This window comes from Amblyomma maculatum, chromosome 4, assembly GCF_055883805.1.
Source record: "Amblyomma maculatum isolate TAMU_Amacu chromosome 4, ASM5588380v1, whole genome shotgun sequence".
Taxonomy (NCBI): Eukaryota; Metazoa; Arthropoda; class Arachnida; order Ixodida; family Ixodidae; genus Amblyomma; species Amblyomma maculatum.
The window spans coordinates 12,935,282-12,993,512 of record NC_139347.1 but is presented as its reverse complement, the minus strand read 5'-3'; the positions used below and the strand labels follow the sequence as shown (position 1 = coordinate 12,993,512).

Here is a 58,231-nt window from a genome sequence, read left to right as displayed (position 1 = left end):
TTACCGTTCGCGCCCTAATCGCGTCCTTTATCCTCAGTCATTGCGTCTTCTGCCCACTCACCGACGCGCCTGCACCATGCGACTTTACTACGCCGTCACAAAGGGCAGCTTTAGGGCCCGTACAAACATTTCACTGCGTATTGCACGAGGAGGTGACATCAGTGAAGAGCATTTAATTCACAAGCAACAAGCCATATTATGTAAAGAACAGTGCAAGTGCTGTTGAATATGCGCAAATAGAAACGCAAAACCAAGAAATCCCCAGCCGGTCGAATATAGTGCCGTCAAAAGAACGAAAGTGCAAAAACCGAGTGTACTACCGCGCTGAGGAAATAAACGAACACCTTTCTGTGAGCGAGCTTTGCGCTGTACAGTAGAGACTGGTTCACTTCATGACCGCACGGAAACCAATCAAGGTAAGGGGCAGCATTAAGGGAGAGGGGGACACACCTAAGCTACACATTTAATAACGTGAATGCATCCTGGCAGGCTGATTCCGATATCCCCCCTCCCCTTCCCCCGTGAAAGGAAAGGCTCGAGTTGGCAGCTCCTGCCGAGCAACCTGTCAAGTACGTGCGAGGCCCTGTCAGCTGCCAGCTACCGTCGGCCAGCACCGCGCTCGTGATGTTAAAAGCGAAAGCGTTTGAAGCAAAACCACAAAAGGAAACTGAAACTACAGATAGCAGAAGTTACGGCAAAAGCTGAAGAATACGCAGTGCAACTCGCGAGACAAAACTGGGAACAATTTAGCGACCCGCTTAAGGGAACCTTGGGCACGGCCAGAATCTGGAATCTCCTAAGAGCACTAATCGATGCGACCAAAATCAAATCAGAAAACATTAAAAGCAGCCACAGATTCATCCACTCCTTCGAGGGTTCCGACACCGACCTTTAGAGAAAGCACGAAAAAAAATGGTTCGGTGACCACAACCCCTCACGATACCAAGGAACCTGTCGCGGAGCCGAAAACGAGAGACGTGACCGCCCAATAACTGGGGAAGAAGTTTACGCGGCCATAAGGAATACGACCGGAAACACGGCAGCAGGATCGGACAGAATCGACAACGCACTGATCGGCAACCTGAGTGACGACCTCATACAAGAGCTTGTAAGCTTTCTAAACAAACACTGGAAGGCGGAGGCGGTTCCCGAAGGCTGGAAACATGCCGAAGCAATTATGATCCCTAAACCTGGCAAAAAGCCCCAAATTGAAAATCTCAGGCCCATCTCGCTCACGTTGTGCCTTGGCACGCTTTACGAGCGGGTGGTGATGCTCAGACTGCAAAATTACATGGAAGATAATGACCGTGTACCCCATACCATGTTCAGCTTCAGAGCAAAACTCTCGACGTAGGACGTACTCCTCCAAATAGAAGAAGGTGTGCTCCGCAATGTACCCCGTACGGGTGAAAATGTCATAATGGCCCTCGACATCAAGGGAGCGTTCGATAACGTCAGTCACGAAGCTATCCTTACAGGCCTAGACAACCTGGACTGCGTACGCAGAATCCACGGGTACCCTGTCAGATAGAACTACCACCATAGTCATGGGAGACCTTCGATCGAACCAAATTCACGCTTCAAACAAAGGAACACCTCAAGGGTTAGTCATCTCATCTATCCTCTTCAATATAGCTATGATAGGTCTATCACGAAATTTAGAGAAGATCGAAGGCATCAGGCACGCCATGTATGCAGATGGCATAACAGTCTGGACGAACACCGGTTCCCTTGGGGAGAAGGAAGAAAAACTACAGGAAGCGGTCTCCTGTGTACAGAAATATCTCGGAGAAAGAGGACTCGCATGCTCGACCGAGAAATCGGAACTGCTTCGAGTGTGGAGGGGCAAACAAAACCGGACCGTCCTAACCATGAAGGACCTGAAACTCCAAATATACCTGGAAGGAATGCCCATCCCAGAAAGACAAAATAAGAATATTGGGTATGTGGGTTCAATCCAACCAACGCAGTACTCATACATTTACCCTGCTCAAAGCAACAACGCTACAAGTAACACGCATGATCACCAGCATCACCAACAAGCGGCATGGCATGCGCAAAGAGGAACACTAAAACTAGTCAGAAACCTGGTAGTGAGCCGAATTATGTACAGCCTACCCTACCAGTGCCTCAACAAGAGCGAAATACAAGCGGATGCCCTGCTACGCAAAACGTATAAGACAGCGCTCCGACTACCGCGCAACACGTCGACAGAAAAACTCATGACTCTTGGATTGCAAAACACCTTCGAAGAACTACGCGAGGCGCAGCTTGAGTCGCAAAAACTCAGGCTGCTGCAGACAACGACTGGAAGAGCGCTCGGATACCGCGCGCACATGCGAGAAATTGCGAGGACGGAAACGATCCCCGATGAAATTCGCAAATCCCTCAAAGTGGCTCCAATCCCGAAAAACATGACCCCAACCTCCACCGAGGCAGAAGCAAGGGCCGAATTTATTTAGATAACATACGCTCCTCAAGACACAACCGCGCATGCAGACGCGTCCTTGAGAGGAGGAAACAACAAAATTGCAGTGGCCATTGTGGTCGATTCGTCTCTACGCGAAGTGGCCAGCGCCTCTACGCGACACTGCACGGTAGCAGAGGCCGAGAAAGTAGCCGTTGCTCTAGCGGTGACGGAGGGTTATAGAACCGGGCGGTCGCTAACGTTACTCACGGACTCTCAAACTGCCTGTCGAAATTGCATGAATGGCAGGATAGGTCGTCACGCACTCCGCATACTCCTCGCAGCGAGCGACAAAATTAAAACCCGCGAAGAAAACAAGACTACACACCAAATTATGTGGGTACCGGGGCACAGGGGGTGGCAGGGAACCAAGAGGCCGACAGGATAGCTCGAGCAGACAACTCTGCTCAGGTCTTCTAAACATGTCACGTGAAGTACATTTTTTTTTTTCTGTTTTGCATTAGAATTTTACCATCGGACACCCAAGTATATTTCCAGTTTTTCTCCCGTTTTGCCACCAAGGCCTTACCTAGAAGCAGTTTATTCGCCAGACAAAGGTGCTCATTAATGAAAATAGGATCCTCTTCCTCAAGGCCCAGTAGAGATGTGTTTAGCCGGCTTTTCTTAGCTGTTTTCAATACCCAATCCCGAACCTTCAGGGAGGCAAACTTCACAACGATGTTTGATTTGCTCTTGTCTCTTGTTGGGACATGGTGTATAGCTTCTATGCCTGCTCCTTTAACATCTAATTTCAAGAAAGAACAAATGGTCTCCATTGTGTGAAGTAGGTTCTCATCTTGTGCCAAGGGAATGCCCTTTATTTCCAGATTTGTCTTCCGACTGTACTGCTGGAGAACAGCCCCCAACCTCTCTATCTCCTTCAATTCCTTTGAAAGGCAATTGTCCTCCTGTTTAAGGTGGTTATTTTCAGCTTTTACAGATGCAAGGTCTCTCTTAAGCATCTCGCTGTCGAATTCTTCAAACTTTTCATTTATGAGTTGCAAAGTCTGTTTCACACTGTCCAGTTCTCTTTCAATTACACCTGCCAGAGTCTCCTTCAATCTCTCTTCCTTATCAGTGAATCGAGCCTCAAAATCTGCAAATGATTTTGCCAACCCTTTTATAGTGGTAGGTTGCTTTTAACCCATTGTGTTAGCAAAGTATGCACTAAACACTAAAAACACACAAAAAACCGAGCACACTTGGAGCAGGCCAGGAGCTAGATATTCAGTGGCTGCACAAAAGGTGAACAGCAGGTAAATCGCTGTGAAACCCTAAGGCTGCCTGGTCTGCTCCAGGGCACTCCCAAAGTGACGTGGGCTACAAGGTTTGCTGTAGTGGAAAGCTCTGAATAATTTAGACCATCTGAAGCTAAGTGCACTGGCATTGAACAGTACAGGACAGCTGTGTTTGGACTCCATGAAACATGGCTGGGGTAGCGCCCACAACAGTTTCACAATGAGTTTTGTGGGAACACATCGAAGAATAGAAGGGCAAAAATGGATATGAGTATGCAAATTGGGAAACAGGCCGACACGTCACGCTGCTTTTACAGAATGATGCCGAGAAGATAAAAGTGAAAGACTACAAGACCCTCGCACACAGGATTAAAAAGTAAAAATGCCACAAGCACAATGTACAGCATCCAAGAGTAGACACAGGAGACAAGAAGGATGGTGGTACAAGAAAGCACCTGGGGCAATAAACCAAAGCTAGACGTTTCTAGCAACTGTGCCATGCACTTCAGCATAACTTCAAGCTACACAAGTACAAACACTTGAACCAGATTAAGAAACATTACTGATAGTTTAGCTTGAGTAAACCTAGGGTGTATTTATTTATTTATGCATATACCTATGTTGCCTGTAGGGCATTGTTCTAGGGGACTACAAACACTGTATGTCATAAGAAAGAAAAGTCAAGGACAAAAAAATGCCAGACACAACTAGAACAATAATAATTGAAATTGATAATGAGCATAGTGAATAATGTAATGAAACTCACAGAAAACACTTCTTCCAGGACTGAGGAAAAGATGGTGAAAGTGAAACCTTCATTACTAGAGGTTACATTTACAATTACCTCTATGGTTACAATTACCTCCATAGTCATACAGCTAACCATAGGCACAGCTTCAGTCCTACTAAGCCTTATAGCTGCAAGAAAGGCATTTGTATGCATGCTGGTTAACCACAATCTCCTAAAGCAGTGATCTGCTGGGAGAAACTGAAGGCTTTTACTGCCCAGCAGACCGTTGATACAGACAAGGTTCACGAGTACTTGGACACCGCGCTGAGTCAAAGATCACTGCAGTCCCAAGTTCAAAAGTGCTGCAAAAGGTTAGTACATTCTTCGCTTGCAAATCAACGCAGTGACAAATAAATGGGTTGAAATATTATTTGAATACACAATATTTCTAGAAACTAATGGAAACAAGCTTTCAGACACTTATTTACATTCAGCGAACTTTCACTGTAAGAAATGTTTTTATAGTGTCCCCTTAAGCTCGTTCACGTGAAGTTTTACTGTATGTTTTTTTTCCCGAATATGCTTTCCGCGTCTGAATCATCCCCTATTTTTTGTTGGTTTTCTTTTTGTTTTTAGGTGCTTCCTTTACTAAGCGCAACGTGATCACCACTTTGTGACCTTGTAAATCAGATGTCTTTCTCCCTTTGCTTTCGGCCGGTTGCTTATTCATTTTTTTTTTTTACTTTACAATTTTCAGTCGACAATTCTTGTTTTAGGTTTTTGTACTATGTTCATTTCTAGGCACAAGCTGATTGCAGCCATGGTCTCGAATTGCACTCTTCTGTTGCTGCCCTCATGTACCACAATGGATTTCACGAACTGTGAAGCATTGTTTGTGAAAAGATAACATCCTGTGATTAAAACTGAGTATATCTCTTGTCAAGCCATGGTAGATTTAAAAAAAAAACGCATTTTTCAGCTGTTCATGCTTCGCTTTGCTTTGCGAGAAGATAACATCCTGTGATTAAACATGAGTGTATCTCTTGTCAAGCCATAGATGTAAATAAAAAAGGCACACTTTCCCTTTTTTGCTTTGCTTTGCTTTTGCTTTGCTTTGTCCTTTGTCCCACCTCACTTTTTCTATGAATTTCAGCCAATGCAAAGGTGGGCATTAAAGAAAGGCGTTAGGCAAGGAGACACGATCTCCCCAGTACTATTCACAGCTTGCTTAGATGAAGTATTCAGAGACTTGGAATGGGACCAGTTAGGGATAAGAAAAAATGGAGAATACCTCAGTAATCTGCGATTTGCTGATGACATTGCCTTGCTAAGTAACTCGGGGGATGAACTGCAAATAATGATTGATGACCTAGACAGGAAAAGTAGAAAGGTAGGCTTGAAAATCAATATGCAGAAGACTAAGGTAATGTTCAACAGCCTCGGGAAGGAACAGCAGTTTACGTTAGGTAGCAAAGCACTGGAAGTAGTAAACGAATATGTCTACTTAGGACAGGTAGTAACCGCAGATCCGGACCATGAAAAGAAAATAACAAGAATAAGATTGGGATGGAGTGCATTTGGCAAGCACTCGCAGATTATGACTGGCAGCTTACCGTTATCGCTCAAGAGGATAGTATAGAACAGTTGCATCTTACCTGTACTCACCTATGGAGCTGAAACGTGGAGGCTAACCAAGAGGGTTCTACTTAAGTTGAGGACAACTCAGACAGCTATGGAACGAAAAATGGTAGGGGTAACATTAAGAGATAGGAAGCGTGCAGAGTGGATCAGACAAATAACTCAAGTTACTGACATTCTAGTGGAAATTAAGAAGAAATGGGCATGGGCAGGACATGTAGTGCGAAGTGAGGATAACCGATGGTCGCTTAGGGTAACAAACTGGATTCCAAGGGAAGGAAAGAGTAGCAGAGGGCGGCAGAAAGTTAGGTGGGCGGATGAGGTTAAGAAGTTCGCAGGGTCAAGTGGATGCAGCTAGCACAGAACCGGATTAATTGGAGAAATATGGGAGAGGCCTTCGCCCTGCAATGGGTATAGTCAGGCTGATGATGATGATAATGATGAAGGTGGGCAATGACTTCGAGTATTATGGTAGGTTATCCTTTAAATGCTGCCACAAGAATATTTAAGAGGAATTTATTAGGCAGCAGAAAATCAATAATTGAATTCATAATTTTTAAACAGTTTTTCAATGTTTTGGAGCAGGTTTAGCCTCTAAATTTTGCTTCCAGTCCTGAAAAAAGCAAGCTTGATTGGGGGAACAGCTGCCTAATAAGAGAGCTCCACATTCCCCTCTCATATTTGTATCGAAGGTAAAACTGCATAAAGGTAAGGTCATCCAAACAGGCGTAGGACAGGAATTCAACTCTGGAATCTTCAGTGCTCAACGCTCAAAGATGACGACGACGAAGACGATAACCGCAGAACATTTTCTCTGACGCTCGTGCGTGTGCTGGAAAGCTACGACTGATCGCAAGACGTTCTGCTCATTGTTCACGACAATGACGAAGATGATAACCGCGGAACGCTTTCTCCGAAGCTCGTGCGTGTGCTGGAAAAAGCTACGACTGATCGCCAGATGTTCTGCTCACTGTTCGCGGCGTAGCACCCTGTGCAAGATCTTCTAATACAAGTGGTGGAGGTGACAACGATCCCCAACACCCTGGAGCTCCGCAGCCGAGCATTGCCTATCACTTCCGCGATGCCGGAGACCGTCGCCCAATCTGCCCCACCCCTCCATCGGCTGTCATCTGTTCCAGCACAGCGCAGCAGCATTACCCAGCCGTCTTCAAAGGCACAGATGTCATGGATGTGGAATACTGGTTGGCGCCATATGAACGCGTAAGTGCGTACGACAAGTGGGATGACACCGTGAAGCTCTCCAACGCTATATTTTATTTGAGCGACGTTGTCAATCTGTGGTTTTGCAACCACGAGGCTGACAGCTCTAGCTGGACGGCCCTCAAGACCAGTCTGACCTAAGTTTTTGGCCATCCCACGGTCTGTAAACTTCGCGCCGAGCAACGCTTGCGAAGTCTAGCACAAAAAAAAGGCGAAAACTTCAACATCGTTGGCCTCTGCAAGCGCATAAACCGTGCCATGAGCGAGGCCGATAAGATCAAGAACATTATGAAAGGCATTGACAAGGATGCTTTCCACATGCTCGTCGCCAATCATCCACAGACTGCGTCCAACGTCATCAGCTCCTGTCAAAACTTTAATGAGCTGCGCAAACAGCGGCTTCCCACACAATGTGCTGGCCCAGCTTAGCTCTCGCCGTGGACGGTACTCTGGACCACCAGTCACTCCCTCAGCACATTCAGCAGTTTGTTAGTGAGGAAGTCGCACGCTAGCTTTCGTTGTCTATCTGCCCGCCAGTGCCTGCGCCGCCGCTCACTCCCACCCTCCAGAGTGCAGAGACAGGAGCAGGTCTCCGAGGTTCTGCCACCTCCTCCTCAGCAGCCCCTGGTCACAGCTCCCCTCACATACGCTTAAGTTTTGGTGCTGCCACGGCCCTGACCTGTCGCCTCTGTCTACTGCCCACTAACCTCCCTCCTATGCGAACTCCAGCAACTTGCAACCCCTCCTTATTGCCAGGTTGGCCGCCCCCAATCACGGTCGCAGCCTCTCAGCCCCTGACGCACGCAAGAAAACCGACCTAATTGCTTCACCTGTGGAGTTGCCGACCATGCGGCTCGTTTGTGCCGCAATCATGGCCATCATCCCAACGACTATGCATCGTCTCACAAGGTATCTGCAGCACTGCAAAAGACAGAAGAGAAGTTGCAATTGTGCTCCTAAGTGCTTCTCGCCCCTGCACACTATAATAGATAATTGTGCTCCTACTGTCACCCCCGCCAATTTGGGGGGCGAGAGGCGCGTAGGAGCACAACTGCATATTGTAATGCGCGTGATCTTGATTGGGCCGGGGTGCCTCTGTGCTACAAACATCTTGTGAGACGAAGTATATGCGTGTGAGCCGGCCTACAATCCTCCGCCGTCCCCCTGAGTCTTCTCGTGCGTGCTGGAAAAAGTTACGACTGATCGCCGGACGTTCTGCTCATTGCGGCGTAGCGTCCTGCACAAGGTCTGCACAAGGTCTTTTATTAAATGGAAAATAAACAAGAATGCTGCAGTTACAGCTATATCACCACTTGCTAGCAACGAACCAAGAGCACTGACAAATACTAGTGGTAACAGATGACCGTTACCTAGTCTTCCAGTCTCCCATGCTCAAGTTTATCCGCTGAGTTGGCATTCCGACACTGTCAGTCCTTAACGGAAATATACAGCACCTGCCAAGAAAGAGAAGAGGACACCAAACTCAGCAGTTGTCCCTTTCCTAATCACCAAGGCAACTGCTTCAAGTAGAAGCTGCATGATGTTTAGACGTAATATAAACAGTGAGGTACACCAACAGATATGAAAGTATTTATGCAGGAAACACTGGGAGAGAAAATACTTAGAAAATGCATGACACTAGACCATGCAGTCAACACCAAGCTGAATGAAACACTGCGTTTTGCTTTTAAGGCTGAGAGAAGGTATGCCTATACATACCATAAGTCAGCACAGCTCTTTTTATATAGAAAATATTAATGTAGAAATATTTTCTGCTGATCAAGATTTCTGCAAATGTTCAGCTTTTGGTTTTAAAGCATTCCTTTTTTCCTCTCATTATTTCCTTATCCTGGCCAGTGCTGCCAAGTTAGCGGTCTTCCCACGAAATTTAGAAGGGGTTTACGCTGTTTAGCAATAAAAATGTGTTGCAGGAAGCAGGATTTTTACCTGATTTTAAGTCCTGTTGGCTTTTTTTCTTTGGCAGTTTTATATTTTCATAGAATTTTTGCTGAACATGAACCGCATTCTTTAAAATTATAGTCATCTACAAGAAACATTGCTGTAAGCATATAACATCACCGAGATGCCAAGGTGGTGAATATTGGAACACATCCGTACACCTTTAATTTGTGCAGCCCATTTAATGCGATCGTCAAGTGTGCTGCTGTTCTGCATACTGTCCAATGAACTGGGATTTGTCAAGTAAATGCAGAAGCTTAGGAAAGAGCAGTCGGAGGAACCTAAGTTTCAAGACTGTGTACTAAGTTAAAAATGCAAATGTATGTTCTTTGTGTAATTGTTGGTGCCTCTTGTGTAAGTCATCAGTCAACATTGCTGCCATTGAAATGTAATGTAAAAATCCCACACTCCACTTGTGAACTGGAAAAGCCGTGTGCGCATAGCTATATTCTGGGACAAAGTGAACAAGTACAGGGATGCTTCCAAGAAATAATCCTGCCTTCCAGGTAGGAGAGTATGCTCTCTCTGTGCTGATGCTATTCTCGTCAAACGCAAGGCTAAACCTCACGTTCAGTCAACTGAACATCACCAGATATAAACGTGCAACCTAATGTGAACAAAGAACCACACTATATTCAGAACCAAACTCCTAAGACAGAGCAAACGCAAACCAAAAGATGGAATCCTGCTTAGCACCGGCAGCAGCATCATACAATTGCCCGCAGGGTGCTCGGCAAACAAAGATGAAGCAGCCGATGTATTTACGAGAGTAAAAGTACCTGCAGCCACAAGTTTATAGACATTTACTTCTGTACATTCATCATCATCATCAGTTGTCTACAGTAGGGGAGAAGATGAAGCTCACCCGGACGCTGCTGAGAACGACGAAGTGACGCCGCGCTGCTCTAGCTCACTTATGTGCCCAGACTGGCTGTGTTTTGTGTTGCCCGCCATTCAGCTTACGGATGATTATACTCCCCGTTTAAGAACTGAGTAAACCCCCACTCAGTTTGTTTTGCGCACTTTTCGTGCTATCACGATATGTAGGTAAGCATCCAGCCAAAGAATCGGTTCTTACCGCAGCACAAAAGGACCCAACCAGCATAAGTATAGCGAAATTTGCAAACCTGTGCTCGAACAGGAGTAGTCCAACATCGAGCATTCCAATTTCCTTGCCATGCTCGCGATGCCAATGGAGTCTGCAAGCCTGTTCGCATCATCAGCAATGCACTGCACAAAATTTTACAGACCTTAGAACTGTGGCCTGAAAGCCACACGACACAGAAACCAAGAGTGGATGTTTTGCGCACCTGACAGGTATACGGGGTATAATGTCGACATGACACCAGGGCCCGTATTCCGAGTTTGAGTCGTTATCGAAAGTGTCGTTATCTCCCCAACCTCGAGTCATCTGATTGGTGGTAACGCCGGAGCATGATGTTGCCACCTCTTCCGGTTCCATAGAGGTACCGGCTTTTCGATCAATCAGATCACTCGAGGTCACGTGAGATAGCAACACTTAGATAACTAGATAACGACGCAAACTCGATATACGGGCCCCAGAAAGCGCTTCGTTGCAATGCCAAAGCGAGCGAGATATGCAGGATTCAGCTGGTAGCTGCTCAATTCGAAGCGCAGCGAGCATATGCCACCCCGGTGTCCAATAGGGGACGCCCGCGGTGGCACGCACTAAGTTCACCCACGCTTGCCTCTGCGCAGCATCAAGAAGAAATCCTGCGCAACGACGCCTTGGTACCTGTGTTGCTGGGCAGACGTCCACGGCGCTAGTAAACGAATTAGGCATGGCGATTAGCGTGCCTCGAAGCCTAGGCGCAAACCTAGCTGTACAGACAATCACGCTGAATTGAGATGACTGCAAACTCTGCACCTTCTCAGCCTACGAAAAGCGTGCAATAACAGCAGCGCTACACTAGATGCAGTTTTGCCATCACACCGTGCCACAAGCAACGTTATTAGAGCAAACTGTTTCACAGCTCCGCCCGGAGATGTGTCCCCGGTGGCGATCGCGTGAACTAACAGCGCTGCAGTTGACTCTTGCTCCTTGACAGGCGCGTCGTCTGCTACACGCGGCGCTGTTATGTGATGCCGTTGCACTCTAACGGCTGCAGTGCAGTTATGACTACATTCTGACAGTTTTGGCTTAGAAGGCATGCAGTACCTCAGTGAACGCGTATGTGTGGCGCGAAATTAAATGCCGTGAAACAAGTGCGACAGCATTGTCGACTTGCTCGCCAGAACCAGCGTTCTAGTAACATTCTGCTCTTCGGCTTCATTTCTTTTTATTACGCGATATCGTGACCGTTCATTTCGCAGCGTTCAGCGTGCTGTCATGCAATGTTTCGCTTCTTATTTAGCATCCACCTTCTTTTAAAGTTTCAGTCCAATTTGTGACAGGGATACAAGCCACCGACATGTCTGCATCCAATTCTATGCCGTTCACTGTAAAAGTTGGGTGTGCGCCGAGAAGATGCTGCGTCTTTACCCTAAAATCAAAAACAAATAGATACGCTTTGCCAACTGCGTACCAAACTAGATGCCTAAAATTGGCGGAATGAAGAGACGGCATTATGAAGGCGCTATCACGTCCTTAATACGAAGTTATATATATATATATATATATATATATATATATATATATATATATATATATATATATATATATATATATATATATATATATATATATATATATATATATATAAAGCAGGGACGTGATAGCGCGTGATAGGACGTGATATAAATTAAGGCCGTGATAGCGCCTTCATAATGCCGTCTCCAGGTGTCAGGCTACGGTCAGAGGCCGGTGATTCGTTTCGGTTCAGCACCATTCCGCGTTCTTGTCGGCTAGCTGTTGATCTGTACTCATTTCGGCCAGGTGTTCTTCTATATGAATCATCATTGTCAGCAGGAAGCCTTGTACGGGAGTTCACCCACTGTCGGCGATACTGCTGGTACGGACGACGGTTGTGGCAAAAGCGGGAAATGTGGCCGATCATTCCACAGGCATAACACACTGGCGGCTCACGTTCATTTGATGAATAAGGCTCATCATCGCTTGCATTAAACGTTTCATGCTCTGGATGTGGTCGACGAGGAGGACGAGAGTGTTCGCTGTTGTAGGCGTTGATGTTGAGAGGCTGGATGTTCGGGCGATGAGCAGCAGAGCATCGGGTGTCCGAAGGAGACGTAACAGAGGGAGCATAACAGGTAGAAGATGGGCTGTCTGACGAAGAGGTGCTCCTGTAGACTGGTCTAACGTGGCCCCCAATATCTTGATGCCTCCGAAGCTCTTCGCGGACGATCTGGCGAATTGTATCTGCCAGGCTTGTCATTTCAGACACATCCACACTAGCGACAGTTGTCACATTAGGCAGCCGACCAAACTTCGGAATGATACGGCGTCGCTTCAAAGATTCAAACGTACGGCAGTGTCGTGTTACATCAGCGGTGGTATTCAAATCCTCCTTGCAGATGAGAAAGGTGTACACATCTTGCGCTATTCCTTTGAGGAGGTGGCCCACTTTGTCTTCTTCTGTCATTCGATCATCAACTATTCTGCATAGCTTGAGGACTTCTTCTATATAAGTTGTGCAGGTCTCCCCCGGTACTTGCGCTCGCTGAGCCAGAGTCTGTTCTGCGCTCTTTTTTCGAGCATCGGCATCGCCGAATCCCGCCCTCATTTCTTCCATGAAGCGATCCCAGGTGAGGATGCTTCATGATTGTCAAACCATGTTAGTGCAGTTTCTTCAAGAAAGAATACCGCATTCGCCAGCTTGGTATTCGCATCCCAGCGGTTGTATTTGCTCACCCGATTGTAGTGGGTGAGCCAGTCATCCACGTCTTCCCCAGGCTTGCCATAAAAGTGTCGGGGTTCCCGATAAGGCTGTAGGATGGTCGGTTGTGCTGCTGGCATGGGCAGCGTTGAAACACCTGCTTGCGCCATCTCCGTCCGTAGGGGGGGTAGCCCAGCAATTCTTCTGCTCCGCATGCAGGCCAGCACGAGAATATATATATATATATATATATATATATATATATATATATATATATATATATATATATATATATATATATATATATATATATATATATATATATATATATATATATATATATATATATATATATATTCTCGTGCTGGCCTGCATGCTTTGCACCGAGAGTAATGCCTATTTCAAACGAATTTTAAGTCCATTATTTGTTCGTGTGACTGATAGACTTCCTTGACATTAAAATGTGGGCACAAGCTCTGCACATAAGAGATAACTTACGTCGAAGTGAACAATTTCTGATCTGCATTTAGGAAAAGAACTATATATTCAAGTACTCTCGTGATAGTTCGTGTAGGGCTCTTTATTTTCTAGATGGCAGATATTTCGAACGCAAAAGGCATTATATATACCGAAGAGAAAGCACCCTAATAATCGCGCTGCTCCGTGTGTTTCGGCAGCAATGCCAGTAGAGAACATGCAAGATTCCAAGAGCCTATCAGTGTACATAGCGCAAATCGGACAGCTCAGCACACACGGATTTTGATTTGGATCATTTCCTGTTCGTCGCAGTACCAGCAATTCGAAGGAAATTTGAGAATTTTCGCGACGAGTAAATAGACGAGCCATGAGGGCGAGGAATTTTGCTTGTTGAGAAGACTTTTGTCATTGAGCGGTTAATTGTCACGGCAATATGGTATGTTGCGCGTAAAGTTCTCATATCATGTGAATTGGGCGTTGATTACAGCTCTTCTGAAGCATGTCAATGAAGCGAAATTGTGCACGGGGCTTCCAACTCAGAGCTAATGTGAAGAGAGGAGACATCATAAGAACTGCAGAGAAATTCGACAAGCAACTAGATGATCACAAAAATTAAAACATCTTCAAAATTACTGAGCACGAGGCGTAGAAAACGCAGTGAGCTGCGGCAGCTGACAAGAAAAAAAAAAGATAATGATCGAATAGGCCCTTTGTTTGATTGAAGGAATGACTATTGGACGCTGTTTGGGTAATTATAGGGAGTTAGGAGGGAAGGGAGTGTAGCTTATCGCTTCTTCGCAGTTCTTCAAGCTGTTTCTCGTTGTTAAAATATAAGCATCTAAAAAGCTCAGAAGAGGACCTAGATCGGCATCTACAAGCTATAGGCCTTGCACACTTGCAACGGCTGGTATGATGCCTGGACTGAGGTATGAGATGCCTAACGGCTTCGTAACTTCATTCTTGTGAGGCGGGCAAGCACAAAAGCTTATAAACTACTGAATGAGCTCAAGATACGCTACCAACCAAGCATATGAGCTCCTTAATGCATGCATTGAAGTGAATTCGCTGCAAATACGGTTTTTGCTGTTGAAGCAATACAAAATCACATGCTAAAAAAAAGAAAAGATGGTCAGGGGAGGTTACGAACGCTAACGCTCATTTCCCACTAGACACACACACACACACACACACACACACACACACACACACAAAGGTTATGCTGCCGCTCACTCAAATATGTCCCAAAAGAAGTATAATGTTCTCCTCTTAATTGCTTAACCTTGCAATGTTTGTCTATGTAGAGGAAGTCAAGTTCTGGTTGTTTGCTGCATTTCATTAGCATTACACATTAGTGTTGCTGACAACTTTTTCTCATTTTTTCTTGTTGCGCTAATAAATAACTTAGGTTCATTCACTTCATATGCCCTTTCCGGCGCTGTAGATACCTTTAATACCGTACGTGTTTTAAAACTGCAGTCCAGGGGCCGTATTACGGACCGCTCTATAATTGAGAGCGCTCTAAAACGCCCGCTCCTATTGGTCGCCGTCGCCATCTTGAAAAGTTGCGTCACGGCATGCTGCGATTGCGTCGCGGAGGCGAAAAAAGAGATGACGTCGCGCACCTAATTATGCCCGTAGTTTTAGACTATTTTTGTAGAGCGCGATGAGACGGTCTAAAACGTTTTAGAGCGAGTTATAGAGCGAAAATGGCGGCGGCGTCCGCGGTGGAGTGGTGTGAGTGGTGGCTCCGGCGCTGAAGCGGTGGCTCCGGCGCTGAAGCGGCAACGCCGGCGCGAGCAACGACGAAGGGCGGTGTGTGAGAATGCGTTCTACTTGTTCGGCGAGTTGTTCCGACGCCTATTTCGACTTGAAAATGCGAAAGCGAAATGGTGGTGCGATGAATGCGCCGATGAACTGTGATGAAGCTCGCAGTCGACCGCTCTTGACGGTGCGGCTGTCATGCGTGCTTCGATCTTTTTTTTTTTTTTTTTTGCCTCCGGAGGATTTCGTCTCCACAGGTAGTCGGCCTCTCATAACTGATGGTGAGCAAGTGCGTGCGTCAAATGGCTGAACTCAACTACTGCAAAGTTGGCGCTGAAGGGTGGTTGGGCTCCGCAGTGCGCCCAAAGCAAAAGGCGGAGGCGAAGGCGACATACAGTGCAAAACGAATGAAAACGAGCGAGGTTGGTAGTGTACGCTCAACCGCGTTGCTTTTCCCCGTGCTCGTTCTAACTGAAGCATTTGTGTGTGAGACGTTCGTGTGGACATAAAAGTTTATTTTGCCTGTGCTCCGCGATCGATCTTTCTTTTGTTTCTGTTTCCTAAAGAAAAATAAACAAAGCCCCGATTACACTGCTTTCGATATGATTTCTCCGCGCATTTAGGACCATCACACAGTACCTTGACATCAGACGATGCGCAAAAGCCGGCACTATAGCCGTGGAATCAGCTGTTTTACTGAAAATCGCCATTTTTACGGTTTGTTTACCTCTGCCAGCGCGCCCTCGCGGCAAAAGAAGCTACCCACAAGAGCGTTTAATTGCAAAACTGTAGCTGCTTCTTGATTTTTTTTATGACATTGAACTTTAAATGTGGCTTCTTGAAAATATAAAACTTTAGTTAATTTATTCACACGCTATATCTATAAAAAAGTTAGCAAACGGCTCCTTGACGTGCGAATAAACCTGTTGCCGTGGAAATAAGCGGCCCGGGGCGGCACCCTGGCGATCATTGGTTGATTCCGATTTTCGTCACGCGTTGACGTCTCGCCGAGACGTCACGGCGTCGTCATTTTGACGTCACGCTCTATAACTTTAGAGCGAGAACCGTAATTCGGCCCCAGTGCTAGTTTGAAATTACATTAACTTCCCCTACAAGCAATAAAATTATGTCGTTTTTCTTTCCTCTCTCTGTCTCTGCGTGCGTGCGTGCGTGCGTGTGTGCGTGTGTGTGTGTGTGTGTGTGTGTGTGTGCGTGCGTGCGTGCGTGCGTGCGTGTGTGTGTGTGTGTGTGTGTGTGTGTGTGTGTGTGTGTGTGTGTGTGTGTGTGTGTGTGTGTGTGTGTGTGTGTGTGTGTGTGTGTGTGTGTGTGTGTGTGTGTGTGTGTGTGTGTGTGTGTGTGTGTGTGTGTGTGTGTGTGTGTGTGTGTGTGTGTGTGTGTGTGTGTGTGTGTGTGTGTGTGTGTGTGTGTGTGTGTAAAGGAGGAGGGGGAATCTATCAAGGGCGCGACTTGATTACTCGCAATATAAGTTATATAAGTTTTTTGAATAGACTCATGCGCAATTGTTCAGGCATTTCCTTTCGCAGTGCATACGCCCATTCTCAATTATTCCTCTTTTAGTAAATTCATTAAAATAACTCTTCACATCTGACGTTGTCTAAAACTTTTTTTTTTCATCGTACATGCGGTAGTGCGAGAGTGCCGATCCAGAACTATGTTCCACGCCATACCTCGAAAGTGAGACATAGCACTTTTAATTAGGTGACGTAGTCTGTGTTCACTATATTCGTAATCTGTGTTCACTATATCGTTTGACTCGAGTAGCCAGACCTCATGCACTTCATGACCAGGCTGCCTGCCAAGCTTGCAGATTTCTGCGTGTAATTGAGGCAATCTGCGCATCGCAGTAGTAAACGTGACACCCACTGCGTTACCTTCTAAGGTTAGAGTGCTCATATGCACTGAAAATTTGACTAATTTGTTTGCATGGCAGGATCTATTCACTGAAAGAACATACTACAAAGCACAGGTCAGGGAGTAACGCAAGAAGCAGTGCTTGCCGACGGCGCTCACACTTGTTTTACAGCATAGTGAATTTCGCATAACACAAACGCGTTCTCCAAGGTAATGCGTCGATTCGTAGCCAAAGCTGTCGTAGTGTAGTTATAATTATACTGCAGCCATGTACAGTGCAACGGCAGCACGCCAAAGCTACGTGTGTTCTGGCCGCTCCATGCTTTCGCGCCGCGTGTAGCAGACGACGCGCCCGGCAAGCGCCGATAGTTCTCACGACGACCACCTGGGAAACACTCCTCCGTTGGACGGTATACGGGGCAAGGATCTATAAACGTTGGTATGGGGAGCTGTTTGCCACTAGCACCCAACTAATAAATTGAAATATTAAAATGAGGTTATCCTGGAGGAACTCGCCAAACGCTTTCCTAGTACTCGTGCCCAAATCTGGATCCACAATTTTTTGATATCGACCCATTCAGATATAGCGTGTTCCACAATTAGAGGCGCGATGTAGAATGCTTCTCCCAGCTAAACCGCGGAATCCTCGCAGTTCAAATTTTGCACAGAAATGGTATTTTGTTGCTAGTATTTTTTAATACCAAATTTGTTTGGAGTACTTGCCTGATTTGATCAAAAGAAATCAGTTGTTCACACCTTATGCGGCGGCGACGACGCCAGACGAGCAGCTGTCCCAGCAATGGTACCGGTGGCGCCACCTCATGCTGCTTACAACAACTCAAACGTTCTGCAAAAACGTTCTTCCCCTCGTTTGCTGCTACAGAGTTGTTGTAAGCAGCATGAGGTAGCGCCAGTAGCGCCACCAGTACCATCGCTGGGGCAGCGGCTCGTCTGTCGCTGTCGCCGCCGCATAAGATGGAAACATTTGAGTACTGTTGATCGAATCAGGCAAGTACCCCAAACAAATTTGGTATTAAAAATACTAGCGACGAAATGCCCCTTCTGTGCAAAAATTTGAACTGCGACGATTCCACAGTTTAGCTGGGAGAAGCATTTTACATCGCGCCTCTAATTGTGCAACGCGCTGTATACCGGGTGTCCCAACTAACTTGAACCAAGGGATACAAAATAATACATTTGAGGTAGGTCAGTGAAACCAATTGCATTCAACTGCCAGCCTCCTTGCGCACTACCGGCGATTTTTTGTTTTGCAATTACTTAATTAGCTAATTATGTTAATTTTTCTAATTTATTAAATATCGGCTTTAGACCAAACATGTGAATTGGAAACTTGTAGAGCACCTTCAGAAACACCCATTCCATTAATTGCGATAAAGAAAGTCTCACGTGTATCTTTTTTTCTGGGCTCAAAAGAAAGCCCGCGAAATACAAATAACACCACGTGACTAGTGCATTTGTGCGCCGCGATTGTGGTGCTCTCAGTCGTGGTTTGAGCGAACGAAATTAGCTGCGGCCGTGTCTCCTTTGCCCCGCTAAAGCGGCAGGCCGATATGCCTGTGATGGCTTCTTCGCCGCGTCCGACAGCCGGCCCACGTGATGGTTCAAGTAGCACCGAGAGCGGCGAGCCGACACCAGCGGGATTCTAACAAACCCTCCTTCTCTCCCATCAGCGAACTTTACGGCAAACGGATCAGCGATAAGGTATCAGCCACTGAATCTGCGCATACAGGCTTGGGTAAAGGGGCGAGATGACATGTGACTTGACTAAAATTAGCGCTGCACCTTCATTTGCCGGTTCTTTATCGTCATCCGCCTGTCGTGATGTAGGCTGCTGCGGTGCACAGGCCTGGCCAAGATCGCGGTGCCGACGGGCGAGCTCGAGCTCGCTCCAACCATCGCCAACATTTCTGCCTGCCGCTGCAACGGGACCATCGGGTCACGGCCGCAGCTTATTTCGTTCGCTCAAACCACGACTGAGAGCACCACGATCGCTGCGCTCAAATGCGCTAGTCACGTGGTAATATTTGTATTTCGCGGGCTTTCTTTTGAGCCCGGAAAAAAAGATACACGTGAGACTTTCTTTATCGCAATTAATGGAATGGGGGTTTCTGAAGATGCTCTACAACTTTCCAATTCACATTTTTTGTCTAAGGTGAATATTTATTAAGTTAGAAAAGTTAACATAATTAGCCAATTAACTAATTGCAGAACAAAAAATTGCCTGTAGTGCGCAAGCAGACTGGTAGTTGTATGCAACTGGTTTCACTGACCTACCTCAAATATATTATTTTGTAACCCTTGGTTCAAGTTAGCTGGGACACCCGGTATATGGCAAAGCTCCGGGATGGGTGCCCAAAACTTAATACTTGGATAGGGGTGTACCCCACGGCTCAATCCTTTCTCGGATCCATATTGTTCAACTTGGCCATGACACGCGTCGCCGAAAATCTGGAACTGGGCACAAGCGCAAGATTCGCTATATATGCCGATGATATACTGTCTGGACTGAGGCAGCGGATTACGCTTACCTGGCCTTTTGGAAGCAGTCAGGCATGCTCCCATGCAGACATGTTCCTATGGTTTGGTAGAGGCAGGCCTTATGCTTTATCGGGTGGTCGCCGGATAACGAGAAGAGCGGCCGTATGTGCTTTGTTTCAGTTAGGATGGAATGTGAGCCAGGGCAGTCTGCGCTCCAAGCACGGAATGCTGAAACTGCGTATTAGCTATCACCATCAAGCGAAGTATATGCATCCTAAATATGTCGCCAATTAAGCGACAAGAACTGAAGAGAAAACGTTAGGCACAAGATGATACGAGCAGCTGGAATGCGCCACGGCTGCGAAGTTCGGGGGTGACCGTAAATAGAAAACACAATGTTCAATTAACCGCAGCATCTTACTGCTTTCACGCAGCCATTGCTCATTTTGTTTTGGAGTGGCGTCGCGAGGGGTTGCGGTCCGCACCGGGTGTAGCGCTCAGAGGGCTGCAATCTGGGCAGTGAGAGGGAAGGTGGCGGCGGGCGAAAGTATTGTGTAAAGACTCGAAAAGGCGCGCATTTGTGCTGCTGAGACACTGACTGGCAAGTGCGTTCTTCTCGTAGAATGACGAATTATTCTGTTGTGAGGAGTGTTTATGCCAGAGAATCCACACCATTTTAACGTTGGTCCGGGCCTGTGTACGTCCATGTACCCTGGAAACACCACCATTAACCCGATGCCCATCGGACACCTGTGTGTGGCAGCGTGTTAGATGACACCCGTCGGCGGCCGCGCCGCCGCATCGACTTTTTGTATGTGAAGTTACTCCTTTCCCAAGCGAGGACTGCTGGCAGTCTTTTCCCTTTTGTCTTGTTTATTTATCTCCAATGCATTTCCCTCCTCGGCCCGGTCAGACATCCGCCTCGCACTTACAAAACGCCGAAAGGCACGGAATGCCTGTTGCTCAGCGGAATTTGTGGCTAGCCACTGTAGCGGAATGGCAGGTATATGCGCAGACTAGAAAAAAAAAAAAAAAAAAGGAGGGGGGGGGGGGGGGGGGGCACCTTCAGCAAGGTCAAGTGCTTTAAAATGGGAATTGAGAGTGAATGCGCCCGAGGGTGCTCACGCAGTGCATTATGGGGTTCTTACCTTTTCTCTCTGAAAAAGGCAAAGTCAGTGTTAAAATGAGAAACGCAACTAGAAGCGTTCAAAAACAAAAAACAAAAATGAGCCTGGAGACGCCGTTTCCCAGCTCCAAAAGCCCGTTTCGTGCTTAATATTTTCTGTTGATACGGCATCAGTGCGCGTTGGTAACTTTGCAGTCTGGATGCAGAAGTCAACTTGCACCTTTCGGAAGAAAGGACAGGAGAAAATTTAACATTAAATGTAGAGGGGGGCGCCGCACCCCCACACCGGGTGACCCTAGCGACGCCACTGTTATTTTTGAAACCGATGTTTCATTCGCGTTTTACTTTTTTTTTTTTTGCCTCTAAATCTGCGCGGCAATAGTAGGCTTTGACTTGTTTGTACAGATAATATCCCTCGTGGATATGTTCCCTTCTCCAAGGACACATCCAGTGCTCAGGCGACGGTGAAATTCGCACCATCAATCAGTGTTTAACCCATGCGAATGACACCTAACGATGCAACTCTTATACAGAACTTAGTCTCCACCCTTAACACTAAGAAGGCTCAAACAAGGTGCTGTTGCAATACAATCGGTTTAAACATATGAATGCAGCACTGCAAAATACCAGTAAGCTCTAGTCCATCCAGCTCCTTATAATACCCCTTCTTTACACACTTCATCTAGTTATCACAGGGCAACACCATCAGAGCACACCTTTCTACATTAGCAAAGCTATTATCAGCACTAAATTTATGAAGTTGACATAGCTAACAATGCATTTGTAATTAGAAGAAAAAATATATGCACCAAACACCAAACAGGCACAGGAAAGTTGCCACGTCTATTCAAAATCCATTTCTAGAATTGTTGTCCTTGGGCCCCATTTCAGTGATGGGACCCTTGTCTCTCAAGATGGGCAGCCTCTGGGAAAAGATTGAAGCTTTCAAAAAATGTTTCGCAGCGACTAGCCATGCCAAATTGAGAACTACATAGTAAAAATTTGGGGGATACTCAATCTGCCTTCAAGGATTTGATGTGACAGCATTAATAACTCCAGCCTGCAGGCCCATGCTCACATACAGGTGCAAACAAAAGTAAAGAGAGCAAGCCATTTCCTTCAGACACTTTTCACGTTGCCAAATTGAAACTGGCAGCCATCGATGTTATGTGCAGACTGGCAGTAGACGTCAGTGTGCTTTCACTTGGACAATGTTTTACTTTGTTCAATATAGTAGGCGTGATGCAAATATGGAACGGAAAAGCATGCCCTGTTTGCTTATGTCCGCAACTGTGCACGCACTCATACTCTTTCCCTTATTTGTGCCTCTATTATATGTGCATACAGCTGTAAGTCACTGCATTACGTGCAATATAACAGACAGATATGAAGCCCCAATTTAAACAAGCCACACAAATGTGCCTGTTTGGCTCTGAGGTTGTGCGCCTTACTTGGGGTTTTAGGGTTTAAAAACCCATCTCACAGGAGCTACCATATTTGGCAGCTCCTACCAATGAGACCTGTGGTCCTGAGACATGACACAACCTGCCCACCAGACAGCCCCTGGCCATGCCACCTGCTAGAGGCACGCTCACAATGCTGAAAATAAATTTTCTGCTGAACGAGCCCTTAAAGAAAAGCTGAAATACTTTTACAAAAAGTTAATGAGATGCACGCATTAGAATATTTAAAACTTGCTGATTAAGCTCACCAAGAAGTTTTGTGCTACTGTTTACAATAAATTATTAGTGTCTCGAGGATCTTCAGGCTAGTAAACATAGCTTGACAGCAAATGCGGAAAAACTAATAAAGTCATTATTGGCAACGTTTCAAATTTAGAGTGCTTCGGCCCAATTTCTTCTCCGAGCCCCAAACAATGCATTGCGATACTTTTATTCATTGCAGTCTGTTTTACTCCTCAGTGCTTGCACTGGAAATTCACCACCTGTAGATGGCATCAGTGGTGTCCCTACTCATCACTGTGTGCTGCAGAGAAGCCTGAATGCCACAACAGTTTTATTCAGCAATTTTGTCATTTAAATGCTAGCGCAAACTGGACATGATTTGCCATAAGCTTTCACAGACTCAACAATTTGGCTTAATTCTAAAATTGCTTCCACTATCCTTTAATACTATGTTAAAATTGAAACCGAATAACTGCACAAAAGGACACTAAGACTGTCTGCCACATACAGTGGAGTGTTGTTTGTTTTTTATGGCACATAGACAACTAAGGCAATCATACACCAAGGGCAAGGTTTAAAATTTCTGCTTGATGAAAGGGTTTTAAAAAGCTATTGAAGATTGGGAAAAAAGATGTAAAAAGCAACCACACTGTGAAGTTCAGTTACGCATATTTTTTGTGTATCATTCGTGCTCAGTGTTTATTGGCGAAGTTAACAACAACAAAAAGGATGCCATAGACCTCACACAATTAACGAGCGCAGCAGCTCCCTGCATATACCACACCTTCCATCTCAAAATTGGCTCGACATGCAATTCCCCTTTTTTTTTCCCGTCCTTGCATTAGAAACGAGCCCTTCAACGGTGTTTTTAAACAGTCACAGTATGCACTAGAACGTGTTTTTAGGACGCTTAAAAGGAATTAATCCACACGCTCTGCACGCCACCGCCCTTTTTTTTGTAATGCATAACAGCCAGAAGTGGGCCACAATGCACATGCAACGGCTTGCAATGCTAATCCATCATTCTCCTAGAAAGAGAGAACTAAAACAAAAACATGCCGGTATGCATCTTCTACATGGCATCCAAATTGCTTTCAGAAAGTCAAGACTCAGTCCAACAATTGGATTCAGCTTTAGGCGACCAAGGAAAGATGAACAAATTAGAAGTTCAGTCCAGAAATAGATACAACTAGTCACACTTGACAACCGTTTTTCAGCCCCCCGACCCACGAAGCAACAGCACAGTTCTTGCAAGTCCACACTGTCCAACGAGCACGCACAGGCCACATACATCCTGAAACACTGCGCGTCTGCTCTTCACGGCGGTGCGTCCAGTCTGTCATTGGTCATCAAGTCCAGTGTTTTGAGTCCATTGTTTTCTTCTTTTTTTTACAAGTCCTAGGAGTCCCAAATTCCATGTCAAACAAACACAAGGAGTCCATCCAATGATGCCAGTTCAGGTTTTTTTTTTCTAGTCCCTTCTTTTCGGTAAACCCACCGACTGATAACAATTTGTGGTCAGTTCCATTTTCCCACAAAACAACAAGAGGAGGTCCGGGAGGCTGTGCAAAGTTCACTCACCTGCCCTCAATCCTACTAACAAGAAAACAAATGACATAAGAAAAGCAAGAAGTATCCCAGAAAGTCCACGTGTGTACCGCCACCTTAACCTTTTTTTTGAACATTTTGCCCACTATAACCATCTTTTTTTCTTGCTTTGCGCTGCGTCAACAACCGCATGACAGGAGCTGAGAACCAGTGAGGTAGAGAAAAAGAGAAACAGAGCGGGGGAGAATTGAAAACCACGCGCACAAGCCACATGAGAGAGCAAGAGTACAACGGCAAGAGGGATTAAAAGCTCATGGGATGAGAGGGAGAAATCATTGTTGCCAAGCTTTAGACAAGTGGCGGCGGCAAATAAACCTAGGGAAAAAAATAAAAAAAGAGGCAAGAAGCTCCAGTCTACACACATTGCCCCCGCCAGCCCAGCCTGTCCCCCTCGAGACATGCCAAGGACCTTCCCCTCCTCCAACTTTTTGGCAGGAAACTCCGCGACAGTACCTCCCACCAGAACCAACGGCTGTTGGTTGGCGACTGTGCAGCGCAAGAACAAGGCTGTAAGAGGGCACGGAGAGAGAGAGAAGGGTAAGCACTCTGCAGGGTTTACAGAAATAGAGAAGAGAGGCCCATGGTCCCTGCCTCCTCAGCAGAGGGCAGCACAACACACGAGGTGCACGCGCACACAACTGCACACGCACGCACGCACACAGCAGAACCACACAGAACAGGGCGTTGCCACCTCTGAAGATGAAGAGCCCCTGGAGCACAGAGCAGGTGTCACGGTGGCGCTTTCCAGTCATCGTCGAAGGGATTTTCGTGGCAAAAAAAAATAAGAGGGGGTCTTGCGAAGGGGAAAGGGAAAGAGAATGCCGCCGAAGAAGGCTCCACTTCAAGAGCTGCCTCACCTGCAGTAAGAGATTGCACAAGGGCCCACTGTAAGGACAACAGTACTGTAGCTACTACAGTGAAAGCTCGTTAATTCACAACTCGTTAATTCATTCAAAAATTAGCGCCACCACCAATAATTCGAACTGCGCGCCGCCAAGCGCCATTGTTGAAAACCACCATTCGAAGCTTTCACGGCTGAACGACGGGTGGCAGAACCGTCGACACGCTGGCGTAGTTGGGAGACTGGGCAGGCTAGGCCTTTTTCCTTTGCGTAGCGAGCGACTCCGAAAGACAGTTGGTGTTGCGAACGCTAGTTTTGCACGCCGCTTGCCTTGAGCTTGCGTCCGTGAAATGTGTTCGCGCGGAAAATACTGTGCCAAAACGGTGCAGGAGAAAGTGGATATTTTGCGTGAAGTGGACCAAGGAAAGATCAGCAAAGTGGAAATCGCGATAAAGCATCATATTCTGCCAAGCATGTTGTCGACGTACGTACGCAATAGAAAGGCCATTGAGGATGCATACAAATCAGATTTATCCAACCGCAGAAAAAGGCTACGATCAGCAAAGTATCCCAGGTTGAGACTGTAGCCATCACATGGGTGAAGGAAATTAGAAGCAATAATATACCCCTGAGTGGCCCAATCATCATGGCGAAGGCGACCGATTTCACCCTGCGCATGAATGTGCAAGACTGTTGCCTCCAAAGGATGGTTCCACCGCTTTAGAGACAGGCATAAACTTATCTTCCTGGTGCTGTCCGGTGAAGTAAAAGAAGGGGATGCGGAGACTTGTGCGACGTGGCGAAGCGGTGCCCTGCGGCAATATTTAGACAGTTTCTCGGCAGAGGTCATATTGAATGCCAATGAAACAGCTTTGTTCTACAAGCTTCAACCGGACAGAACTATAACATTCAAACGGGACAGCTGTGCTGGCGGTAAGCGCAGCAAAGAGGATTACCGTTTTGGTCTCCGCGAATATGACCGGGATGGACATGGTTCCCCTTTTTGTGATTGGGAAGTCCCATAAGCCCCGGTGTTTCCAAAACATCAGAACACAGCCAACTGAATATGCCGCCAACAACAAGGCATGAATGACGGGTGAGTTGTTCAAAAAGTGGCTACTGAAGTTTGACCGGAAGATGGAGCTAAACAACCGACAAGTTTTGCTCATCGTCGATAATTGCTCGGCGCACAAGGTCGACGCCGAGCTGAAAGCTACCAGATTGGTGTTTCTGCCCGCCAACACGACTGCAACCCTGCAGCTGATGGATCAGGGTGTCATTAGAAACATGAAGTGTTTCTACAGGCGCCATATGCTGGAGCGCATGATTTTGTGCCCTCCGCGTTTCAAGCGCATTCATTTTTGCTCACTAGCATTCATTAGAATTTTGGCTAATTTGAAATGGCTTAGTGGTCCCGTGAAATTCGATTAACGAGCTTTTACTGTAATTCATGACACACAAGCTATATATATATATATATATATATATATATATATATATATATATATATATATATGTGTGTGTGTGTGTGTGTGTGTGTGTGTGCGCAATGTTTTTAGTTTAGGGTTTAATGTCCCAAAGCAACCTGCGCAACCTATGAGGGACGGAATGCCGCAGTTTAGGGCTCTAAAAATTTAGACTACCTGGGATTCTTTAAACGTGCACTGGCATCGCACAGTACATATGAGCCTTGATTTTTGCCTCCATTGAAAAGCAGCTGCCATTGTCATGTTCTCAGCATGCACGCAGAATATGACGCCTGGGTGTATAGCTTAACTTGCTCACACAAAGCCAACAAAAGAACAGGGTATGCAAGGAAGCTGCAGGTTCACTGTCCACTCTGCACTTGTGACACAAGCTGAGGGCACCAATGCACAAAGATTGACACCTCTTTCAGGCTGTTTGTAAAAAAAAGAAAAAGAGGGGAAGGTTGAAAAAATAAATTCCAGCAAAGCAATTACAACATCACTTCTCAGAGAAGTCTTGGCAGAACTCACATAAATGACAGCATTGCATGACTATTCTGTGGAATACTGCGCTACTTGATATACAGAGACAAATGGAAGACGACACATGAAAGCTACTTGATATACAGAGACAAATGGAAGACGACACACGAATGAAGCACTTCATTCGTGTGAAGTCTACCATTTGTCTCTGTATATCAAGTAGCGCAGTATTCCACAGAATGATCAACCAACTGGCCCCCGTGTTTGCATTATTTGCATGACTAAACCATGAGAAAAATTGTGGTAATGGAGTGGGTAAGACTACACGCCCATATAAATTGCCCAATTTCTGCATTTTCGAGCTACCTAAATAATCTTCACCAGTGAGGAAGCATGCAATTTCACGTGTGCTATTAATAGTGAAGTTTTGTTAACATATCACAAGACACTGAAGTGAAACAGGCTTCATTTAAATACAGTACAACCTCGATAATTCGAACTCTGTTAATTCGAAATCCCGGATAATTCGAAGGTTTTCTACGGTCCCGTATTTTCCAATGTAAATTCGGCCAGATAATTCGAACAGGCAGCCTGCGCCAGCCCGGTTAATTCGAAAATTTGGACTGCTATGCGGCAATGCCTGATCCATGTTTCGCCGCAAACCCGGCGAAACGACGGCCCTACGGAGCCGCGAGGCAAAGCCACATAGTAATGGTGATGATTTATAGGCGAAGCGCCCCAGCCGGAGCACTCTCTGCACAAAAATCGGTCCACAGTGCGCCTCGCGCACCACCGAAACACGCGCCTGCAGAGGAGAAGACGTGCTTCACTGCAACACGGCGGGCATACCGGTTTTTATCACGTGACCTCGCCCCCACTCCATCCCTTGGTGTGCTTCGCCCACTCTTCCCCCGTGCCTCCGACGCTGCAAGTACGCCACCACCACCGCCGCGCCGGTCTCGCCTGCGCCATTTCTTTGTGTTGTGCGCTGTGGTTAGGGGTCGGATACTGTGCCGTTTTTTTGGGCGGGACTGTGCAGAAGTGCTAGCTTTGTGACCGTAGCAGTGCAGAAATGCCAAAGTACAAGACTTTAACGCTGCAGCAGAAGTTCTGCTTGATCCAGAAAGCAGGCAAGAGCGCTTGTTCGAAGACCGAGTTGGCCAAAAGGCATGGCGTGCCCCTCTCGACGTTGTCCACAATATTGAGCAACAAGTCAAAAATACTAGAGGCTTACGGCAAGACCTATTCTTCGATGCGGTCATGAGTGCGGGCTCCCACGTATCAAGATGTGGAAGCAAACTACCGGACGCGGCAAACCAGCATCTCTGATTACTTTCAGTAGTAATTCAAAATATGCCAAATAAAGGTAACACGTTCCTGTAACGAATTTTTTTGCCTAAGTCTTATTTCTTGGTGTGTTCGGTTAATTCGAAAACCCGTTTAATTCGAAGATTTCTCGCGGTCCCGATGACTTCGAATTAACGAGGTTGTACTGTACACTACATTAGATGAACATGCTTCTATGTTGGTTAAGTAATGGTTAAGTAATTCACAATAGAACAAACCAACAGCTCAAGCAACAAGGATAAGCAAATAAGCTAAACGCCTGATGGAAAACATTTTTCAACCCCAAACAAAACAAAATAGCTTCAAAATAATGAAACCAAACAGCCACGAGGAATATGTGGTGATCTTTTTTCAGCATGATGACAAGTAGTATCATATGCAAGCAGTGTCACAATGCAAAGCCAACAATGCAGCCAAAGCCTTTTCAGCATGCTTACTAAACAGCATCTCTTTCCCACGCAGTATAACTCCACAGTGCCCTCTACTCACTAAACACTCAAGGGAACAGACCTAAGCAGAAACACACGAGTGTGTAACTCAGAATCAGCAGCTAGGTATACACTCTTCCTTAATGGAAGAGCGTGTGGCACTACTCGACAGTGGCCTCTGGGTGCATCATTCTCCCTTAGACCGTACAAATGCAAAGAGAACATGGCTCTACTCACCACGCCTGTTGATGGTGGTACCTCGACTGCATGTGGTGGTTGCTTGTTGGCATGGGCATCTGCTACAAGGGCAACAAGGAGAAGTTAGCCACAGAGGTATGTTCACACAGCCATATGCACGTTACCTTGTTGTCCTTCATTGTGTCCGCAGCTTTCAAGTGGTCGAGATTGGGCAGCAGTCCTGGCTCTGCTGCATGAACAAACAGTGCATTCAGCACCTCTCACCGCCCACTGGCGACAATTCTCAACAGAAATACGAATCGGCACAGCAAGCCACTGCCAAAACCCATGTTACAAAGAAATGCATTCAGCTAAAAAGGGACAGGACAAATTGATAAACAACTGCACGGGTCACTTTCACCAGAAGTGGAGCATTTGCAAGTCTGCAAAGTCAAGCACAGAAAATCAAATTCAGGCATCTACCACCAATGCTAGCTATTCTCACAAGATAACAGTGATGATGACATCCTTTCAACCATGAACATTTGAGGCCAGACTCGATTCCCTTTACTTCAACCTAACGACCATGGGGTTTCTGACCTAGTGGCACGAAAACAATTCTTTATATCCGATTTTCCTGACAACAGATGTGCTCTTGCTCCCGAACATACATGAACAAAGCCAGAAAAGCTATATAAGCACTTTCCGTTTTTAAGAGAACGAAAGTGGAAGAAATTTGACCTCACCATCTCTTGAACTAGCTTTTGCACACAGCGTAGCAAAAAGCCAACTGAAATAGTATGCCCTCATCACGCTACATATGCGGTACCCTATCGGCCAATGTTAAGACTGTTCACTGAAGGTGTTTGTTTAAAAAATCGCTACCGCAGAGCTAGCCAGGCTCATGACCTTACTTCACCTGCCCGCTAACTCTCGATTGTTGTGTCCTCCAATTGAAACATCCAATCTCTTCCCACTCAGAATCCTTACAACAAACCATAAACATGCACATATTCATGGTTAATTGGCCTCAGCCAACAGCTGCTATTATAGGCAATAATGAGAACCAAAACTCTGCAAGTACACTAGTATTTCAACCTATACAAGCTTTTCCTTGCTATTTAACAGCTTTCCTTATCAACAAAGGCCAATTTTTTTCCAGCATTCACTCTAAAGGTAAATATATGAACCTAACAAATTCTTAAAGGGAGAGAACACTGGAATTTAGGTCTCGATTTTTTTTTTGCCGCAGTGGAAATATTGATGTCTAAAATGTTCGATTCCATAACGATTTTGTTAGAAACGCTGTAGAAAATTTTTACCGGGAATTTTTCAATCTATGCGTGCGCCCGTTTTTATGTAGTCCGATGCTGGAAACCATGAGCAGCGACCGCGATGACGACTGGTGGCCGACAAAAAGACGTACCGAAAACAAATATAACTTTCAGTCGCCAGACAGTAATCAGACATTTGTTGCGCAGAGTAACGTCCTTTTCAGTTTCACACTCAATTCTTTTACGGCACAATAATGCACGCCCTCGTCAACGAAAGGTTTAATGGGCACTGTCATTGCTTCATTCACGAAACTGCAAACACTGCGGCGCCATCTGGTGGCAAAACCTGAAATCATACCTCTCGCGGTGCGAAAGCAGAGGTGGCTTTTATTTAAGGACACACTGGAGAGAACGCAAAATATAATAAATTATGGCAAGCACTCCTCGAAGAAAAAAGAACAATGTGCAGTTACGAAAATCAGCGATATTTTGCTGACATGTAGTCACGTTGGGGTCTACATTGAAAGTACTAGGGTTTCTCCGCAAGATAGCGCCTCGGTTGTTTTTATGCAACTAACAATGGCAAATTAAAATTGTAAAGCCTCTTTTCTTTGATATTGTAGTGCTCGATCTGGTACTATATGAGGCAAGATCTTTTCATCTCCACCATAATCTCATGACATATTTTGGCCAGTGTTCTGGAGTCTCATGAAAGGTGTCAAATTTAGATGTCAACCCAATTCTCATTTTTTTAATGCCACTACAGTGCAGCTAGCACATCAGGGTGGAACAAGTTTTTTTTTGGGGGGGGGCGGGTAAATACACTACTACATAAAAAAGGCATCGGCTACAAATAGATTTTCACACTGCAAGCTGCAGCAATATCACACAGTAACAAGCTACCAAGAAAGACCTTGTGCCAATTAAAATGCTCTTTAAGATAAATACGAAACAACATTTCGTGCTCTCTGCTACCAAAAATCATGCTTGATGTAACGTAGCCACCCTTTCTACACGTCACTGTAATAGGACCACCATAATGCCAGCTAGTTATGCCTTGCATAGTATGTTCCACTTTAAGCTAGATAAATAACCTAGTACAATATTACATTTTGAAGCCTTAAGGCAAAATAAATAACCAAATAAAGTAAATGACATTTAGCCACCATTCAAAATGGCAGAATTAGAAGGCACCATAGCAAAAGCTCAGGATAACAATGAAACCAAGGGTGTGACACAGTGCAATGGCTGAACTGCATGGGTGTTTGTAGGTCAGCTTTAAAGGGCCACTGTCCAGGGAAGGACCTTTTAACCGAAGGAGCCCAGTGTTTCGATCAGGTACCGGAGATAGTCTGTGCAAAATGCTACAGTGACACACGTGCCGCAAAGCAACGAAAATACAAATCAAAGCTCTCTCATGATCTCCTTCAGGAAGCCAGCTTTCCCGTTCCCTGCGCTGGCCTGTCGAGCCGCAGCAATGACGCATTTGCCGAGAACGACATCCATTGGTCCGTCTCGCTGTCTGAGGGTGAAGAATGGGTGTCTACCGCTCGCTGCGCGCTTTTCCCTCGCCACGGTCAGACTGAATACAGCGACGCGCGCTCCCTCGCCTTTTTTTTTTTTTTTTCACGCACGCGGAATGCCACGCCCCACCTCCTGCCAAACGCGGAGGAGGAAGGGGAAGTTGTCTTGCGGAGGCTAAACGACCTCGGGCAGGAGAGTGAAAAACCTTTGCGAGGGAACGGAAGGAGGGAAGCATGCCAGAATCGGGTGATTGCGGTGGCTGTAACTGCATTATTAGTTACTCTTTTCAAAAACATTTTGCAGCCTTGCGTTCTGGGGGCGAAACCTCGCAGTCACCGGGAAAGAAATATTTTCGACTGGAGGGTGGACAGTGGGCTTTTAAGGGCAAGCTGTAGTATTGCTGCATCGAATATATCAGATTCTTGCAAGGGACAAATCCTAGCACTGCTCATTGCTCGTAATAAGCCAATGTTTTGCACATCAAAAGTGAACTTGCATGGCTGTTGCCAGGACAGATGTTGTCAACTTTCATGGCTGCTATAAGAACTATTACTATTAACTCACATATGTTGATATCATACTACAAGCACCTTCCTGTCAGTAATCCATTGAAGATAATGCTTGGCGATATCTGTTGCTACACTATGCTGGCTGGCGCATTTGCAAGAGTATTTGCTGGCGTGAAATGGAAGCTTCCAGCTTGGGGCCTTGATATGGACTAGGACAAGGGATAGCTGTAGTGCTCCGATACCCTTGAGAAATGACTCTTCTGTAGAGAGTATGTGTGTGAAATGAAATACGCCACAACCAATGTCTAGGTAACCAAAAAAAAAAAAAAAAAACGAAAAGAAAAGAAAAGAACATTTCTACAAAGGCCTCTCCTATGAGCTACTGCCGGAATGCTACCGCAGGAAACAGCTGATTAAAAGGATTTAATCTATTCCAGCCGAAACTCTGCTAAGCACTGTGGCAAAAGTTGGTGCAAAACACGAACACCAGGAGAATCAAGGCTTCAATCCTTGCGACGGTAATTTGCCGGCTACATCCACTGGTCGGCTGGAGATGTGGTCAGTCCCACCGCACCTGCGTTCGCTTCCCACAGTGGTGGAGGGTCATGCACGCTGCAGTTGCTGTACTTGCGAAACACTTGCCACACTTTACTTGCCAGATGCTTTCATAAAGCCTGATATCACCTGAACATTTAAGACACTTTGTACATAACTGCACACTGCAAACTTGCAGCTTTGTCTCAGTGTGCTTCAGCTAGTACTAATCTCCAATCCAAGTGAATCTACCCTCCTCCATCTTGCTTTATGAAGACAGAAATTGGTAGCACATCTTTTCCTGCCTTCTTGCCAAGAAGTTTTCATCTTTATTCTTATAGATTTCTTGCATCATGAAAACAAAGTGGTTCCATGATCTCTAGCATTTCCAACTATTTAGACAGTTTACTGCAATAAATTTTGTAAGGGGCAAGTAAAAAACTTCACCACTGGTGCAACTTTTTAAGGCTTGGATTTGCTATTTAAGCAGAAAAATATTACTTCTGAATCGTAACGGTAACTCCAACATGTGTGAAAGGGTAAAAAAAAAAAAAAAGAAGAAATTTGGATGTCATCATTCACAAAGTAAAAGAAGCACTGTCATGTACACAACTTGTGGCAGGAGGGATCTATGTCACTCTCAAAGCCTCAACCATTATTTGTGCTCATTCAATAAACCAAAAATTCTATCTAAACAATGCACTTCCCATACCGCAAATTAGCACTGTTCTCATTGGAATTGCAAATGCCATGAAATGGGGAAATCCTAGTTAAAAAAATATGCAGCCCTTCCGCAAGGCTAGTCCAACACCAGCTAGTATCAAAACTGACTACTGCTGCTGCTTTAACCAGTCACTCTGTGCTGCCGAGTTGCCTACACAGTAGCACGCAACTACAGGAATAATGCTCGACACATTCATTTCATGCTCGCACCAATGATTGCATGAGTGCTCATACAACAAGTTAGCTTTATCCTTATTTGACGTGACAAGCAACCCTAGTGCCAGAAAATTATAATTTTATCGAATGTGATAGCTGGCAAGAGACCTTGCTAACTTTGAAAGTTTTTGTCCTATCACAGTTAAAATATATGAGCATCTCGAAAACATTCGGATGAGCACCCATACAAGCCCCCCCACCATACATTACATTGCAAGTCAATAGGAGCACACACAGTCTGCAAACTTTATTCTGAGTTTCAACTGTCGAGATAAAAATTCCCAAGCAATAAAGACAGTAGCCGGAGCAAGAGAGGTGCCCATATTTTTGGTAAATATTACATGTGAAACAACAGTGATATTCAGCTGAAGAGTTTCAGTGGTTAAAAGCAAAACTGGCTAACTGACCTAGCCTCCCTTGAAGCAATCAAGAAAATGACTTCAACTGCTTCCGGCCACTGTTTTTCTTTGAGGGCAGCCAGCAAAAACATGCCCACATGACAAACAACACCAGCATCTTTCTCACCATTTTGTAATTTTGGATAATTTAAAACAGGCCTATGCCCCTCCTCCCATTTTGTCTCAATGGCATAGTTAGCTAGAAAGCCAGGCTGCACCTCACAGCAGAACACAAACGCTTCTAAACAGATGGTTCGAATGTGATAAAATGGGCACCATGATTGTGGACCCCGCACAGCTTCCAAACAGCATGCATCAAAAAACGAGCAGGCTAAAAAAGTACACAAACTTTCACCAATCCACCAACATAAGCTATCCACAGAAAGTTTGCAGATGCTCAGTCAACCTGCTATAACCTTGGCTGTAAAGCAACCAAGAGTACATGAAAGTCACACAAAACCCAAGCCACTCCCCAAAAGTGCACATAATACAATGTCTGCAACATTACTGACTGCCTGGAAGAGAGACACAAGGGATGGGAGCCAGACCTGGTCCTCCTGCAGGAACCGACGGAAACTCCCGCTGTTCGTCCTCCTCCTGGCGCTTTTCATAGTGGAGGAAATCGTCAAAGATGGACGTGGTGTGCCTGAAGCCGTGCAAGATTTTGAGCACTTGCCGGCCCTTTTCCGGAGGCACCTCCTGGGTGTCACGAGAGTTGGTCACAGGCTTATTCTCGTTGTTCTCAAGCCGGATGTGCCGCAGTTGCGAGTTGGGCACGTCCTTGACGTACACCCAACGCACACGAAACTGCCCCTTCCACTTGTCCTGGGCCCAAACCGACGAAGAGGCCGTGTAGTCCACCGGAGACACCATCTCCGCCATGCCACAGAAGTGGCCCGAGCCGTTTACGCTGAAGAATAGCAGCACAGGGCCCTGCGCATCACGGTACGCAGCATCCAGCCGCTTATTACCATGCTCCGTCGAGCACCAGATGGAGTACTTGATGGAACGGTGGATGTCGTCCTCAGAGTAACTCTTGATGATGAAGTACCGTGCCCCCTTTGGCTCCAGGTCAAAGTCCTTGGGGTTGTAGTTGTTCTCCAGCCGCAACTTTTCCAGCACAGGATGCGTGTAGCTGCTCTCAGGGGGTGGTGGTGCCTGGCTCGCCCACGGTGCCGCATTACCTCGGGGCTTGGCCCCATTCTTACCCTCCCAAGTGCCAATGTCCATCGGGTGCTTGCTAGGTGCAGCTGCAGGCAGCAGTGGACTCTTGCTCTTCACTGCCTTCGGCTTGGCCGGCTGGCTGGCCACTGATGCCCATGAGAGCTTCTTGTCACCACCAGCCAGCTTCTTGGGGTCCTTGGCATATGGCTCCTTGGTTGCAGCAAAGTCCTTGTCTCCTGTGCCCAGGGCCAGAGACCGTAGCCCCTGCTCGAGGTGCTTCAGCCCCCGGTCCATTCCTGTCTGGTCATAGTCGCCCCGGTAGTACTCTTCGGGGTAGCCCTTGCTTGCCGCTGCTGCCGGCTGGCCGGAGCTGGCCGCTGTCCCCCATGTCGAGTAGTCGCCACCACTGCCCGGAAAGAAGCCAAAGCCCTGGCCATAGCCCGCAAAGCTGTTCTGGCTGAACATGCCAGCGCCACCATCAACGTAGTGCTGCGGTGGCTGCTCGCCACCTGCCCCCATTTGACCCCCATAAGAGCCGAAGAAGCCAACAGGGTCACCACCATTGCTCCAGGCACCATCACCAAGGCCCTGGTTCAGGTAAGGAAAGGACATCGACGCATAGTAGCTAGGGATGTACGGTTCGCCAAGGTTGGATGTCGACAGGTGGGGCTGGTAGGTAGTCTGCTGCTGTGCCGCTGGCTGGGGCTGCTGGTTCTGGTTGCGCCACGAGTCAAACTCTTCATCCTTGACCATGTCCTTCGGGCCGTTGCTCACTGTCAGGACAACCAGAGTGGTGGCAATCAGAAACCAAAACACACTGGCAACCACCGTACAAGTCTAATATAACACACGACAGAGACCTCAAATAATAGGCGATTTTAACCAGGCACTATACCTGCCCAAAGCAAAAAGCGTTCTTTCAATCCACACAGTGCTCAATACTTTCTCACACACCGGTTAAATAGTGAAGGTGGCATGAATAGAACTCTAGCAGAACTTTTCCAGCTTGCAATGGTGTAATACACACCTTGAGGCTTGCAATACCGGGACAAGCCACTGACCGCCACTGATACATACGCCAGCACTTTCAGCAGCTCAGTACATCCGGGGCCGCATCATACACCATAAACATGTCACAAACATACCAATCTATCCTGTTGCTACCAGTGAATTCTGGCCAGAGCACATATCGACCAAAAGGAGCAGGGCTAATGACATGCCAATGACAGTTTTAAGGCGTTCACTCGGTCACATTATAGCTGTCAATCGAATGATGTCATGATGACATCATCAGAAAAATAAAAATCCTGTCTCCACCGGGAACTGAACCTCCATCCATCGAATCCCCAGCCCAGCGCTTAGCAAACTGTGCCATGCCCAGGATCGTGAAACAAACACATTATAACTCTCCTTGTCTACAGTAAGGATGATGGCAGCGATGACAATGGCGCTGAAATTAGTGATAATGACAATGATGACCTTAAAAATGATAGTGATCCTGAATTTAGCTTTCGCAATTCTGCAGTGTAGATTCCACAGTGCTCTCGGAATTTTTTGGTGATGTGATCATGACACGACTGCAGAGTAATTTCGCACATGAATGACTTGGCACCACTAGTTTACATCTGAAACTATGCGACAAAATGTCTTCTAGTTCCAGATGGGCTCCCAAATTCATGGTGACTCAAGCATGGAATTTCAATGGAGTAGATGGCAGTCATTCTCATCTTTTCCACCCCTTTCAGCACTATGCTGTTTTTCTCCAGCCACTACACTCCCAGGCAAGCAAACGATAATAATGTCTGCAAAAGTGCCACTAGCAATTCATCACGAAATTCATTGCTATGTGGGTTTCATATCAAATAGGCACTCCCAATCATCAGTACACTTCCTGTGTGGTGAACTTCTCAAACGAAAACAGAGCAACATGCTGCTACGCAATCAGAGTGAGTGCATATTCACTGGCCTGGCTGAACACTGTCCTACAAACCGGCGACACTCAGGCTGTGGTTTGCGACACATTATTCAACTGCAATGCACAAAGCTGCATGGTGCAGGATTCAACATCCAAATTTGTGAATACGCCCTTGAGTTTTACTTCCACCTTGTTGGGCACCTACTAGCTAAATACTTTATTGTCTATACTACACTTCATACATCAAGTGCAACGCAGCGAAAGCTACGCAAGTAGTCCGCAAGAATAAAAAAGAAGGCGTATCACTACGTGCTCGTTTTGTGGCCGAGTGGTTTCTGCGGAAACAGGCTCTAATACGAGCATACACATTTCCAATAACTTGCTTCGTGTGCCTGGACATCTTTGCAGTGTGGATCTTATAGCGCGGAGGGGGCGGCTGGCAGGGTTGCGGGGCAGCGAAAACGCAACACGAATGAAAACGACAAACAAAACATACAAATTCACCGAATCCGATCCTTTCTCCCTAAAAAATGGTGCTTTTTATAAAGTTGATTTCAAATGTAAGATGTAGACCAGATAGAATTGGCCGAGATATCAAAGGTAATCAATAAGCGCAAGGTGGCCAATATAAGGAAGTATACCATGGAGAAAATTGAGCATGCTGTAAAGAACGAGGGAAGCCTTAAAGAAATTGGAAGGAAGAAGAAATTGGGCATAGGCTAAAACCAGATGTATGCGATAAAGGACAAGGCGGGCAACGTCATCACGAATATGGACACAAGATAGTCGAAGTAGCCGAGGAGTTCTATACAGATCTCTACAGTAGCCAAAGTAGTCAGGACCGTAATGAGATTGGCAGTAGGGAAAAACAGTCAGACATTCCACCAGTGACGAAGGACGAGGTCAAGAAAGCATTAGAAACTATGAAAAGGGGGAAATCAGCTGGAGAGGATCAGATAACTACAAATTTGTTGAAGGACGGGAGGGATATCGTGCCAGAAAAACTGGCCACCCTGTATACGCAGTCCTTGGTGTCATCGACTGTACCGGAACCATGGAAGAACGCAAACATTATCCTCATTCATAAGAAAGGGGACTCTCTAAGGACCTTAAAAATTACAGACCATTCAGCCTACTGTCTGTTATGTATAAGGTATTTACTAAGGTAATCGCTAATAGAATCAGGACAACCTTAGACTGCAACCAAGCAAAAGATCAAGCAGGTTTTCGGAAACAGTACTCTGCTATCGATCATATCCATACCATCAATCATGTGATAGAAAAATGCTCGAAATATAACCAGCCCTTATACATAGCATTCATTGATTACGAAAAAGCATTTGACTCAGTTTAAACCTCGGCGGTGCGAAATCAGAGAGTAGACAAGCCATATGTGAAAGTGCTGGAAGATATACCGGGTGTCCCAGCTAACTTGAACCAAGGGTTAGAAAATAATATATTTGAGGTAGGTCAGTGAAACCAGTGGCATACAACTGCCAGCCTCCTTGCGCACTGCAGGCAAAATTTTGTTTCGCAATTACTTAATTGGCTAATTAAGTTAATTTTTCTAATTTATTAAATTTCGACTTTAGACCAAAAATGGAAATGGGAAATTTGGAGAGCGCCTTCAGAAACCCCCATTCCAGTCATTGTGATAACGAAAGCATCACGCATATCTTTTTTTCCAGGCTCAGAAGAAAGCCCGCGAAATACAAATTAAACCACGTGACTAACTCATTCGCGCGACACGATTGTGGTGCTCTCAGTCGTGGTTTGAGTGAACAAAATCAGCTGCGCCCAAGTCTCCTCGGCCCCGTTAAAGCGGCAGGACAATATGCCTGCGATGGCTTCTTCGCCCGCGTCAGACAGCCAGTCCATGTGACGATGCAAGTAGCAGCGAGCACGGCGAGCTTTTGCATCAGTTTCTATCCCATCAGCGAACATCACGGCAAGCAGATGAGCGATAAGGTATCAGCCACTGAATCTGAGCGTACAGGCCCGGGTAAAGGTGCAAGATGACATCATGTATGTGAATTGACTTATATTCGCGCTCGCACCTTCCTTTGCTGGTACTTTATTGCCATCTACCTGTGGTGACGTAGGCTGCTGGGATGCGCAGGCCTTGCCAAGATCTCGGTGGCGACGGGCAAGTTCGAGCTCGCTCCAACCATCGCCAACATTTCAGCCTGCCGCTGCAACAGGACCATCAGGTCACGGCCGCAGCTGATTTCGTTCACTCAAACCACGACTGAGAGCACCACAATCGTGGCACTCAAATGCGCTAGTCATGTGGTATTATTTGTATTTCGCGGGCTTTCCTTTGAGCGTGGAAAAAAAGATACACGTGAAACTTTCTTTATCGCATATAATGGAATGGGGGTTTCTGAAGTTGCTCTACAACTTCCCAATTCACATTTTTGGTCTAAGGTGTATATTTAGTAAAATAGAAAACTTAAAATAATTAGCTAATTAAGTAATTGCAAAACAAAAAATTGCCTATAGTGCGCAAGGAGGCTGGCAGTTGTATGCAATTGGCTTCATTGACCTACCTTACATATTTTATTTTTTAACCCTTGGTTCAAGTCAGCTGGGACACCCGGTATATAGTGGCTGCACAGCAACCATAGTTATGCATAAAGAAAGTAACAAAATTCCCATAAAGAAAGGTGTTAGGCAAGGAGACACGATCTCCCTAGTACTATTCACAGCTTTCTTAGAAGTATTCAGAGACTTGGAATGGGAGCAGTTAGGGATAGGAGTAGATGCAGAATACCTCAGTAATCTGCGATTTGCTGATGACATTGCCTTTAAGTAGCTCAGGGGATGAATTGTAAATAGTGATTGATGACCTAGACAGGAAAAGTAGAAAGGTAGGCTTGAAAATCAATATGCAGAAGATTAAGGTACTGTTCAACAGCCTCAGGAAGGAACAGCAGTTTACATTAGGTAGCGAAGTACTGGAAGTAGTAGGCGAATATTTCTACTTAGGACAGGTAGTAGCCGCAGATCCGGACCATGGAAAGGAAATAAGAAGAATAAGATTGGGATGGAGCGCATTTGGCAAGCACTCGCAGATTATGACTAGCAGCTTACCAGTATCGCTCAAGAGGAAAGTATACAACAGTTGCACCTTACCTGTACTCACCTATGGGGCTGAAACGTGGAGGCTAACCAAGAGGGTTTTACTAAGTTGAGGTCAACCCAGAGGGCTATGGAACGAAAAATGGTAGGGGTAACATTAGGAGGTAGGAAGCATGCAGAGTGGGTCAGAGAAATAACTCAAGTTACCGACATTCTAGTGGAAATTAAGAAGTACAAAGTAGTGCAAAGAGAGGATAACCGATGGTCGCTTAGGGTAACAAACTGGATTCCAAGGGAAGGAAAGCGTAGCAGGGGGCGGCAGGAAGTTAGGTGGGCAGATGAGGTTAAGAAGTTCACAGGGGTCAAGTGGATGCAGCTAGCACAGAACCGGGTTAATTGGAGAAATATGGGAGAGGCCTTCGCCCTGCAGTGGGTATAGTCAGGCTGATGATGATGATGATGTAACATGTATTAAGCTTGCAGACAAAGCAACTATTATTTCCTTTCGTCAAGAGCAGGCACTATTTTTCACTGCGGATGCGGGGAGCGCAAACAAGAGCTCTAGCTTTGGCAGTGTTGCACTTGATGTATGAAACTGAGTATAGTGTTGCGAATTCGTCGTACACTGTGAGCCCACACTCATGAAGGCCGCAAAAGAAAGCGCGACAACAAAGAACCGTTAGCAGCCAATGCTTTTCGCTACACCACACTAGCACCACTGTAAGGTGTCGCTCGTCTGACTCCTCTGTTTTGCACTGCAATACTCAGTGATGGATCGCCAACTAAGCTGCACCCTTACCTTACTCTGCAGAAGCTGTGCGAGTAAAAAAATGCGAGACATCCAGCCAGTAGTCCTCAACTTTCATCTTTTTGCAATGTTGGCAGGAAAGAAATGCAGAATATCAGACTCAAGGCCTTTTAGTTGGCCCCTCTAGACAATTCTAACCAGCTGCAAAAAATTTGAAGACAACCATTACCACAAATCCATGAGATACTGATATCTCAAACCTTAATGGCACAAGTTTTTTGTCTTGCTTTAGAAATGTGGGCACTTAAGCTAGCATAATGCCAGGATAACAAATTTATTTGATGACTCCCTCAATTTGGTCATTTGGGCAATCGGGCACAGGCTACACGCTTCAGTTTTCTTGGCGGACTCACATATATTTAGCATGCATTTCCTTTCTAATGCAAGTCCAATAATGCATATATCCACCTTCTAGAAAGAAGCCAGCCCAGAAGAGATTGAGAATCATGAGATTAGTCACTATGTGACTAGCAAAGTGCAGTTATGCAAACGAGAACTTGCAAAGTCGCACAGGAGCAATTAACACTGTTGCATCATACACTTAACTGCAGAGCTTAAGTTCGAGACGACTTTGATTTTATTGCTTCATAGGGTTTTACATCCCAAACCGACTCAGGCTATAAAAGACGCCGTAGTAAAGGGCTCCAAAAATTTCGACCACCCGGGGGGTTCTTAAACGCACAGTGACACGCAAAGCACACAGGAACTTTGCCTTTCGCCTCCACTGAAAAGTGACTGCCGCGGCTGGGTGAGACTGTGAAATCGGTTTATGAAAGATGGCTGTAGAGCAGCTGTAAAATTTTGTAATAAAATTATGGGTATAAAACTTGCTGCCAATCTTCTGAATAGATGCAGCTTTCATCAGAACTAAAAAGCATCATGTTAGTTTATTTCAAATGATGTACCTTACAAGTACCTCACAATGTATTGAGTGCAAAGCATTAAGTTTTGTATGTTAGTAACAACTGCTATGCTATAACATTAGATTTATTTCTTTTTTTCTATCCCACGATATTAAAATTCCCACCCATGAACCTTCTTTTTTTCTATCGTAAAAGAAATGCAGTTAGGCTATTATTCTGCAACGAGTCATGAAAAAAGCATTGTCTGACATATGTACAGAATTTTGTTTGCTCGTATCGTATAGGCTTTGAGAAAACGGTACAGGTGCGGACAGAAGTTAACAGAGCGCCCACCCCAATAAAAAACAGACGAGCCAGCTGAAAGCAAAAAATCGTCACGCACTCAGTCCCCCTGCCGGCGCGACCCTCCCTTTTCTCTGCATGCCTTGTCACTGTCCCGGCGTCACTGTCGCGATAATGATGATCACTATCGGATAGTCACACTCATTAGAGCAAGCAGGCAGTTTAGATGCGCGGACCAGGACCACTGCTTGATAAAGTACAGTCGGTGGAGGCGTCGCTACAGTTCAGCTGGTTCAGCCGGTTTAACCGCTTCGTTGAGACAGTGGTAGATGCATTTCTCGTGCAGATGACCCGCGTGTTTTGAACTTTTGTTGGTGCCGGGACTTGTTTGTGCCTACCTGTCCACCTGCTCAAAATACTCGAGGTGCCGCCGCAAATTGGATTCGTTTAATACAGTTACTGTTAATGATTGGACATTATTACATTCATGGGGTGGATGGTACCTGTCTACAGATTATTTCCACAAGTGTCCGCATGCCAATAAGATTGATACATACTCAACTGGCAACTACCAATTGCCGTATTAGTTATTAGATATGGCCAACACCGTGATGACTCTCAAATTTAGGTGCCACTTCGAATGTTAGGCAAACTGGAGCCTGAAAATTTGACATGGCCCGAACTTTACCAAATGTGGTGTTGAACATAATTTGACAATGACCAAATCAGTGGTTCCCTCGTAGATTAAGAGGCTACATGCAAATATGGCCAAATGATTCCTAAAATTGACTTCATCTGAATTTGACAGTTTGCGAGCAACATAATGTGACTTTATGCGACATTCCTTTAACAGAAAGGCAGATGATCTGCCGCTTCCTATCTTCTGGGATCTGAGGTGGCATATCGAAATACTCGTGAAAAGCCTCAATCTGTTTGAAACAAAATGAGCGTGGACTTCAGGACTCCACGAGCTATCGCGGCACGTCACAATTTAATTGGAAGAACCCCCAGCAATATTCGCATGCAGAGACAGCCTTGTTTCTGGAAGGGGACCGGTCGAACGCTTTAACGTGCCATACTGGAATGACGTTGCTGTTCACAGTTCGTAAATATGTCACACACTTCGACACGCAGCAAGTCCGTGGCCGGCGTAACCAACTGCCAGAAGCTACATTCCATACCTTCTGTTTTTCGGTTTATTTAGCTGGTCTTCAACATGATCACATCAGAAGAATGGCGCGAGCTGCCAGCCACAGAAATCGCAAGATATCAGGCCCTGCAGTCGGCGATAATAATCGGGACTTGCCGCATGCACCGGCCATATCACTGGCTGCGTCATGCAGCCAAATTTGAGAAGCGGTCGGTGGTGCGTGAATGGTCGGGTCGCTTCTTGCGTACGCTTGAAATCAGACTTCGTCACCCAACAAATGGTCAAGGTCAAATAACAAAATGAATACTAAATCAAATTTTGAAAATTGTACCTTATGGAAAGCAGCCAACAATTTTCATTCTTGCAATGGTCTCGGCGCATGCGGCTGTGCATTTGATTACACTGAAACAGGTCTCGATCGCACAACCCAGAGCTTCATGCCGTGTATAGATTTCTGAAAAAAATATTGCTTTGTAGAGATTGTCTGCTTTTCTCTCAGTGTATTGAAAGACACCTTCTCGAATTGCAGGTAACAAAATAGGCGGATCAGGAGCTGCCCGTGGACGGTATGTCAACACTAGAAATTCCACTCCCTTGTATAGTTTTACCAACCCTGTTAACATCACGCGTCTGATCTTCGGCTGACGTCCATGCGAAATTTGGAGTCATGTAGTCCGAATTTGGGAGTAGCACATTTAAAAGTTGAGTGCACCACTGACTTTGGCATTGTCAAATCAGTCGGGATACCAAAATTGGTAAGTTTCGACCATGATATATTTTGGGGCTCTATTGTGCCAAACTTTAGGAGTGGCCACCTAAATTCAGGAACCATCGCTGAGATGACCGTAGCTAAGAATTAATATACCATTTATTAGTTGTCGATTAACTATCGATCTTATTGGTATACGGACACCTTCTGCAGAAATATTCTGTAGACAGGTATTTTTTGTCCCATGGTCGTAATAAGCGAACCCAAGTCTGCGCGGCACATTGAATTCAAGCAGAGCTGGTCGGCAGCGAGATACAAATGAATCCCGGCGGCAACGAAGTTCAAAACACAAACGACGCGGGCCTCTCCAGTGGAACTGTGTGTACTGCTGAATGAATGAAGAGGTTTAACTTTATCGCCGCACACGCAGACTTCGCTACCAAGGGAGCGGCCCGCACATCTGAAATGCCCGCTCGTTTCGAAGAGCGCGACCATCCGATTAAGAGTATCACTATCGTGACAGTGATGCGACAGTGACAAGGCATGCGGAGCAAAGGAAGGGTCGTGCCCACAGAGGGAGGGCAAATATGCGTCACGATTTCCTGCTTTCGGCCGGCTCGGTGGCGCGGAGCCTGCTTTTTCTTGGGCTGGGCGCTCCGTTTACTTCTGTCCGCACCTGTACATTGCATAAACCTCCGAAATGCTGCTTGGAAAAAATGCAGTGAAAACCTCTAAAATCTCCTACCTTTCTGCTGAACTTGACCACGAAAAAGTGGAGGGGGCAGGTTTCAAAGCCGCTAATAAGTATAATATATTTTTTGCAACTTAAAAAGTGCACACTAGAAGAATGTAAAAAAGCAATTTTTTTTTTTTTGCATGATGAGAAAATTGAGAATGCTTCTCATAACTCCAATAAATAAACATCCCTGAAATCACAAATGCTTAAACGTTATATACTTTCTAAAAGCTAAAAGAATGCTCTATCAAAGATTTGCAAAATACATTTATCTTTTTTTGACGAAGCAATGCCTCACCACACTTTAATGATCAAGTCTGATTTTTATGGAATTTTTTTTGGTGTGTTAACTGAAAGTTCCTTTTCCAAATTAATGCACACCTGGGTGTTGCACTGAGAAACATAGCAGAACAATCTAACACATTTTTTTTTTGTATGGCAATCTCATTTTTCTCAACGTTATACAGTGTCTACAAACCTTTATATTGGGGACGTGATATGTAGTTAGTCTATGCAATTCTACAGCCATGACTGACGAATGCATGTCGCCAGCACAGTCTAGGTGGCATGCAGTAGCAAGATTGCGCACGACATTAATAAAAATGCATACACTGTTAAAACTATAACTGAGAACACAAAGGCAATTTTAAATGACATAAAACGATTAAATAAACTAAAGAAAACCGATGACATCTGTCAGATACCAACAACTCCAGCGGCAGCACCTCTACAAGTGCAGTGGTGCCTAGGTTGGGTGATTTTTTAAGCATTTTAAAAACAGACCAAGCCAGATTAAAGAAAGTAGCTAATTTATCAAAAGAGCGAAAAGTGGATTGTCCTAAGTTGATATGAACAAGAACTGTCTGTATGATGCTGCAACATAGTCATAAAACACAGTATACTGATTTCAGACGCTCCAGATGTCGGCCACAACAAGAGGACACAGGACGGCGCTCAAAGCTGAACTTTCTTGACAAATTTAAAATACAAATTCGTGCTTGAACAGCATGGTCTACCCTTGTTGCTGCTACGAAATGGTGAGATCTACTAGAATATGCCACAAAGTGTTGTAGACTGCCCTTTATAGAGCAGACAACAGCACGGTGTACAAAACACATTTAAGGGAAGAGGTGGAATGAGACATGTTCTTTGAGTATCGTGTTGTCTGATGAGAAACCCATCTGTGCCAGTTTTTCCATTTTTTTTATGTGGGTTTGTAAAGCAGACTCTGCTACTGCAGCAATGGTTTGCACTTTACGTGGATTTGTAACATTCAGTGCTACCCAGTCCTTACAACCACAGCCACCAAGAAGCGCACATAGAAATTTAATTTCCAGGTGTTGTTTCGCACTCTGGTCTAGCTGCATCCACATGCACAGAATTAAGCTAGTGTTCAGCAAACTAAAACCTGATTATAGAGCCAATTGTCAGCATATACAAAGTGCTGCACTGCAACACAGCAGTGGCCGGCATCACAGTTGTCGAACATTAGGAGAGTCGAAAAGAGCAATGCCTTCAACCATGGCCAGCTATCTAAATATGAATACACATTTACAAAAAATTGAAAAATTTTTGCAAAGAAGGAGAATTAATGTCACCAAGAAAATAATTTTCTTAGGTAAACGAATTTTTCTTTTGAAGCAATTTTTCAAAGGCCTTTCAAGGATGGTTGCTCTTTGCACATGAAGTGACTGTTGCACTGAGCCCACTATGGCTTTGGCAATGCAGATTGGGCAATGTTTTTATTCCTTTTTATCTGTCCAAAAACGTTTTTGTACTTAAACTTAACTGAAGGGGAAATCAAATATCCGGTGATGCCGCTAAGTGTACATTAGCACCTACGGTGGTAAACCCATTATCTTGTTCACTTCTTGGGAGACTAGCCGTCATTAGAATCAAACCATGGATGCTAGCGACGCAATGCGTTCCCTGAATTCTAAACGGACCATGACAATAAACCTCCGAAGCTGATCGGGTGACTTATCACACTTTGCGTACCTCAACTCTCCTTTTACAATGTGTGATATGGCGCCGAACGCTTTTCCCACGACAGTTACGTCACAAAGCTTTCTGCCTCACGTTATCAACGCGCCCTGTCAGCCAGTAGGCATTCCGGCCCGCTATCACCGCAGGCGGCCGACTCTCCTGCAGTCGCTAGGTGCTCGGGTACGAGGGAAGAGGCGTTTATCTCACGTCAGCGGCAACCTGCCCAGCACCACTCATCAACGGGGCAATGTCTGTTGCCAAGCTGTTGCCACAACGCTTCGAATGACCAGCACTCTTCGCCGGCTCTGTACACCACATGCAGCCGTCGCCATCGCGAGCCCAAGGGGCACCAAACGGATGCGGGCGCACCTTAGGGCGGATGGATGTGCCAGCGTGACTCGCGGCCGCGACACGTATTCTCGCGACTTCCGACGCAATAAAATCTTGAAGGCGAACGCTGCACAAACAGCGTCTGTGAGTGGTATTCGCGGGATGGGGCCCCCATACAGCAAACAGCTGGCGGCTGCGAAGGCAGCGTACTACAATGCGCAGTGAACTGCGCGCGGTATGTGCCGCAAGCGTCAACGCGCAAGCCGTTTCGGGCAGTCCGACCGAGCCTGCCTCCACCCGCACCAGCGTGCCAACGGCGGTCGCCGTCCTCTACTTGAGGCGCTGCAACTGTTACGAACACAAACGAGAAAAGGTCGCGGGGATCAACGGCAGTGAACAAAATTGCACCAGAAAAAGCAAGGCGCGTTTTAGGCTTAGAAGAAGCACAACACTGCACCACACTTGCACACGTGCGAGCAGAAGGACGTCGCAACATTGCCGACATCGTGGAAACGCCCAGAAGCCCAATGTACCCGTAGATGACACGAACTCATCGCCTATAAGCAGCTCGGGTCGCTGCGTGGGTCGAACTGCCCCCCACAGAACTGGGCGACTCAGCAACAGGCCGCCACACGCATCCTTACCTGGATTTCCTTGACTTTTCATGCGTTGCATCTCCAGGAATCGGCAAAACGTGAACGAAACCACGGAAATTAAAAAAAAACTGATCGTTCAACTGTCAGCACAAATGCTGTCCCAAAGTCTTCACGTCCCAATCCCACACAGAGAACTTCAGAAAAAACACGAACGTAGGGTAGCCATCTTGGATGTCGTTTGAACACTGCAAGACATCACACAAACCACCGTTGGCCGTCTTGCTCCGACTTTGAGGATAGGCTGGTGGTACGGTCGACACCTCCTGGGCGTGTCTTCTCTTTCCGGCAATTTTTTCCCGCACTGATCTGCGTATGCAGTCCGCGGATGGGCTACAATCGTCTTAAAACCACCACATACGAAACACGGGAACAATGGCGGCTCCTCATGTGCCCGACTCCCGCCTGAGATAGTCACGTGGAAATAAACGTCACTGCGTGATGCTTTCAGCGATTAGGTGAGTAGTCTTCATGCCGCGTTTCGTTTTCGGTTGCCACGAAGCGGTAAGCCTACATATACAAATGTTAAGCGCAAAATCAACACAGGACAGAAGGAGGAAATCACAATACAAAATCTATTCACAGGCATATAAGCATAAAATGACGAAGGTAGCCTGCCAGCCAGAAACGAAAACAAAATTAGAATAAAGTGGAGTAGTGTGCGTATTTGCAATTCGTCTTCAAAAGCCGCTTCAAAAGAAGCAATTGAAGCATGTCATGCGAAACTTTGAAAGTTTTAGTCATTCACTGGTACATTACAAGCCCTCCACAGCGTGAAAATCAGAATATTTGTTCAGTGCACATGGGGTTGGGATCGAAAACGAAACCAATGATTGAATTACTTATTTTTTCGTATATCACCTCGTTGCTCAGATCGAACTCTCATGTGTAAAAGCTGTACGTATGTGTGCAAGGTAGGCGCGCCAAAAAAGCGCACGATATAATCGATCAACAGCTAGTGAGGTTCAGAGCTCTAATATTGCCAGTTGCGAAACGTCCCAAATGAACAAACAAGAAACATTATGTTATTAGGGATGAACAGGGTGGGTAATATTGGAGCGGATGGTGAGGAGATACCATATTTAGCTGACGCGGGCAAGCGCGCGAGCGTGCGTATGAGATGGTGGCCTGAAAGTGGAGCTTATATGTATAATTACATGGGGCCCATGCAAAAAAAAAGCGGAGGCTCAAGTTAAAATTTCGGTGTTTACGGACATTGACGGAGCCAGCAATCATTATAAACTGCGTCCAAGTTGTAAACTTTTGAGACTGCTGATAAGTGCACTACCACCTGGCAACCAAACCAATTAAAAAAATATCTATGAAAAAAATATAGTGTGTGCGCTCCATGGAAAAGATGCAGAAAGAAATGATTAAAGTATCAGCCGTAGATGTAATTAAGAAGTAAAAAAAAAATGTTTTTTGTTTTCAAAAAGTAATGACGAAAATAGCAGGTAGCTTTTATTGACAAAACCGCAGTAAATAATTAATGATTAATGTAGTTACCATTGAAGTTTCGGCTTCAGTTTCAGTTGCCGGGAGACGGTTATGACACCAAAGACACGTCGTGCTGCAGTGTCTATCGTTGCTTTGTTCGCTTTATTTCGCGCGACTACCACGTAAGTTTGATCAAAAGTTAAAATCAGCAAAAAAAAGCAAAAAAAAATGGGTAAGCAACGATTATACCTGTTTTAATCCCTCAGGCGTTGACTCAGATGGCCTAAACGCGTCTATATGACGTCACAGCGTCGCTCACTCAGCGGCCGAAACCGTAACTGGATTGAAACAAAAACAGTGTACATGATAGTGCACGATAGTTACGATGTACATGAAGTAACAAGCGGAAATGTTTTGAGCAGGTTTCTGTTTTAGGCGCTGAGCGGCAGCTGCGCCGTCGTACACCGTACACGAGCTTTGGTCTCGTGAATGATAAAGAACACTTAGGTATAGCCGTAGCTTATCCTTTTTTTTTTTGTGTGTGTGTGTGTGTATGATTTTAACTATTGGACAGGCCTACGTAAGCCTTCTGGCTAATTAAAATGAGCAAAACAGAGATAAATACTTCTGTTCTTCTATACCTCATATGATCTAAGCGCGTATATATGACGCATATGAAGCCTTTTGGTCCCAACCGTCGGGTGCACCAGGGCTCCGTCCTCGCTTCCACATTATTTAATGTGGCTTTTATTCCTCTTGTCCGAACCCTAGAAAACATGCCTTCTGTACGCGTTATTGCGTATGCCGACAACGTGACCTTGTGGTCCTGTCATCCGTCCGTACAACAGTCGGCGTTGGATGTTGTACGTACGGATGTCCGTACAACAGCACGCGCTGGATGTTTTAACATCTCAACTCCCCGCTTTGGGTCTGTCCATATCGTGTAATAAATCATGTTTCATTCATACCGGAAACAAATCTGGCATACGGAAAGCAGCCCCTTTCACTTTTATGGTATATAATTCTGAAATTCATCTAGTAGAAAGTGTTCGTGTGCTAGGTCTTCTTCTTCATACATCTGGGACTGGATCCACCTTGGCTAAACGGCTAAACGTTACCCGCAAGTCGGCTCATGCTACACTTGGTCTGATTCGTCGCATAGCTATGCGCTCAGGCGGAGCGCGTTCTGATACTCAGCTCGTGCGTTCCATCCTTCAGCCGCGGATAGTGTACCAGCCAATTTCAGCACCTCACCTGTCGTCAACGGTACTCATTTAAAGCTATCGATCACGAGGCTGTGCGCGCCATAACCTAGTTATCTCCTTCGTCTTACACCCGTACCCGTTCTGCAAGAGTAGCTGAACTCATCGACCAGCGTGCACGGAAAATGTCGCTTCAGCTCCATTGCTTACACACTCTTCCTCCTTGGTCTTACTGTCAATTCTCACAGACAATCGCTCCACTGCTTCGCCGCCGATATCAACCGCGCATTTGCCTCCAGTATGCATAATATACACCGATGTATCACTCACAGCTCTGCAGGGAGTTACCGCTGTGTACATAGTCCCTCCCATCTTAATCTTAACTCTCGCGCAATTAATGGCGTGGATACATGCACCCCCCTTGCATTGGAGCTTCAGGCGATACACAACGCAATTAGTTCCCTACCACGCGAACCCACATTTGATACTGTTCATATTTACACTGACTACCTAGCCACCTAGAGGGACAGCTCTGCAGGGAGTTACCGCTGTGTATAGTCCCTCCCATCTTAATCTTAAATCTCGCGCAACGTATGGCGTGGATACATGCACCCCCTTGCATTGGAGCTTCAGGCGATACACAACGCAATTAGTTCCCTACCACGCGAACCCACATTTGATACTGTTCATATTTACACTGACTCCCTAGCCACCTAGAGGGACAGAATACAGGCCAAAATATGTCATGAGATTATGGTGGAGATGAAAAGACCTTGCCACATATAGTACAGATCGAGCACTACAATATCAAAGACGCTTTACAATTTTCATTTGCCATTGAAAATCGCATAAAAACAACCGAGGCGCTATCTAGCGGAGAAACCTTATAACTTTCGCACCCCACGTGACTACATGTCAGCAACTTATCGCTGATTTTCGTAATTGCACACTTTTATTTTTTTCTTCTAGGAGTGCTTGTCATAATTTATTATATTTTGCGCTCTATACACTCCGTCCTTAAATAAAAACCATCCCTCCTTTCGCACCGCGAGAGGGATGCGTTTAGGTTTTGCCAATAGATGGCGCCACAGTGTTTGGAATTCTGTGAATGAAGCGGTGATAGCACCCACAAAAACTTTCTTCTACGAGGCGTGCGTTATTGTGCCGTAACAGTCTTGAGTGTGAAACTAAAAAGGACGTTACTCTAAGCAAAAAATGTCTAATTACTGTCTGGCGAGTGCTATTTATATTTGTTTTCGGTACGTCTTCTTTTGTCGACCACCAGTCGTCACCGCGGTCGTTGCTCATGGTTTCCAGCATCAGACTACATAAAAACGGGTGCAAGCACTGATCGAAAATTCTCGGCAAAAATGTTCTAAAGCGTTTGTACCAAAACCGCTATGGAAACGAACTTTTTAGACATCAATCTTTCCATTGCGGCAAAAAAAAAATTGAGACCTAAATTTCAGTGTTCTGTCCGTTTAAGGCTTTTCGGCGCCCATTCAAAATTACGCAATCCATTCACCAGCTCTGTAAAAAATACCTCTGTCCTGTGCGTATCACTGGATTCGCGGCCATGCTCGATAATATCCATGTGGATAAAATTACACATCTTGACACATCAGATATCCCGCCACCTTACCCTCTTCCCCCGATCCGCTCATGTCCCATGTTTCCGAGAAAGAATCTTTGCGCCAGCGAACACGCGCTCTAATTCCTGCGTGTTCGTACCCTGTCCCCCGTAATCTCGCTCGGGAGGAGGAGGCATCTGTGCGCCGGATTCGAGCAGGAGCGGCTCTGAACCCTTCTATGCGTTACCGCTGGCGTGACGAACGCTTTCAAGTGACCGAAAAATGCCCGCATTGTGGTGCTTCATCGGAACTATGCGACATGTGAAGCATGGACCTGCCCAGCTACGGCATTCGTGAGACAATGCTACCTACGGAAAGTAGGCCTGCGGTGGGATCGTTACTGTGATTACAGGAAGTGGAAGCTAAATAATCAGTTTATCGGCAACCTATGTGATTATTTAAGGAAGACCTGTTTGCACTCTTTCTTCTAGCTTCCTCCTACTCCTCGCTCTCTTTTCACTATGCCCGATGGCAAATTTCTCGAAAAAAAAAATGACGTCACGGCCACCTTTATGTAACTGAAACCAAACCTAAAACTACATGAAAGAAAATTTTCAGTTATAAATTTACTGGTTTTTTGTGCAGTCCACATGGCTATTCATGCTTGGTAATGTTTGCGTATCACATCAGAAGAGCCGAACCACGTCCTCACATTCCACATCCTATCCGTCACTATTACACACGTGCCCGCAGACATCCGCTCAGCGCCGCCGTCTCCTAACATTGTTGGCATCCAGGGTGGGAATCGTCACCGAGACCCACTCAACGCGCCGGCATCGACTAGTTGTCACTTGTATGGGTTCCTCGTAAGGACGAAGGTCTTACACCCTTCAGCCTGGCAGCGTTTCTTTGAAACAAGATGCCGCCCTTCCAAAAGAGGCGCTCGTTTCAAAGCTGCGCTGCCTCCGGGCGATTGGTGCAGTCGGCATACTACTGAATCGTCGGGGTGTACAGCTCGTAACGCTCTAAAAAAAAAAAAAGAAAAGAAGAAGAGCCCCCTGCGTGACACAGTGGCGAGGACAAACTGCTTGTCTCCGCGTCTTCGCGCGCGACAACACGCAAAGTCCTCGGAAAAAGGGACCGCTTTCCCTCTCTGCCTACGCTTCCGTTGAGCCGGACCCTGTTGTCGCAGTCTCTCTGTGCGCTTCTTCCCGACTCCTGCCCGAGGGCAAACGGGAAACGGCCGCATCTGGGCATTGAACAAGTGGCCCAAAAAGAGCGGACGGTCCTAATGGCGCCTAGCTTATCCACCGATCCCTTGCACCTCAGCTCACACCCCTCTCTCAAAACCCCATCAAATAATCTGGTGACAGCTACAAGCCAAAATCGTTCCCTCCCCGAGCCCGACTGACCTTAGCACACCCGGGCCGGTACAAACCCCACATGCTCTCCATGCGGCGCGCCTAGAGTATCTTTGACCATATAATGTGGGCCTCACGGACTAAGAGATTGGGGAGATCGTGGTCTCCAGCTCCGACCCAGCCTCGCAGCGGGATCGCAGCAGATGCTGGTTGCCTGGGCTGAAGCGGATCACCAACCGAGATCAGGAACCATCCCGATCCTTATTTGTAATCTGCCCTGCATGGTTCCCTCAGTAAATGTTTTTACCACCACCGAAATATTTAATAGAAGAAATTAGATTAGAAATTATTTAGTACTCCCAAGCGGAAACTTCGCGGTGTTTAATGTACAGGATCACTTTCAAAATAAGCACGAACACGCGGTTTAGCGTGGACGTGTGCCGCGGAGCGATTCATCGCAGCTACGGCGGCACATATGGGTCTGAAGGCGGTGATTGTGTCGTCTGCTAAAGCACATTATGCTGCGTTGATACTGCTGTTGTTGTTGCGACTGTAGGAAATGTGAAGCGAACCTAACCGTACACTAACAGCGCCCGCGTGCATCGAGGCGAAGTTGTGAGAAAGCGCACTTAGCGCGATAATTTGTCGGTTTCGTATACGGCAACTCGGTGGCTAAATGCATATGTACTGTTACGATCGAATCAGTTGCCACCTCCAGTTTGCCTTAATTGGGTTGAATGTCCCTATTTTTTCGTCGTCAAGCAATTCAGTGTGCCGACATTGAACATAGTCGAGCTTGTGGGGATTCACGATCCCCTATCGCCATTATAACTATCGCGCGTAACTAACACGCGTGATTACGCGCGCTGTAAGGAGGTTGGCAGAGGAGAGGGCACACTGGCCACCCCCCTACCGCCTCCAAGTCTCCCGCGGCGACGCTGCCTCTGACTTCCCTCTTTTCTCGCAGCATACCCGGATACCTCCTCTCCCGTTCCGAGTCGAGGAGCGCGCCTGTAGAACTCGCTCGGGGTTCTTCGGTAAAGCCCCTCTATCTGGAAAGTAGCGAAACTCTCCTCCCTTCGGCTGCTTTCCTCCTCAATTCTCCTCTGATTTCACTCTCCCACCGGCGGGAGCGCTGCGCACGGCACGCTGAACCTGCCTGCACTCGAGGGGCGCCGCGGAAGGGTCAATGATAGTGAATGGCGGGGGCTTTTTGTGCTGCCTTTTAAAGCGTTCTTTTAAATCTGCTTTGCACAGGTAACTACTAATCGATTTGAAAGTGTTATGTTTGGTTTTAGCGGCACATATTGTTCGCAATAACAAAGAAGGAAGGAGAAGACACGCTCAAAACGGCAAGAAATGTTTGCACTCAGCATCACGCTCGGGTACTCTGAAGCATCAAGAACGGGAAATAAACCGAACAGGCAATTATGGTGTCATCTGTGTTGGGTGACAGATAGATGACCCTGAATGACAGCCAATGGCCCCTTCAGAAATCTTCTGCATCTTTGCGCGTGAGCGGCAAACCGGCGAATTCTAACATCGATCACTTCTGGCTAACCTATAAGCAAAAGCGTCGATTGTTGTATGCTTTCATTTTCAAATCACATCTGTAAGAAAACGATGAAGCAGTGTTCCTACAGCTGCTGATCAGAGGCAGTGTAGGTGAAAAAAGTGGCTTTTATTTCTTCGCAAAATCAATTGATCAGCAAAGTGGCTCAGGCAAAATAGGGTCTTATTTTATTGGCACAATACTGGTTTGCTTTGAAGGTCGTAAGATGTGGCGCATACAAAATACACAGTTCCAAATACAGAAGAAATGTAGCGATAAACACTGGTGCACATTAGAACCAAGTAGCATCTTTGATTTTACTGACACAGCACTGGTCGCTTTGAAAAGGGTCCTAAGACTGGCGCAGGCACAATAATTGAAAACACACATTTTCAAATAAAAATAAATGCACCGAAAAACACTGTTAGACAATTGGAACATGCTGAGAAACCTTAACGAAATGAAAAGATATGAAAACGAAGCGCAAGCAAATAATTTTCGTAGAAACATTTTTCACACACGCTACAATCCAATTTTAATTTCGATGATTATAAGCTTCAGATATGCACGCGAATATCTTTAAAAAATGCAAGCAGTTACCAGAAATTTTGAACAATTTACAGATTCATTCAGGCGACAGGCAAAATATTAATTGTATGCAGATTTTCAAACCACAACTTTCACAAATGTTTCAAATTAATAAAACATGAAATTACGAATGCATACTGTCACCGAATCTGAGCTGCAGCGACCCGCATGCCTACGCTTTTGCTACCGCATTTACCACTAGTCATTGGAGATATTTTGGAGGCTTCATCTCGGACAAAAATCTGGATCCGTACTTTCACGAAAACACTCACAATCTCTTTTACAACATCGTAGCAGGCTGGGAAGCAAGATACCAATGAAATGCTATCTTTTATCCGGGCCTGCAGTTGTGCAGTGCTGATTGAATTTTTGAGGAGACTCTCACTGCGGAAAAAGTTCTCAGCAATTTTTACAGTTTCGATTACGGCTGGCGATGGGTTCGTCAGTGACATGTGAGACTGTGAAAAGTTCTTCAACTCAATTAACCTTGCCGGTGCCGTGTTGGTAATCAGCGAAGCACGGCAGTCGTCCTGTTCTACTATTCTATGTTCTGTTTCTGTTCTACTTGAACACTGAAACGCGCAGCAGCACGGCATCGCGTGCACGAAACTGCACGCGCGCAAGCCACAGGAACGGCACGACGAGGCAGTTTAATGGCGGCAGCGAGAAAATAAAAAACAAGCAAAACAAGATTTTGCGCGCGCTGATGACGTATGGTGACGTGTTTGTCACGTCAGGGGGCCGGGCAGCCAACGACAAACCAGAAAACCCGCCCTCACTCTCTCTTTGGAGAGGGGAGCGTAGAGGAGCGAGGAGGAAAGCGCCGGGAGAGGGAAACGGCGGCAAAGATCTTACAATTTCGCCACTTTCCAGAGATAGAGGGGCTTTATTCTTCGGCGGTTGAGCCGTCACCGAGAATCGCCCACTCACCGTACGCACTTACCGCAACGAAGAAAGAAAAGAAAATGCACGGGCCTGCTACTGGCTCTGTAGCTGAGCCACCTCCGCTGCCTCGTGCGGACAGAAGAGAAAATAGACAAGGAAAAAGAAGAGAAAGTAAAGACGCGCACCGCAACAACAGCCATCGTCCACCATCACCGAAGCGGTAGCGGGTGCAATGATGGCCTACAACATCTAAAAATTCAATGGCAGGCTAGCCCCCGCCGCAAGCGGCGGTGACCTACCTGTCCCAGCCCCATTAGGTCCAGGGTCAGCCACCCTTCACCACCTCCAACTCCTTACCGCAACGGGATGTGAGCGCGAAGCCGCGACAAATTAGCAGACTAATTCCTCTCACCTCCTTGCGCGTGCTTCCTCATTAGGCGGTTTATTTCACTCCCCTACTCGGCGTTCGCTCGCTACGGCGGTTGTTCTTGAGTGCTCTTATCTTGCCGTGTACTCGAGCACAATAAACTGTTCGAGTACGTAACTCGGTGTTTGTCCCCTCTGGCACGAACCCGCAGCAGTGGCGACTTCTCGCATCGCGGGTTAGGGGTCATAGCTCTGTCTGCTAAGGGCCGGCACATCGGGGCTACTTTTCTCCTCTCGGCCTACTCCGGAAACCTCCTCTCCCCGACCCGAGGCGAGGAGTGCATCTGTCGCAACTCGAGTCCCAGCCGCGTAGGTCTAGGATCAGCCACCCCCCTCCCCTCTTTTTGTGCGGTGGGCCGAAGCTGTGGGCCGAAGCTGTTCACTACGGATGGGCTCCTGCGACGAGAACTTTTCTGTTCGCGAGTTTGGTTCTATACGACTCAAGAACGCTGGTGGTGACCACGTAGAGTGCCTGTCAGTTGACAAGTACCGTCCTGTGGCCCATTTTTGGGCATTTTTGTGATCATTGGCTACGCGGGCGAGCTAGGCCGCCGCGTTCCGACTGAGTTCCACATCAAGTTCCACCGCGATCCGACACCATGGTGTACACGGTGGAGGGGGACGAGATCGCCGAGGAGGAATATAACAATCCTGCATTGTGGACATTGGCCATCAAAGCCCACGACAGGGCCCATCCGAAGCCTGGCAACACACCGCCGATTCCGGTCACGGACGCCAACGCAGCTCCTAAGCCCCCAGCCAAGAGGCAGCTACCGGGAAGGAAGCCGCTACCTCGACTAACGATAGAACACTATAAAATGGTATTTAAGCCTCAAGGTGGTTTTAATCTCCGTGCAACCACTGCAGATCTGACGCTCCTGCGCGCCGTGTGTAAAGGAGCCGAGCAAAACTTCGAGGAAGCCCAGTACCTCGATCAGGTGAGGATCAATCCCACCAATAACTCCTTCACCGTAAGCTCACCTTGCACTAAAAGGACCGAAGCGTACGTAGCCCTGCAATACGTGCAAATCGAAGACCAGACGCTACGCGTTAATGCGTACATCGCGGCACCAGACAACTCCATTAAAGGCGTCCAACGTGGAGCGCTCGATGGACAGACGCACCAGCAGATTGTTGAGAACATCCGGAAATTGAACCCCCAATACGAGATCGCCGACGCCAGACGCATAGGAAAGTCAAGGTCTGTCGTGGTGACCTTCACAGGCATCACGCAGGTACCCACAGGAATGCGGTTCACTTCGGGACTTTACCGGTGCGAACCCTTTAGGAACCAGGTGGAAACGTGCTTCAATTGCTGGAAGCCTGGACACCGCGCAGACGCCTGCATAAAGGAGAGGAAAAGCCTCTGCAGGAGGTGCGGAATGCAGCATCCAACGAAACAGCAACCTGACTGCACGCCAAGGTGCATCGTATGCAGAGGCCAACACCTCACGGGCTCTAGGAAGTGTGAACTCCGCTTCGAGCGACAGCCGAGCAGTGGCATGACTGTGAAACCTGGACACCGAGCCGGGAAACA

General features: G+C 46.3%; 1 protein-coding gene across 10 annotated transcripts; it reads right to left on the bottom strand.

Moving 5' to 3' along the window:
* Window positions 1–23,138: 23,138 nt before the first annotated feature.
* Window positions 23,139–48,085, bottom strand: Ythdf (YTH domain-containing family protein). 10 transcript variants are annotated; one of them, XM_084600755.1, is made up of 5 exons: window positions 47,664–48,085; window positions 34,508–35,932; window positions 29,003–29,067; window positions 28,878–28,939; window positions 23,139–24,932 (listed from the first exon to the last, which is right to left on the bottom strand). In XM_084600755.1, the coding sequence occupies exons 1-5, from the start codon at window positions 47,692–47,694 to the stop codon at window positions 24,929–24,931; spliced, it is 1,587 nt and encodes a 528-aa protein (XP_084456881.1). In that variant the 5' UTR covers window positions 47,695–48,085; the 3' UTR covers window positions 23,139–24,928. The 10 variants fall into 10 exon arrangements, with proteins under 10 accessions (XP_084456881.1, XP_084456884.1, XP_084456883.1 ...); XM_084600758.1 differs by having other exon boundaries at window positions 28,878–28,936; XM_084600757.1 differs by having other exon boundaries at window positions 29,003–29,064.
* Window positions 48,086–58,231: the final 10,146 nt, after the last annotated feature.

Bases quoted from the DNA above. Each gene is read 5' to 3' on its own strand.
- Ythdf (XM_084600755.1), bottom strand. From the start codon at position 47,694: ATGCAACGCATGAAAAGTCAAGGAAATCCAG. The intron at 29,068-34,507 runs GTCAGTAATGTT...TTGTTCATGCAG, and splicing joins TTGTGTCTCTCTTCCAGGCA to CAGAGCCAGGACTGCTGCCC. The intron at 28,940-29,002 runs GTAACGTGCATA...TTGCCCTTGTAG, and splicing joins ACACAATGAAGGACAACAAG to CAGATGCCCATGCCAACAAG.